The sequence below is a fragment of the Theropithecus gelada genome, chromosome 14 (assembly GCF_003255815.1).
Source record: "Theropithecus gelada isolate Dixy chromosome 14, Tgel_1.0, whole genome shotgun sequence".
NCBI classification, from domain to species: Eukaryota; Metazoa; Chordata; class Mammalia; order Primates; family Cercopithecidae; genus Theropithecus; species Theropithecus gelada.
In genome coordinates this window covers 33,180,579-33,246,694 of record NC_037682.1, presented here as the reverse complement: position 1 = coordinate 33,246,694, position 66,116 = coordinate 33,180,579, and the positions used below count along the sequence as shown (strand labels likewise).

General features: G+C 43.9%; 2 protein-coding genes and 1 non-coding gene across 3 annotated transcripts; all 3 read left to right on the top strand.

Moving 5' to 3' along the window:
* The first annotated feature begins 11,191 nt into the window (after positions 1-11,191).
* Positions 11,192-19,883, top strand: LOC112605673 (60S ribosomal protein L7a). Its single transcript, XM_025355393.1, has 2 exons — positions 11,192-11,197; positions 19,016-19,883. The coding sequence occupies exon 2, from the start codon at positions 19,016-19,018 to the stop codon at positions 19,814-19,816; it is 801 nt and encodes a 266-aa protein (XP_025211178.1). The 5' UTR covers positions 11,192-11,197; the 3' UTR covers positions 19,817-19,883.
* On the top strand, positions 14,874-15,080 carry LOC112607539. Its single transcript, XR_003115864.1, has one exon. It is a non-coding gene; the product is annotated as a small nucleolar RNA U3 (small nucleolar RNA).
* Positions 19,884-24,735: 4,852 nt separating the features above from the next.
* RCN1 (reticulocalbin 1) lies at positions 24,736-39,122 on the top strand. Its single transcript, XM_025355392.1, has 6 exons — positions 24,736-25,386; positions 30,749-30,942; positions 31,952-32,130; positions 34,143-34,203; positions 36,858-37,057; positions 37,936-39,122. The coding sequence occupies exons 1-6, from the start codon at positions 25,133-25,135 to the stop codon at positions 38,041-38,043; spliced, it is 996 nt and encodes a 331-aa protein (XP_025211177.1). The 5' UTR covers positions 24,736-25,132; the 3' UTR covers positions 38,044-39,122.
* Positions 39,123-66,116: the final 26,994 nt, after the last annotated feature.

Below are 66,116 nucleotides of genomic sequence, written 5' to 3'. Positions count from 1 at the left end.
TTTTTTTTTTGAGACGGAGTCTTGCTCTGTCACCCAGGCTGGAGTGCTGTGGCCGGGTCTCAGCTCACTGCAAGCTCCGCCTCCCGGGTTCCCGCCATTCTCCTGCCTCAGCCTCCCGAGTAGCTGGGACTACAGGCGCCCGCCACCTCGCCCGGCTAGTTTTTTGTATGTGTTTAGTAGAGACAGGGTTTCACCGTGTTAGCCAGGATGGTCTCGATCTCCTGACCTCGTGATCCGCCCGTCTCGGCCTCCCAAAGTGCTGGGATTACAGGCTTGAGCCACCGCGCCCGGCCATAGTAGATTCTTAATAAATGTTAAGCGTGGATTTGTTCACCTATTCCCTGGTCTTTTGAGATCGGAATCATTAGATCATTGAGATTTCACACCATCTGCTCACTCTTTTCACTCAGTTCCGTGACTAGCAAACACAGGACAAAGCAGGAAAAGTGTCAGATAGAGGAGAGTTTTTAGGCTGGCCAACCAGTGAATAGACAATCAGGCACCTCTGTTCAACCTCTGCACTCATCAGCCCTCGGGTCCTCCTAGAAGACACCAGATTCCACTGGTTTCAGCTTGGAGGACAGGCTTATGGCTGAGAAGAAACCCAGTTTCATGGGCATTTAATGTTGCCCCCTCCTTAAGTGCCTTCCTCCCTTTCCCCTCTCTGGCCCTTAAGCAGATATTCCAAATGTATTAATAGTCCCAAGTCCAATGACTGAGCTACAAACAGCAGAACAAACTTGTGTTTCTTCACAAGTCCATTAAAAAAAAAAATGACAGAGACCTGGCCTAGCTGCACAGAGGGGTGAGTTGGTTAATTTAGTTTTCACTTCCAAAAATATGCAAAGCAATTTAATAGCTTCATGCAAATAGCCATGTCTGGATGTTAAATCATCCCTTCCTTGATATGAACCATGGTTTGGTCTGTTATCCCTTTAGCAGGACAGCTGGGTGGTCAAGGTTGGAGGGAGTCTGCCTGGGCTTGAACCCCACACTTGCTGTATGACCTTGGGCAGGTCCTTACCCTCTGTAGTAGGCTAAATAATGACCAAAGGTATCAAGTCCCAATCCCTGGAAGTGGTGAATGTTACTTTACACAGTTAGGTTTTTGCAGACATTATTAAATTAAAGATTTTAGATGAAGGGGTTCTCCTGACTTATCTGGATGGGCCCTGAACGCCATCACATGTCCCTAAAAAAGGAGAGACAGGGTATCGGGCTCACTACATCAGAAGGTGCAGTGATGACGGAAGCAGAGAGAGATCTGAAGATGCCACACTGTTAGCTCTGGAGATGCAGGAAGGGGCCACAGGTCAAAGAATGTAGCTCCAGAAACTGGAAGAAGCACAGATTTCCCCCTAAACACTGGGGGGTACAGTCGTGCCGACATCTTGATTTCAGTCCGGTGAAGCTCATATTGGACTTCTGGCCTCCAGAACTGTGAGAGAACAAACTTAAATCGTTTTAAGCTACCAAGTGCATGGGAATTTGCTACAGTATCCTAAGAAACTAGTACACCCTCTCTGGGTCATGGTATCCATGACTCCAGATGGGATGGGACAGGGAGCTGATAGGGGTGGCCAGTGACCGAGGTGGTGAAAAGTGAGATGGGGAGACACTGACCACGAACACCACAGCTGAGCAATTTCCTAGGGACACAGGGCAGACGTCCACAGATACACTCCTTGAATGCAAGAGCCTGGGGTAACTCTCTGTGCAAATCCCAGCCATATTTGTGACTTTGCAGTCAAAATCTCACTTTGCCACTGGGTGATCTGGAGCAGGTTATTTAACCCTTCAAAGGCTCAGTTGCCTGAGCTGCCAAATGTGTTAAATAAGATAACAGGAACATAGCAAGCACAAGGCTGGTTTCCTTATGGTCCTCTCAAAGAGTGAAGAAGCAGGAGGGGCTTCTCTTATCTTTCTCTCCACTCCCTTCCATTTGAACACTGATGAGATAAGAAAGTTACGTGAAGTTGACTCCCATAGTTTCACTGCATACTACCACCATGGCCCCTAATGTCAACTTGCAGACCAGGATAGGTCCTTGATGGAGTTCCCGTTGGCCATTCAACATCCATTAAGCACATATTTATTGAGCACCTACTAAGCGCCAGGCACTGGTCAAAGCACAGCCCCCGTGAAATTTTTTAAAGCAGAACAATGTAGTGCAGGGCCGCTGCCAGCTCTGAAAGTGTTTTGCACAGATTAGAGAAGGTTGCCCTTTCTGGGCAAACACAGTCCTGTCAGCTCATGGCTTGGCAAGCAGGGAGACCTTTTGTGTAAAGAAAAGCAAGCCTCTTCATCCGAGTGGACACAGCCCGTGCAGGGGGCATGGCTTGGCAAGCAGAGAACTGGATTTGGGCCCTGCGTGCCCCTCATCCAGGTGTGCCAGCTGTGCAAAAGCGTCCAACCAGACAGCATCCCTGAAGTCATGCATTTTTCTTAAAGATAAATGGGTTCTGTTTAAGGGCTTCTCTTTTATTCTGTAATTTCAGACTGAAAGTGTCTTTTCTTTCACAAAATGAGGGTGAGAGTAGATGGTAGTTGCTTGTTTTATCTCTTTTGTTAAATGTCCTCACTTAGGAAAATAAGAAGTTGACAACTTTCTTCCGGTTCTCTATTTTGGACATTTTACTGGTCCACAAAATTCAAAATTTGGGGAATGAATTACTGATTGATGGGAGGTGTGGCATGGTAAGAAGCTTTCTGTTCAAGCAAAGGAAAAGTCACCCAAACGATATAGACCTAGGCAGGTACCATCAGTGTCCCTGAGCTGCAGTGATTCACATGACGTGATCTCGCAGAACCTGCTGGGTTGCTATGGTTATCTCACCATACCTATGTATTAGCTTTGTGACACATGAGGTTCCTACCACATAGATATTCAGAAAGATTTTTTATGTGTTTCAGAAATGAACATGCTAGCAATAAATATCATTGCTTGAATGCAGCTGCACACACACACGAAAATATTTATGCACACAGGAGAATCATTATTTCTTGCATGCATTGGTGATTAGATGTACCTCATCTGAAGTTCACACAGCTGTGGAATGGGCAGACCTTGGTTCCAGAGACAAATTTAGATTTTCTCTCTTAGGCAGGATCCCTTCAGTTGCTGGAAACAGAGAACTGTTTCTGGGTTAAAAAAAAAAAGAAGAAAACAAAACAAAAGAAAAATATAAAAAGATGGGGATGGGATGGGGGAAATGCATTGCCTCACATAGTTAAGAAATGAGGTGTCCATTTCACATACAACTTGATCCAGGGGTTCAGGGACAGACAGTATCAGGACCGGGGCTCCTCCCACCCCCATGCACTCTGCCTTCACTTGTATATAATGACCACAGGCTCTTCCCTGGTGAGGGCCCCATCACGTGTTCAGTTGGCTGCCAAAGTTCGAACCTGGGATGGAGCGATTACTTCCCAACAGCTCAAAAAGTTCTCTGCCTGTGTCTCATTGGCCCGAATTAGATCATCTACCTATCACCTGAGGGGGACGGTTAGTTCTCTGGAATAAAGTCATGGTGCATGGCCAGGGTCAAGGGATGCTGCCAGTCATGCTGAATTTCACTTCAAAGAGGAGTGGGTCTAAGAAATTAGTCCCCAAATAGACATCTCCACGTGGCTCTGCCTCCTTTTGCGTCCACCCCACCTCCTCCCTGATCTGTTCTCCACTCGGCTCCACCTGCTCTGTTCTCCAAGATGTGGACCCCGGAGGACTCCAACACCAAGCCCGTTGCTGGCTGGCCCCTGACTGAGTTAGACAATGGGAGGTACCAGCAGGAGATCTGAAGGAGGGAGGAGGAAGAGGTTGGGGTATTTCTTCCCTGCATCCTCTTTGTCTTAGTGCCTCCCCAGAACCCACTCCCTCTGGGTGCTGGTCACGCCATGGCTATCAGCCTTTGAGGGAGTAATAGCCTCCTGCTGCTGCTAGTCTCTAGACAGCTCAGCATCCCATGTTTGTTCCTTTGACCCTGACCAGGTATCTGTACGTTTTCCTTTAAGTCTTTTCATTTAAACCAGGAGTTAGCAAACTTTAGCCCACAAGCCAAATACCACCCTCCCAGTCTCCTTTTGCAAAGAAAGTTTTACTGGAACACAGCCACGTACATTGTTTAGGTATGTCTAAACATACCTGCGACTGAAACTGTATGTGGCCTGCAAAGCCAAAACTATTTACTATCTGGCCCTTTATGGAAAACATTTGCCAACCCCTGGGTAAACCACCTGATGGATTTGGTTTCATGCTGGGACCCTGTCTATTACATCTCCTTATAAAATGTAAGGCGAGAACACAGCTTTTGCTGTAGGATTTGTATGTGAAGGTTGGGACGATACTAAAATGATCGGCCTAGCTATCCTGACGGCTCAAGGGAAAACCACACAGGGGAAAGAAACATTTTCTTTTTTAAAAATACAGTGAGCGCTGCTCTCTCCTATCCTTGGAGTTAAGGGGTCTCAGGGCAGAGAATGCTCCCCACTGCCCCTGTTCCTGTCCCATGCTCATATAGACAGCACACCTGAGTACTCTGACTTCATCAGGGCATGCCAGTGAACAGGAAAATCAATATGTGAAGAAACAAACCAAAATGCTGGATGAAAAAGATGAACATTGCTAGGTTTAGAAAATAAAAATGTTCTAAACAGATAAACAGTAAGCAAAGTGCTTTGATTTGTACTGTTTTCCAGTCCATAAAACCCTAATATCCGCCGACGTTTCATTAAGAGCTTCCATGCCACTCGGCAAGCCTGCTGTGCCTTGAATAGATCGCTGCAAAAATGTTATCCGAGCTGCAGACCCAATCTTTTGCAATGTTTTACATGGGTGCTAAATGGGGGAGAAGTCTGATCAATCACAAACAGAACGCCAGTTTAGGGGAGAAGCAAATGTTGGCGTTAAATGAACAATATCCATCATTCTGCAATGTGGTTCTTCCAGTCAATCAAAAAAAAAAAAAAAAAAAAAAGGTAGGCAAAGAGCATTTATAGGAGTGAAGAAAAAAAAAAGAGTAATGAACACATGCAACCAGATCCTTCAGCTTTCAGAAACACAGAGGGCTTGTGTTTTGAATGATACATAGTGAAATAAATGTTCAAATTATGTTGGAAAATGGTTCATTTGGACTCCTAGCCTCTTCCAAGCTCTAACCCGAATAATACTCCAGTTTATGAACTCCCTTCCTAATATATCAAAGACTCTCCACCTATTGTTGCATTCATTCCCTCAGTGGGCCCTACAGGAAGCTTGCTGAACGACCAGCCAGACTGGAATGCACTGTGCGGGACTCTTTTCTTGAATGACCTCCATTTCTGTGGCTGCAAAGAGGAAGAAAAAGCCCTGGTCAGGAAATCAGCACCCTGAAGTGGATTCTGAGCTTTGAAGCTGAGAGGCCTTGAACAATGGTTAAATCGCTCTCTGAATCTCACTTTCTTTATCTGTAAATTGGGACCAACACCTCCCTCCTGCCTCCACCCCAGATTCTGGTAAAGTTATTCATTCACATTTGGTGAATATTTGCTAAGCACATTTTATGTGTCAGGAGGGCGCTGGGTGAGGAGGAAGAGGCAGTCCCTGTCTTCTGGAAACTCACATATAGAGAATAGTCAGTGACAATGTGATGTCGTAAGCCCCAGGAGAGCGGCAGAGAGAGTTCCTGAAGTCACTGGGAGGGACCTGTGAACCAGGAAGAATTGTGGGAGGAAGGGGTCTCTAAATGTATTCTGCAGAATAAGTCAGTGGGGAGGAGTACAAAGGAGAATATTATCACCACAGGGGAGAGGACAGAGAATGTGACCCTTCAGAGGAAGTACTGACAGTATTTTTGCACAGCTGAGTCACAAGATTCAAGGTAGGGCGAGATTCAGGGCAAGAGCCCTGAAAACAAAGGAGAGCTAAGTAGGACCCAGATATCAAGGGCCTCCAGGTTCTGTTAAAGAGTTTGGACTTCTCCCTGAGGACAGTGGGGAGCCCACTGAAAGGTTCCTGTTGGGGATGGCAGCCTGCCTCCATATGTTTCAGGCCACCCCCACCAGCCCACCCCAAGAAGTTCCAGGTGGAGCAGTTACAGAGGGCAGACTGGAGGCTTGGGATCCGCTGAGAGATGTCAGTGGCTCGTAGGAGAGAGGAGGCAGAGGTAAAAGGCGACATTACAGGAGGACTCCATCCATTGGGGAGAAAAGGGAGAGGAAGGCATCACCAAGGAAACTAGGTTCTGGCTTAGATGAAAGGGCAGATGCTGATTCTATTCACTGAGAGGGCGCATGCCTGAAGGTGGTGCCTGGTGCAAGGCAAGGTACACAGTAGGTGCTTAGTAAGTGTTTGTTGACTCAAAGCAGAATCTTTATTCTCCTAGCTTCATTCTCCTCCTACCCCTGTTAACATCGCACTCCCCTAACCCCGCCTCAGCCCCACCCCCACCTCATCCTGCACATCACTGCCTGGTAAATCTTCTTAAAACACCAATTTGTCTGTCAGATTTAAATGGCTCATTTAAATGGCTCAGGATTTCCCCAGACACCACTCAAAGCCCCTCTGCTCAGCACTCCTCAAACCCAGGCAGCCTTGCTTCTGCTCTGCTTCAGTCAGGCCTTCGGGACATCAGCCACGTGACCTGCTCCCCTCAGGGCCTCTGCTGGGGTAGTGCTCCCTTCCAGGAGCGCCCGCCTTTCTTTCATTCTGCCACCGCAAATTTGAATCAGAGAATCACAGTGGAGACCAGGGAAAAAAGAAAAAAGGTCAATTCCCTCTGGATTCCTGTTGCTTCTACTAATTCAAGGCAGGCTTAGTTCTTTGACATCCAGGCAACTCATCGGGTTTGTGGCTGTGGAAGCTGCAAGAGAGGAGAAATAGGAGGTAAATTTATCTAGATTAGAGATGAATTGGCAAACAAGCTATGTCTTAATATATCCTTCTAGCATATCCCAGACTCTTGGAGTCCTTTTGATTTTGAAACATGTTTTTAAAGCATGAGTGGATTATGATTGTCAGAAAAAAAGCAGTTTCTTCCAGGCCTTAAGCTATAAAAACTGCTATTCCTGTTCTCTCTGCAAATGAGCCCACTTTAGTATGCCCTGCTGGGAAATGAAGGCAATTGCTTTATTCCTGGGAATTACCAAAGATTTACTTGAAAGTGCTACCTCACACGCAGTGGGTAATAAGTCTAAATGAAAAGGAAAACAATTAGCCCAAATGTGCCAACCTCAACAGTGTTGATTGGTTGGTTGATTTTGAAAGCTCAATTTTATTTCTAGAATCAAAAATTGCAAAAACAAATAACAAACAACAAAACCCCCAGTGGTTAAAGTCCTTGAATGAGAAGTCCCTAGGAAGAACACAGATGGGGTTCCTTTCAGGGCCACCTACCTTTGTGCTTGAGCCCACCTGGGACCCTGGCAAAGGTGCCCATTTGGACAAACTGGGTCCCCAAATTGCAATCCATCAGGTCAAGAAAGCTACAGAGCCACCAAAAATAATGAATACATCCATGTTCTCTTGTCTGTCCTGCATACTTCCCATTGGAAGTGACAGGACTCCAGCCCCAGGCCGGCTTCACTGTCCATCCAACCACCAGGGAAGCGTTTCTCAAGGTATAGTCTAAGAACCACGTGCACCTGCATTAGTATCACCTGGACTCCTTGTTAAACACACAGATGAATGATACCCATTCCACATTACCAAGTCCAAATCTCTGGAGGTTGTTCTTTTTTTTTTTTTTTTTTTTTTTTTTTTTGAGATGGAGTTTCACTCTTGTTGCCCAGGCTGTAGTGCAATGGCGCAATCTTGGCTCACCACAAGCTCTGCCTCCCGGGTTCAAGCGATTCTCCTGCCTTAGCCTCCCAAGTAGCTGGGATGACAGGCATGTGCCACCACATCCAGCTAATTTTGTATTTTTAGTAGAGACGGGGTTTCTCCATGTGGGTCAGGCTGGTCTCTAACTCCCGACCTCAGGTTATCCGCCCACCTCAGACCCCCAAAATGCTGAGATTACAGGCATGAGCCAACATGTCAGCCCAGCCAGAGGTAGTTCTAGTCGTCAACATCATCAGGGTAGCCACACTAATAACACCTCTTTTTCCTCTTAGTCCATGGGCATTTTCCTACAATTGTTCTCAACATATCCAGCTTAAGGTCCTTGGTCCATTGTTTCAATAATAAATCTTGCAAATATTGCAAACTTCCTTGCAATTCTACTGTGTTCCTCCAGTAAACACACTCCCCATCCCCCTCAATAACTTTGTCAAATCTCTTCAAACTAAAATTTCCTAATTGCCAATCCTCCAATCTTCTTGCACTTGACCTCACTTCTAATTCTCTGAGATTTTGAGGCTACCAAATGAGATGTCTCTCCTCTTTCAGACACCAGCACATGTAACCCTGTCTCCATGGGTCCCTTCCTTCACCTTGACTCAGGATCCCACCCCAACTCCTTCTCGGAACCTTACACTATCAACATGCCTCCTGTCTTCCTGGTGTTCAGTCACCTCCTTTCAATCAATCCTTCCCCTTGGCTCTTTTTGGCTTTGTAGAGTATCATTAGTGGCAATTAGTGTGAGTATTCTCTCCAGTATCCCAGGAGGAGAATCATTACATCAATGAAGACATACTACATACCTGGCTACCACAATAGAATGTTAACCTGATTGTTACCTTTAAATCCTTTTTAAAATAATAATAATGTGTTTCAATACAGTTTTAAAAACTTTTTATTATAAAAAAATTTAAACTTTTTATTATAAAAATTATAAACATTTTCAAATACATTCAAAAATAGAGAAACTAGTAAAATGAACTCCTACTTACCCATCAGCCAGCCTCAACAATTGTCACCATTTTATCAATGTATGTATTTAATTTATTTTATTTTATTTTGGAGACAGAATTTTGCTCTGTTGCACAGGTGGGAGTGCAGTGGCACAATCTCGGCTCACTGCAACCTCTGCCTCCCAGACGCTAAGATTCTCCTGCCTCAGCCTCCCAAGTAGCTGGGATTACAGGCATGCACCACTATGCCCGGCTAATTTTTGTATTTTAATAGAGATGGGATTTCACCACATTGGCCAGGCTGGTCTTGAACTCCTGACCTCAGGTGGTCCACCTTCCTCCACCTCCCAAAGTGCTGGGATTACAGGCATGAGCCACTGTGCCTGGCCATATTTTAAAGAAAATTCTATATATTGGGCCATCACATTATGCATCTCTAATTGATAAGGGCCAATTTTATAAAACATAACCTCCAGGCCGTTATCACAGCTAAATAACTGTGATTCCTTAATATCACCTAATTCTCAGTCCATATTTTATTTTCCCAGTTGTTTCCAGGATGTCTTTTTATAGTTGGGGTGTTCAAATCAAGATTGAGCAAAGTTCTCATACTGTATCTCATTGTTTTGTCTCTTAAGTTATTTTTGTCCTCTAATAGTCTCCCTGCCTTTATGTTTTTTAAATGCCATTGATTTTTTGGGCCATTTGTTACATAGAGTGTCCCACACTCTTGATTTGGCTGATCACATCCTTAAAGCACTGATAACTTTTGTCTCTATCCCCCATATTTCTGCCTTTTTTTTTTTTTTAATCAAGAGTACTTCATAGGCAGTACTTTTAAACATACTCACGTGTTGGAGACCACTTTCAGAAAATCTGTCCCTCATCCTCACATCCTCTTCCAGCTACCAACTTTCCTCCTCCCCATCCATAGCTGAATGAGGCTCCAGAAAGCCACTGTGTTTGCTTTCTTAATTTCCTCAGCTTTCACCCTCTCTTCAGATCTGGCTTCTGCTCCTGTCACACCCAGAAACAGTAATGACCTCCATTCCTTCAAATCAAGCAGATATTTCTTTGATCAATTTCCATTTTATTCCAGTTACAGAATTCAATAGCTTAAGGCAGGAATTTATTTTGTCTCTCATAGTTCCATGGATTGACTGGAATCAGCTGAGGAGTTCTCACTTGGGGCCTCTTAAGGAGCTGGCATCATCTGAAGGCTTCATGTCCTAGATGGCTTTTTTCTTCACAAGGCTGCTATCCAGGTTGGATCTCAGGAACAACTGGGATCTCTCCCTCGCTCTCCTTGCCCTTCCATAGGGTACCTTCACCTTCATATGGTCGTTTGGGCTTCCTCACAGCATGGGGGTTTATGGGTAAACAGACCTCTTACATGGGGGCTGGCATCGCACTGAGAAAGTATTTCAAGAGACCAAGGTGGATGTTGCAAGGATTTCTGTGACCTTGATAGTCACGTAGTGTCCCCTCTGCTTCAGTCTAGTGATTGAACGAACGGGTCCTGCCCCCCTTCAGTGTTGGGGGCACTACACGAAGGTATGAATTTCAGCAGGCATAGTTCCCTGGGGCCATCTTTGGAGACTATCACATTTCTCCTTTGACTTTTCGACAATTATCAGCACCTCAGTGAATTATCTGATTTTTGAAATACTCTGACCCCTTACTCCCATAACAAGTCACTTTTCTGTTCCTTTTCTACCTCTCTGACAAAAACCTCTCAGTGGTCTTCATAGGCCCCATCTTCCTCTGCCCAGTCCTCCAGGCCTGGTCCTAGATTTCTTCTCTTCCAAGCCTCTTCTCTCCCAAAGCCCTTTCACATGGAGGTCCATGATTTCAATTAATTCCTAAAATGGGCATGACTAAAGTATTATTCACTCCAACCCAAAACTGTCCTCTGAGCACCATATCCCACCTTCTAGAAACCTCTTCTTGAATATTCCAAAGGCATATTAACATGTTCAACTAAACTCAGAATCGACCCCTGCCCCAAATTGGGCCCCTTACAGATTTCTTCATTTCACCTAATGGCATCCTCACTGCCTCCACTTACACAGAAACTTGAGGGTCATCTCTTTCTCTCTCTCTCTGACTGAGTCTATTAATTCTATCACCAAAATATTACTTCTAAAATGTTTCTGCCCACTCTTCCCCACCTCCACTGCTGTCACCCTCTATCCAGGCCACCCTCTGGGGCTATCCCTAGAAGAATATGGTACCCATGGCAACTCAAGCCAGTGCAGAGTTTATCCAAAGTACTGGCCCTTAAAAAGGAGCTACTCTGTACTGGCACTGGCATCTTTTATTGGCTCTGGGAGATACTGTTAAAAACAGAAACTCAAAATTGAATTTTAATGATGGTTCATTAAAAAGATATGCATTTTGCAGCCTCTCACCTCAAGTGTGGGGCCCAAGGTAGATATTCCATATTCTCTTCCTAAAGGAAATGTCTGCTAACAGGTCTCCGTTCATCCACTCTTGCCTCCTAGAACTGCTGTCCACACAGCAGCAAGAGTGAAAATGTGAATTACGTCCTCTGCTTAAAACTCTCTCATGACTTTTCATTGATTTTGGGATTAAAAAAAAAAAAGAAAAAAAAAAACCCTTAACATAGCTTACAACATAAATAGGAAACTGTATTAGACAGTTTTCACACTGCTTATAAAGACATACCCAAGACTGGGTAACTTATAAGGAAAAAGAGGTTTAATGGCTTACAGTTCCACATGGCTGGGGAGGCCTCACAATCATGGTGGAAGGCAAAAGGCATGTCTCACATGGCAGCAGGCAAGACAGAGAATGAGAGCCAAGTGAAAGGGGTTTCCCCTTACAAAATATCAGATCTCATGAGACTTATTCACTCCCACAAGAACAGTATGGGAGAAACAGCTCCCATGACTCAATTATCTCCCACAGGGTCCCTCCCACAACATGTGGGAATTATGGGAGCTATAATTCAAGATGAGATTTGGGTGGGGACACAGCCAAACCGTATCAGGAACTCAGTCTGTCCTCTTACAGCATTTTGACGCAAGTAACAGAAACTCAAACTCAATCTTGCTTGAACAATAAGGAATTCTAATATCTCATAGAACAGAAGTCCTGAGGTAGGGTGGCCTTTAGGGCAGACTGATTCAGCAACCCAACCTTTATCAAGGAGAAAGATTCTTTCCATATGGCTATTCTGCCATCCTTGGTGCTGGCTTCCTCCTGAGAGGGGAAGATAGCTGCAGCAGGCCCAGGCTTCACATCCAGATTTCACAACACTCAGGGGAACACATAGGGGCCATCTTTTCTTGTGACTTGTTCTTGAGAACAAGGAAACGTTTTTCGGAAGTCCCCTGTGAAACTTTCCTTAATTTCTCTTTTGCCAGAATTGGGGCCCACCCTTATAACTAAACCAATCACTGTGTGATATGGTTTGGCTCTGTCCCCACCCAAATTTTATCTTGAATTATAGCTCCCACGATTCCCACATGTTGTGGGAGGTAATTGAATCATGCAGGTGGATCTTTCCCATGCTGTTCTCATGATAGTGAATAAATCTCGTGAGATCTGATGGTTTTATAAAGGTGAGTTCCCCTGTACAAGCTCTTCTCTTGCCTGCCACCGTGTAAGACATCCCTTGCTCTTCCACCATGATTGTGAGGCCTCCTCAGCCATGTGAAACTGTGAGTCCACTAAACCTCTTTTTCTTTATAAATTACCCAGCCTCAGGTATGTCTTTATCAGCAGGTGGAAATGGACTAATAAACTGGGAGAGGAATTACTACCTGGAACTGGGAGTGAAGTTAGCATCACCGGATGCAGAAAGCTGTGTTAGGGGACGTATGGATTCCTGGACCAAACAGTGATTCTGTTGGAAGGAAGAAGGGGGTAGGCACTGCTAGGGAGGCATGTCCAGTGTCCCCCACCTTATACCTCTCCAGGTGATCTCACTCCAGCTTCTCTGAACTCTCTCCACTGCAGCCGCAGCAGTCTTCACATCCTTGTCTGCACCTGCTTCCTTCTGTCACAGTCCTTGCACACGCTTGCCCTGCCTGAAGAATGCCTTCTCCTAGGGAAATCCAACTCATCCATCTGTCTGGGAGGAAATTTAATCTCTCTTTAACCCTCATAAATTCGTACTTGGGACAACAGATTAACAAGGGAAAAACAAGCAAGTTTATTAACATGTGCAGTGCACATCACAAGGGAGAAACTTCAATAAAAGGTGTCAACCTAACGTAACCACAAGGCTCAGGATCCAGTTCAAATGAATTGATTTAAGTAAAAAGTGTGAGTTTGGCCATCCCAGGACACATGGACACCAAAGAATAGTGACCTCTATTCTCGGTGTGGGGAAAGGTGAAGATCATTTATACAGACAAAACTGGAGGCACTGAACAGAACTACAATATTTTCCATCCAAAGGCTAACAGAGAGATATAAGATTGATTGGCTACTCTTAATTATGCTCTAAGGAGTTTGCTTAACATTCTGTTGAGAAGAGGTAACAGTCACAAGGGTCTCTGTCTCCAAAGTCATTTAGTCTAGGTTTGAATGAAGAACAGAAAGTCTAGTAAAATATAACTCTCAACACAAAAGTCAGGAAGAAACAGCCATGCATCAGAGAAGAAAAACAAGCATGTTATATGACTCCATTTCCAAGGCTTAACTTTTCCCTTTGGCATAATCAATTTTGAAGGTCCTGAAATTTTCTGTTCACAAAGGTAACTCCAAGCAGTGGCTTAGAACTCTGGCTTATACAGCATCTTCAACAAAGAACAATAAATTTTAGAAAAGTGACAAGACAAAGGAAAGCAGTTGTAGGTTTCCAGAGGTGGGAAACTGTGGGAAGGCAAATATATGGGAGTAAAGTAATGGAGTAAGATTTGTTTCCAGATTACTCCTGTGCCATATCTGAGTGGACAACAGCTGTTCCCAGTAGAGGAGAATTTATATCCTGTCTTTACGTGGAAAAGCGGAGGAGGATAGAAAGAGCTTTCCCTCCATTTGCTGCTTCTTAATTGCCTTTTGCTCAAAAATATTTATGTCAAAGAAGCATATTTTGGGATGCCATATTCTAGTTTCTTTCACTTCCAATCTCAGCTAAATGCCTTTCCCTAGGGAAATCCAACTCATCCTTTTGTCTGGGAGGAAAAGCTGCTAGAATAAAAGCAGACAGAAGAACATGGAAGGACTAGACTTGCTGAGTCTCCTGGCCTTCATCTTTTTCCCATGCTGAATGCTTCCTGCCCTTGAACACTGAACTCCAAGTTCTGCAGCTTTTGGACTCTTAGACCTACACCAGTGGCTTGCCAGGGGCTCTCGAGCCTTCCGCTACTGACTGAAGGCTACACTGTTGGCCTCCCTACCTTTGAGGTTTGGGGACTCAGACTGGCTTCCCTGCTCCTCAGCTTGAAGACAGCCTATTGTGGGACTTCACCTCGTGATCGTGTGAGTCAATACTCCTTAGTAAACTTCGTTCATATATACCTCTATCCTATTAGTTCTGTCCCTCCAGAGAACCCTGACTAATACATCATTCTCCACCCCTCCCTGTGTTCACATTGTTTGCCCCATAAGTCCACTCTGTCACTAGCGCATGGCTTCCTTTGGCCAACAGGATGTGAGCAAATATGACACAGCAGATCTTTACAAAAGCACTTGCACATTTCTGCTTAGGCCTTGCTCTGCTGAGTGGCCATAAGCACATGCCTGGGCTAGCCTCCTGGAGTATAACTCACCTGGGACAGCCAAATTGTCCTAGTTATCCCAGCTGTGGCCATCCTAGCAGAGCCAATAGCCAACCAGTCCCAAGCTTGTAAGAGCACAGTGAAAACGAGGAAGACTGCCCAGCCAGCAGCAGCTGACCACAGAGGCATGAGCGAGCCCAGCCCAGCAGAGATCAGCCAAGCTGAGCCCAGGTCAGCTAAGACCCAGCACACTTGTAAATGACACAGTTTATTCTTGCACGCCAATGAAATTATTGAGGTTGTTCATTACAAGGAATCAGTATGTCAATGGATAACTGGAAACAAATGCGGTTTAAACATCCAGCAGCTGAGGAATGGTGCAATACCTTGCAGCAATTAAGAAAGCTGATACAAAGACTATACTTTCAGGGATCATTTCTATAGTTCATTACTAAAGAAGTTTATCTGAACATGTAGAGCACAGGACACCACAAGGAGGAGGCACAACATTATTCCCTGAGCCTGAAGCCGGCTCTTGGTATTGCATCACTAAAACAGCCATTTTTCACTGGTGACTGTTCTCTTCCAGGAGAATAAGGAGAGGTTGCAGTTTGGGTGGTTAAAAAAAAAAAAAAAAAGAATTCTGATGCAGATGTATATTGACTTGAAATGTTCACCATAGACTGAGAAATTGTAGGAGGAATGGGAAGCAGGTTGCAAAAAATGTATGTAATATGACACCACTTTCATAAAACATATGTTTATACATTTGCATATGAATGAGTCGGGTCCGATACACAAGATGCTGAAAATGGTTATTTCCAAATGGTAGGATTTGGGGTAATTTTCATTTGTTGTTTGTCTGTGTTTTAGAGTTATCCTATAGGAACATGTGTCACTTGTACAATTTTCAAAGGGGAGAAAAAAATCTTTTCCATAGAGTACAGCATTTCAAAAACTTAAAATCTTTTAGCTTATTCATAACAACCCTGAGTGTGTTTCAAGTATTTTTTGTGGATAAAGTCATTATCAGCTCTTGTAGCATCCTGTGCAGGAGACTTGGTAACATCGGCTCGTCCAGGATTCACTAAGGATTGCAGGTAGCAGAACCCACCTATCTGATCCCACTGGTAACCCCGAGCTCTGTGGATGGCAGTGGCTTCATTTTTCCAGCCCACACAGAGCCAGGGAAGCCTTAAAGCTCCTGTACCTCGGAGGAGGCAAGGGTTGGGGTCACTGTGGATCCCTACCGTCCTAACAGCAGAGTAGAGCCTTCCCAGTAACTTCCTGCTGACAGAGGTTAGTTATGACCCTTGGGAAAACAAAAGACACCTTTTAAAGTTTCCTACTAACAGGAAGTCAAATTTCATATATTCAGAGTAAGAAATTCAATGCCCCAGGGCAGGACAAGGATAGCTACCACCTTAATCCTTATAAAGGATGAAAGGACTTCCTGCCTGCCTGCCTGCCTTTCCTCCTTCCTTGCTCTCTCTATTTTTCTCTTTCTTTTTCTCTCTCTCTCATTATTCCTCTTTCCTTCCTTTCTTATCCATCATTTGCAGTTAGCCTTTTACCTAAAATAAATCCTAGTTTAAAGCAAGTAGATCCATCCCTGCACTTTCCTTACCAGTTCTCAATTTGCAATCAATCCCAAATACTTTTTTTTTTCTGCCACTACTGCTGCTGTTGCTAAAACCCTCCTCAGAGAGCTGGTGAAAATTACCCATCAGGCTGATGGAGTCTCATGGAATCATATAATCTGATCCCAGATTGCTGTCCCTAAAACACTCACTTCTTTTCTTCATTCCTACTTCCTTATCCTTTCCCTGAATTAGAGTAGGTCTTAATCTTTTCAACACTTTTAGGCCCCAGCACTCCTGCCCTACCCTCCTCATACTCTGTGGAGGCATTGACTTAGAACATGCCCAACAACTGCCCTTGCATCTACCTCTAAATGTCTCCCTGCTGTTTATTTCCAGTGTATCACCCTCCTCACCCCCCATCTCCGGCCAGGCTCTCGATCCTAACCCAACTGGTTTTCCCTAGGACAGTGATTATTTCAGTTCAGATCCAGGGGATCATGAGGAGTCCATGAGGCCCTGCAGGTGATCCACAAATCTTCAGAAAGCAATGCAGAATCTTTATGTCAATTTTTAGATGAGAGTCCCTAGTTTTCTTTTAATTTCCAAAGGGCTCTACAGATCTAGGACAGTGCTTTATCAGTTACCCTCTCTTTCTTGCATTTTTAGGCTCCCTCCCTTTCAACTGGTATCCACTTCTCCATCTACACATAACCTGGGTGTACCAGAGCCATGGACAACTATGAAATATAATTACCAGGTGTATTAGTCTGCTCTGTTTGGCATAACAAAATACCACAGGCAGGGTGGCTTAAACAGCAGAAATGTATTTTCTCACAGTTCTGGAGGCCGAAAGTTTGAGACCAAGGTGCCAGCATGGTTGGCTTTTGGTGACAGTTCTCTTCCTGGCTTGCAGATAGCCACTTTCTCACAATTTCTTCACATGCTGTCATGCAATCCTCCCACCTCAGCCTCACGGCTAGCTGGGACCACAGGTGTGCATCACCATGCCTGTAATTTTTTTTTCTTTTTTTGTAGAAACAGGGTTTCTCCATGTTGCCCAGGCGGCTCAAGCGATCCTCCTGCCTCAGCCTCCCAAAGTGCTGGGATTACAGGCATGAGCTGTTGTGCCCGCTCATTTAACCTTAATTACTAAAGACTCTGTCTCCAAATACAGTCACAGAGGACAGAGGAGAGGGAGTGTTAACACTTCAACATATGAAACTTGGGGCGACACAGTTCAGTCAATAGCACCAGAAATAAAAATAACTTGTTTTAAGATATCAGAGTTGCTATCTTTGTTACACTGACAATAGATTCCTAACTTATCTTTTTTCTCTGGCTGCTTTTAAGATCTTCCCTTTATCGCTGGTTTTAAGCAATTTGATTATGAGATGCCTTAGTGGAGTTTTCTTCATGTTTCTTGAACTTGGAGTTTATTGAGCTTCTTGGATCTGCAGATTATAATTTTCATAAAGTTTGGAGATTTTTTCACATCATTTTTTCAAATATGTATATTTTTTGCTTCCCCTTCACAGAGTCTAATTATATATATAATTCCAGGTGGTACATCCCACTTCCTGGGTTCAGTGGGATAGTCCTACCTCCCTGGAGACTCTATCAACCAACACATCTTCAGCCCCTCCCTCCTGCAGTAGGCACAGCAACTCAAGGAAGACAGAAATTTCAGTTTGTCCCAGAGATAACTAATGCTCTTTAATTTTTAAAATTCATTCTTATCTGAGTCTTTTACCTAGGCCAGTTTCTCTTGCTCTGCCTCCAAGTTCATTAATGTTTTCTTCTGATTGTAAAGACTGGGGGACCTCTTTCTTAAGTGATCTTTGTCTTAAGATTTGGTGCAATATATCAGTAGGCCTAACAGAATGAATGTCTAACAAAAGAAAGTTGAAAACTAAATGACTGTTACCTTTTTCTTTGAAATACTGTAAGAATGAAAGTTAGATATGCTTTGTGACTTCCACAAAACCCTGACCACTACACAGGCTGTGATTTTTATCAGTGCAAGATGCAAGGTGAGCAGGCTCACTGAGAAAACGCACGCCAGGGACTTCACAGTTCCTGCTCTGCATGATGATATGGACTAGAAGGAAAAAGACGTTAGCATGAGGGATTTCTGATCAGGGTCAAGCTGTCTTCTGATCACTAATGACTTGTCAGCTCGTGGGATGGATGAACAATGAGCGTCTTTGGTTACAAACTGCGATCTACCTACCAATTGTGAAAACTGTATTCACAGGAGTCGACAGCAGCAGTTGATGGCAAGATGGCACTCAGAAATGGCATTGACATACTTTAGGATGTGGAATCATAAGTGAGACAGCACACAATTAGAATAAAGAATTGGCAGAGGGGGTTAACTTGGGAGGAAAGGTGTGGATATAAACTGTTACTGAAGAAGACAAATAGATTGTTCATGACACTGAGACTTTCTATGATACTACAGCAGAAGAGATGTCCACGCATGTGACTGACCTTATTTCATTCCTAAGTGAGATAGTTTTGGATGCAGTGCTCGCTGTTGCTGAATAAATGATCCCAATGTGCCTTGTGTTTCTTTCTTTGGGAATATTTCAATCTTGTCTCAATGCTCAAAATGGATCAGAGATACAGATTTTGATAGGAAAGTGACATTATTCTTGAGCTCTTGTGAAGAAAGTCATTGGTTTTTATCTTCTTTAGAGTTAGACTGTGGGTGTGGGTATAAAAGACGGGATCTGTAACATCTTTCTTTCTTAGAAATGTATTTCCTATTCCCATGGAAATGGTTGCATTAGATGTTCTCTATCATTTAATAATATACTTGTGGACTAAAAGATAAAAGTGCTGTATGAAATAAGCCAATTATGTTAAACTAGCACATCTGCCTTTACCGCCTTTATCATTAGCCTGAATAGAAAGGCCTTTAAAATTGATTTTTTAGAAAGCAGTTGAGCTCTCTCCTCCCGCCGCCCAAGATGCCGAAAGGAAAGAAGGCCAAGGGAAAGAAGGTGGCTCCGGCCCCTGCTGTCGTGAAAAAGCAGGAGGCCAAGAAAGTGGTGAATCCCCTGTTTGAGAAAAGACCTAAGAATTTTGGCATTGGACAGGACATCCAGCCCAAAAGAGACCTCACCCGCTTTGTGAAATGGCCTCGCTATATCAGGTTGCAGCGGCAGAGAGCCATCCTCTATAAGCGGCTGAAAGTGCCTCCTGCTATTAACCAGTTCACCCAGGCCCTGGACCGCCAAACAGCTACTCAGCTGCTTAAGCTGGCCCACAAGTACAGACCAGAGACAAAGCAAGAGAAGAAGCAGAGGCTGTTGGCCCGGGCCGAGAAGAAAGCTGCTGGCAAAGGGGATGTCCCCACTAAGAGACCACCTGTCCTTCGAGCAGGAGTTAACACCGTCACCACCTTGGTGGAGAACAAGAAGGCTCAGCTGGTGGTGATTGCACATGACGTGGATCCCATCGAGCTGGTTGTCTTCTTGCCTGCCCTGTGTCGTAAAATGGGGGTCCCTTACTGCATTATCAAGGGGAAGGCCAGACTGGGCCGTCTAGTCCACAGGAAGACCTGCACCACTGTCGCCTTCACACAGGTGAACTCGGAAGACAAAGGCGCTTTGGCTAAGCTGGTGGAAGCTATCAGGACCAATTACAACGACAGATACGATGAGATCCGCCGTCACTGGGGCGGCAATGTCCTGGGTCCCAAGTCTGTGGCTCGTATCGCCAAGCTCGAAAAGGCAAAGGCTAAAGAACTTGCCACTAAGCTGGGTTAAACGTACACTGTTGAGTTTTCTGTACATAAAAATAATTAAAATACAAATTTTCCTTCAAAAAAAAAAAAGAAAGCAGTTGAATGCATTCTTTGCTATTATATTTATTCAATAAACTATTTAATTAGTAAAAAGATAGTGTCTTCTGCAATGTCTAACTTTCTGCTAATCTTATATGGTGCATTTTTCATCCCAGATTTCAAAGTTTTGATATCTAGGCTTTCAATTTGTGTCTTTTTTGTATTTTCTCTGGCTCTTCTGAACTTTTAAAACATTTAACACAATTACAATGATTGTTTTAATGTTCTTCTCTGTTAATTCTAACATCTGTGTCAGTTCTGGGTCAGTTTTTACAGACCGATTATTCTCCTTGCTGTGTTTTTCTGCCTTGTTGTGTCTTTGATTGGATAATACAAATTGTGAATTTCACCGTGCTGGGTGTTGGAATTTTTTTTTTTTTTTCCCTGTATGTTTTTTTGAGCTTTTCAGGTCTTGCCTTTGTGCTCTGAGAGGCATTTTCTGGAGCAGTGCTCAGTCTAGGGTTAATTATTCCCAACCACTGAGGCAAGACCTTACTAAGTACCCAGTGCCCCATGAATGATAAGTTTTTTCAGTTTCACTGGTAGGAACAGGTACCATGCCTGGCACCCACTGTTCCTTCTAATCCTTTCAGATGGCTCATTCCTCAGCCTCACATGCATGCACTGTTCGCCACTTTGCTGAATGGCCAAGGGGATCCTCTGTGGAGCTCTGGGATTCTCTCTCTGAGCAGCCGTCTTCTCTCTGGAACTCTCTCTGTAGAACCATGGCTGACTTGGTCTCTGTGGACACTCAACTCTGTCTTTTTAACTTCAGGAGTCTGCCTGAATCCATGTTAGTTCTCCCTCTCTGCACAGTGACCTGGCAACTCTGCCAAGGTAATTCTGGGGTAATCCTAGGACTCAACTAGTTTGTTTCTAATGTCGTTCATTGCCTGGTGTCCAGTGTCTTGAAAACTGTTGTTTCATATATTTTGTTTGTTTGTTTGTTTCAAATGGGAGGATAAATCCAATCCCTGCTTCACTCCATCTTGACCAGAAGCAGAAGTTAGTAGCTATTATTATTTTATCATTCATTCAGGATAATTTAGGGGCACCTACTATGAGCCAGGCACTATGCTAGGTTGAGTATACAGTGGTGAGCCAAAAGAATATGGTCTTGGCCTCATAACAAATCTGTCTTATGGCGATCAACTTTTGCCAGAAGGCAGTAAACATGCTAGGCCCTGGATTGATGAACATAGACATGAATCAGCTGTGATCACTTCTCCCAAGGAATTCAGAATTAGGAGGGAAGAAAAATTAATACAAAGCTGACTGTGAAAAGTATGTGAGATACAAAGGCTCTGGGCATATTGATGAAGAAATAATTAATTCTGATTTAAGGCATAAGGGAAAACTTCATGGAGAAGGTGACATTTGAGTTAGGACGTGAAAAGTTCATATAATTTTGAATGGTGGACAAGCAGGAGGGAGGTAGAGATGCTCGAAGTGCTTTTCTTTCTTTCTTTCTTTCTTTTTTTGAGACGGAGTCTCGCTGTCTTCCAGGCTGGGGTGCAGTGGCGCGATCTCGGCTCACTGCAAGCTCCGCCTCCCGGGTTCACGCCATTCTCCTGCCTCAGCCTCCCAAGCAGCTGAGCCTATAGGCGTCTGCCACCACGCTTGGCTAATTTTTTGTATTTTTAGTAGAGACGGGGTTTCACCGTGTTAGCCAGGATGATCTCAATCTCCTGACTTCGTGATCTGCCCCCCTCGGCCTCCCAAAGTGCTGGGATTACAGGCGTGGGCCACCTCTCCCGGCCTCAAACTGCTTTTAAATATGTGGCAGACACAGCTATGTGGCTTGTTCTTCCTCGCCCACAAAACTCTAATCATGTGCTTCAGAGGATGCTGTATACAGTACTTTCCGGTCCCTAGGAGTGAGTCTTGATTTGGTTAAATCAATCATGGAATTTATATTCCCTTTGCCTGTCATTGGATCCGGCATAGGCACATGACACAATTCTGGGCAATGAGATATGACAGAAAGTCTGCTGGGAAAGTTTATTTTTCAAAGAAAGGGAGAGAACATTCCTTTCCCCCACTGTTTCTGAGAGAGAAACAAAAACACCTGATTCCTTGATGATGTCCTGAAACCACTGGCATTAACGAATCTAAAACTGATACAACTCATGACTTCTTGTTACATGAGATGCTCAAGTTTTCTTCTTGTTTCAGTAACTTCTGGTTGGATTTTTGTTGTAGTTGATGGAGCTACTTTCAGCCAGATGCAGGAGACCAGCACACCCTAAGCTGATCAGTTTACCCATTAGAAACTCGCTTTTCCTTTTCACTGATTCAACCCTCTGCTAAATGTTACTTCTCTTGTTCTGGTTCCTCTGCTTCATCAAGAATGGAGGTTAACCTAAGACCTAAGACATGACAATGCACTTAGTCACTCTTTCCAAACATACACATGGGGGGAGATGCAAAACAACTTTGAAAATGAAAGAAAGCAATTACACAATGCAATACCTTGACTATTCTGTCCCATCACCCTTCCTGGTCCTTTGGTTGGGAGGACTTAAACTCTTATGGTAGGGTGGAGAGATGAAAATAAACATAAAGGAAAAAAGTGTAGGCAAGCCCACGGGAAATTATGTAAATTCTTCCGGATTCACAGCAGTGCTAGAATTCTCTGGTAATTCCCACAGGAGCCAAGACTACCTCTGAAACAGTCTAACTGTTGGAAACCACCAGTGTCTGGCAGGAAGCCAACTATAACAAGGGCAAAAGATATGCCGTTTCAGAGAGTCTGGACCAATCCCAGGGACCCAGGCCAGCCTGTGGCCAAAGTTGTGAATATGCAAAAACTGTCACCAGTCTCCACTCCCTTTCCCGTTCCCTTCCTAGTCCCCTTCTTTTTCTAGCCCCGATCTTTTTCTCCCTGCTCCTCCTCCCACTCCTCCTTCTCCCTCACTCACTCAACAATTCATATTCTGCTTGCCTGATGAGCACAGAAAGTACTAAGCCGCCTACCTTAGGACACTTGCATTTCAGCAGGGAGCTCTTACACGCCCAAGGTAATGCTCCTCTATTGCTAGAAATTCAGGCTTCGAGGCTGGCTGTGGGAAGCATGTCTGGTCTCAGGCACAGTACTTCTTGTCCCATGCAAAGTCAGCTGGTGGGAAGCGGGGCGGGGGATCCAAGGAAAAGAAGGGGACTAGGAAGGGAAGCGGGGATTCAAAGACTGGATTCCCAGCTCTCACTGCCAGCTAGTGGGGATGTACAGGGTCACAAAGACATTGCCTCAAATGTGGAGCTGTCCTCTGCTAGCTCATACAGGACCTTGTCATGCTGACTTGTGATCCACGGATCTCAGTTAGCCAGAATCCAGCATAGCCTGATATTTAGCAGGTGCTGTTTATGGAACGAATGAACGAACGAACATCTGTTCATATACACAGACACCACGACTATCTTGTTCCCCATTGTATCCTCAGCACCCAGTCCAGTGCTTAGGCTGGAGTAGGAAGAGAGTAATGATTCATTAATTGACTGAAAGAGGGCGTCACAAGAAAGGAACTTGCATCTATGCTGCAACGACATCTTTATTGCAAGGGCAAGAAGCACATCCCAGACCTTTTTGAAAACATCAGGGATGGAGGTGGGAGGCAGGGCAAGATGGAGGAAATTTCTGGGAGTACAGCTATCTAGCTGTCATGGTTCAACTATGGTTTCAGTTTTCTAGGGTTTCTTTTTCTTTTCTTTTTTTTTTTTTTTTTTTTTTTTGGAGATGGAGTTTCTCTCTTGTTTCCCAGGTTGGAGTGCAACGGCATAATCTCGGCTCACTGCAACCTTCCACTCCCAGGTTCAAGCGATTCTCCTGCGCCAGCCTCCGAGTAGCTGGGATTGCAGGCGCCTGCCACCTCGGCCGGCTAATTTTTGTATTTTTAGTAGAGACGGGGTTTCACCATATTGGCCAGGCTGGTCTCGAACTCCTGACCTCAGGTGGTCTACCTGGCTCCGCCTTCCAAAGTGCTGGAATTACAGGCATGAGACACCACCGCGCTCAGCCTTCTAGGGATTCTTAACCTGGGGCTCATAGGTGGGGCTTCAAAAGATCCATGAATCCTCCGACTCTTTAATCAAGCACCGGTGTCAGTAGCTGTATGTGCACTTTTCTGGAAGAGGATCATGGCTTTCAATGAGTTTCAAAAGGCTGAGACTGCTGGAGACCTGCACTGTCCAAAGGGTAGCCATTAGTCCGGTGTGGCAATTTAAGTTTAGATTTAAATTAAAATTTCAGTGCCTTACTTACACTAAGCTACACATCAAGTGCTCAACAGCCACGACCTACAGGACAGACCAAATAGAGTACACTTCCATCACTGCAGAAAGTTTGATGGGACAGATATCTGTATTGGTAGCATTACCACCTGAATACAGGTAAGACTGGATCCAACTAGTGCTTTTGTAAAATGAGTTGCCAACATTTAGAAATAAAACATAAAAATCTAAAATCCTGATTTCATTTGGGAAACAGGGCTATCTACCAGCGTGGGGCCTGCGTTCCCCTGGCAGCTGGAACGCACGGTACTGCTCCCTTTAGAGGGACTCTCGGTCATATAGAAGTTTCCCGCTTGACCCTCCTTGACGACTGACAGTAGGACCCTCGTTTCCAGGGGACTTAGCCGTCTTGGTCTCCTTCCAGGCTCGCGTTTGTAACCAGACTCCAAATTTTGCTAAATGGGGTTAAACTGGGTTTGAGAGCACATTTTAGAGCAGGGTCTAGGGCTCAGTTGGAAGTTGAGGAGGGGCAGCGCCTCCTTCCTTACAGTTTTCCGGAACTGTAGGAAGTCAGAGGGAATTTTATCCTGAACATCTGTTGCTTGACAAAGAACTTCTTCCCAGTCCTCCTCCGAGCTCTTCAGTCCCCAGCCCAGTTCGCCCGGGCCCGCCCCTAGCAACGAGATCGCGGGGAGGGGCCGAGGCGAAACATTAGCCCCGCGCCCACCACCCCGGCTGGCGACGTGGCTCCGCGGCCCCGGCCTCCCCCGGCAGCGCAGCGACCAATGGGCGCGTGAGCGAGACCGCCCGCAGCTTCCCAGCCTGAGGCCCCGACGCGCCCCTCTGCTCCGGCTCGGGGCGGGCACTGGCGGAGGGACTGGGCCGTCCCCTCCTCCGCGCCGGCCCCGGCCCCAGCCCCGCCGCCGTCGCCGCGCTCCAAGCCCCCATTCCCGAGCTGCCGCTGTTGTCGCTTGCTCAGCGCCTCCCTCCCGGCCGCCCTCTCCTCCGGACGATGGCGCGCGGTGGCCGTGGCCGCCGCCTGGGGTTCGCCCTGGGACTGCTGCTGGCGCTGGTGCTGGCGCCGCGGATTCTGCGGGCCAAGCCCACGGTGCGCAAGGAGCGCGTGGTGCGGCCCGATTCGGAGCTGGGCGAGCGGCCCCCTGAGGACAACCAGAGCTTCCAGTACGACCACGAGGCCTTCCTGGGCAAGGAGGACTCCAAGACCTTCGACCAGCTCACCCCGGACGAGAGCAAGGAGAGGCTGGGGTGAGGCCGCGGCCAGGTCCCCCCGGGGGGCGGCGCAGGTGTCCAGGGGCCGTCTGGGCGGGAGCCACGCGGGATACCACCGCCAAAGCGAAAGCGAAATCGCGCGCGCGGCCCCGAGGGCGGGGGCCTGCCCGACTCGGCGCCGGGGCTCAGGCTGAGTTGCCGGAGGGCCCCGGGACCCCAGCGTGGAGATCGCCGCCGCGCCCCGGCCTGGGTGGTTTCTCGCGGGGAGGCGAGAACGTGGCAGCGGCCGCGGTAGCCAGGACGGCGAGGGCCCGCCCCCTCCCCCGGGTTGCATCAGAAGGGAAGGGAGAGAGTGCACAAAAGAAGAGTTTGTCCACAGTGGCCTGTTAGTGACATGAGTTCCTCCCTACCCTCTCGCAGTTTCTCTCTGATCCCCCATTTCCGGCGAGAAGGGCTTGAGACACTCGCTAAGAAGGTCTCAGGGATGAACATGAATGGATAAAAGATGAAGGGGCAGGCGAGTGACAGGCTTGCTTCCTAGTCTCGGCCAGGTGGTCTTGCCTTTCGCCTAATCGCCCTGTAAATCTAGCGTAAGGAGGCTGCGCGCGGTGGCTCACTCCTGTAATCCCAGCACTTTGAGAGGCCGAGGCGGAGGGATCACCTGAGGTCAGGGGTTCGAGACCAGCCTGACCAACATAGGGAAACCCCGTCTCTACTAAAAATACAAAAATTAGCCGGGCGTCGTGGCACACGCCTGTAATCCCAGCTACTTGGGAGGCTGAGGCAGGAGAATCGCTTGAACCCGGGAGGTGGAGGTAGCAGTGAACCGAGATTGCGCCACTGCACTCCAGCCGAGGCTAGAGTGAGACTCCATCTCAAAAATAATAAAAAATAAAATAAAATCTAGTGTAGGGATACAAAAATCCGGGGACACGCAGTTTCCGATTGGAAACACGAAGGAGCAGGAATGGAAACGGGTGGCCTGAAAGGTTTCTGTTGGCAGCAGATGTCTGCATAAGCACTCAGTTCTTTGGCAACTGATTTGTTGGGGGCAAAAAGCTGGAGGGTGCTCTTGGTGGTGGAGGATTTTCACTTGGGCTGTTAAAGGCAGTTGAGTCAGGAACCAAACCCGGAAACAAAACTTTGGCACATTTCAGTACAGCCTCCCCGGGTCCCCCTGAGGAGACACTTGGGCATTGTGCAGAGATATCTGCTGGTCCTTGCTCAGAGGACCCAGCAGGCAGCCTGGTCCCAGATGGAGGCAGGGCTGGGGAAGAAACCAGCAGTCCTGCCTACTGGGCACCAGGTCTCAGATCTCCGTGAACCTGATTCCTGGGGGTGGAGGATCTTCACGTTCTGCCACATGAAAGAGAACACAGCCATCCCTGTGCTCCTGGGGCCCTCCAAAGGCCAAAGTGTTTCATTGGAATATGAGGATAAATTATACCTATTGTGTAGGTGCACCATCTGCCTGCTCTGATAACAAGACCTTTGAACTTCAAAGTCACCTCCAAACAATTACCTTTTATCTTGCACAGTACTTTCTCTTCTCGGTTAGGACTTAACAATGGGGGCCATTGATGAGTTCAGTCTATTGTATTGCTTTGAGGCACTTGGAGACTGATTTATTCTGGAGCCCTGAGTGGTAGCCACATTGTCACTGGAGAGGAGGCAGGGAGAGGTTTTGGGATTTGGAAAACTTTATAAGGTGTGGTCCTACAGCTTCCAGTTAATGCCTTCATCATGACAGTTCAGCCTAGTAGTGAGAACAAGTGACGGTAGAGTTGGTCTGCATTTGATCCTTGTATCAACACCTTGACTTCATTCATTTATTCATGCAACAAACATTTGAATGGCTACTGTGTACCAGGCCCCAGTTTAGACAACTGGAAGATACAAAGATGAAACCTTATGCTCTAGGCATCAAAGTGCTTATAAGCAAATGTGGAGGAGAGAAGCACAAACTAGCCATTATGCACAATTGCTGCAATGATGCCCTATAAAACCTATGGTGAGCACATCCAGGAGAAGGAGCCACCAGGGCTGCAGGTTAGAGAGAGGGGATTAGGGCTGTCACTTGATCAGAGTTTGTAGGATGACTTGGAGGTTGCCAGGTGTACAGCAGGGGAAGGCCTTCCTGAAGAGAAAACAGCCCATTTCTAAAGGGTTTGAAAAGTGTTCTGGGGCCTGAGGGGTGGTGAGTCTGCAAAGGGGCAGGGAAGGGAAATGAGAAGTAGGAATGGAGGGGAAACCAAGGACAGAGCAGGAAGGAACTTGGTGAGATGGAGATATGTTATCCTGTACGTTGTCAAAATGTCATAATCCCCAAAATTCACTGGGAAAGTCAGGCTGGCAGGAGGCAGTACGCAAAGAACATAATCGAGGTATAGACTAGACCAGTGGCAGGGGAGAGGGGGTAAATGCCAAAGGGGCTTGGTCTCTCTGGATTCCAGGAGGCAATGTATTTATACACCAGTGGGAGGTAGAACTGGCAGCTCTTGCTGTTGACTCAGCAAGGGGGAGAGGAGGGAGGTAGGAATCAAGGGGACATCTGGGTCTCTGGCCTGAGCCACCAGATGGGTGATGGATGCACCATTCGCTTATAGGTTAAATCTGGGGTAGAGGTGGGGTAGGAGGTGCTGGAAATTATGGGTCCAGTTTGGGATGGGGCTGCGTGTGAGAAGCTGCCTCTCTATCCGCAGCTTGTTTCAGTGGTCCCCTCCATGATTGGGTTGAGGAGGAATGAGTGTGGCTGGATCTAGGCAACTTTGTCACCATTACTTGTCAGTCCTGAAAATGTGACAGCTCTAAGGCCCCTAAAGACACCTGGGCCAGAGGTTTGCAAAGTGGGAACCCGTAGGCTGCATGCATTCACAAATATGCCACACAGTGTAAATTACTTGCCCACATTTAAAGTTTGAATGATTTCACATACAGACCCCCATATCTGGCTTCTCTTGACACCTTTATTCCCATGTGTCAGTCATCCTCTGCAGCAGAGTTGGTCAGCCCTGTTTGGCGGCTAGCAGGGTATCTCCAAGTGGCAATAGGTCCCATTGAGAGGTTTTGCTCATTCTGTTACCTGTTGGTGTTGAGAACAAATGATGATGGAGTTGGTCTGGGTTTGCTCCTTGTATCAACACCTTGATTTCATTAATTTATTCATGCAACAAACATTTGAATGGCTTCTGTGTAGCAGCTACCATCCGCCACTGATCTAGATTATTGTCTTTAGTGAGGAAAGGCATGCATTCTCTCCTTTATTCCTCACAACATTCCATGTGAAGTAGGTGTTCAGTTTACACATGGAGAAACTCAGAGAGTCAATACACTTGCCCAAGATCACACAGATAATGGGGACCAGAGGGAGGACGAGGATCCAGGTGTTCTGATGGAAGTGCTGGGCTTCATCTCCACCCTAGCTGCCTTTCCCAGGATCTCATTTGAGATTGTTAAAGAGAAGGTTAAGATCTTATTTATTCTTACAACAAATATTTATTGAGTGCTTACTATGTGTCAGGCTGAGCTACGTCCTAGATGTTTATTTGGCATAGACTAGATGCTATCCTTTCCACAAAAGAGGATTGTAGAGTCTGATGTCGTTAGCCTGAGATTCTGTTTCCCAGTTGGCTTTGGGTAACCCATTGGCATGTCTCCACTGTGTCCCCAGGATTGGAGCAGTGCTTGGCACATACCTGGGCTCAACACTGCACAATGTTAAAATAATTCTGCTGTGTCTGACTATGATTTCCTGGGGGAAGAAGCCTGAAGACGCTTGAAGTTTAGTGTTTTAGTCTTTTTTTTTTTTAAGACACGTTCTTGATTTGTTGCCCAGGCTATGATGCACAGCGGTGCAATCATAGCTCACTGCAGCCTTGACCTCCTGGGCTCAGGCAGTCCTCCCACTTCAGCCTCCTGAGTAGTTGGGGCTACAGGCATGTGTCACCATGCCTGGCTAATTTTTAAATTTTTTGTGGTGTCAGGATCTCACTATGTTGCCCAGGCTGCTCTCAAACTCTTGGCCTTCTACCTCAGTCCTCCCACCTCAGCATCCTGAAGCACTGGGATCACAGGTCCAGCCTATCTTTTAGGAATGAGGCCTGTTAAACGTGCAAATGAAGGGGCACTTTCAAGCTGTTAGTGATGTTTACACCTTCCTGAGAAAGAGGAGCTTGGGCTCTTGGGTTCAGGTAGGAGGTGGAGACATTGATTATTCACTCCTCCCCGTCTCATGTACACCCTCCCCCCACCTAAAAAAAAGTTATAGGAGATTTTCTCTGTCAAACTACTGATGAATTTGTTTCCCACTTTTTATTAATCAAAGCTTAATTGCCAGTCAGAAGGTCTGTTGAAAAGTGAGAAAGTTTTGCCACTGAAGCTGATAGAATTCCAGCCCCAAAGAACGAAATCTAGAGTTAGCCTGTATGACCTCCTCCCAGGTAAATGGACTACAAGGGTGAAACTTTTTTAAACACTGGGAATAGCTTGGGGGTGTTTTTGAAGTTCCCTACCGGAATGCTGTCCTGGTTTGGGACCGTCTGATCTAGAGATGACAAAAGTGAGTTCCCAGCCTGAAGTTTGCTCTGGGCTAGCATTTAGGGTACCTCAGTGGAGTTCAGTGGGAAGTTCCTGAAACCTAGGCCAGCCGTGGAGCTGGTATAGGAGCCTTTACCCTAAGAGCAAAGGGTTTAAGGTTCCTAGAGCGGATCAGCTGGTCAAGTTTCGTGAGTAGATTCCATGATGTCAAGGCTCCTTCAGCCCTGACATTTGTGCTGTGTCCACCATCTGGTGTCCTTTTGCTTTAAGTGTCAAGTCTTTGCGTCCACCGTGGTGGGGTTTAAAAAAAAAAAAACAAAACTCACTTATCTTTTGATTTACATACAATTTTCCACTTTTTGCATTGGACCTAAGCCAGAAGACACGAATTCTCACCCCAGTTTTACCAAATACTGGTTGTGTAATCTTAGAAAAGTTATTCCATTTCTCTGGGCCTCAGTTTCCATTACTCCAAAGTGAGGGTGTTGGACTACAGCAGGGAAGATTAATAGGTTTCATCTTACAGATCAGCTCTGATACATTGGTAGTGGCCATCACCAGAGCACAGTGCTGAGAATTCTGAGAGCACCTCTAGTTTCATCAGGACAGAGGGATACAATCCATTAGCGGTGTCTGCCATCGGCACTGGTCGGGGGAAGGCACATCAACCGTGAAAGCATAAACTTGAAGATTCCTTCCAGCCTCCTTAGATCATTGATTCTGTTGTAGTTGTTTGTGCATTTTAGATTGTGCAGGTGTTTGATCTTTTGCTGGACCAGCATCACACAAAGTCTTAATAATAGCCTTGTGCATGTGTGTGGGTTTCTTTTCTTTTTCTTTTTTTTTTTTTTTTGTACTGCAGAAAGATTGTTGATCGAATCGACAATGATGGGGATGGCTTTGTCACTACTGAGGAGCTGAAAACCTGGATCAAACGGGTGCAGAAAAGATACATCTTCGATAATGTCGCCAAAGTCTGGAAGGATTATGATAGGGACAAGGATGATAAAATTTCCTGGGAAGAATACAAACAAGCCACCTATGGTTACTACCTAGGTAAGAGGTGCTGCAGGAGCGGTGACACAGCGGGGGCCCGGGTCACAAGCTTTTTGTAGACTCTCTCCTCTCTCATCATATCCACTCCCTTCAGGGAGATGTCACAGCCTCCTAAGTAGAACATGCTTGTATAACACCCTCCTCTGCAAACTTGGAATGTACTGAGTTCCTTACACTGAGTGAAGTTACAGGTGGGAGGGAAGGACCGTGAGGGCTAATAAAAAGAATCCCTTAGATTGCGACCCCATCTCAACTTCATCTCAGAGGCACGCACGGAGAAGAAAGCAGAAGGGAAGTGTGTCTGTGGTACACTTTCAAAATGCTGCCTAATTCCAGATAGCAAGGATTGAGCAGGCCAGAGCAGTCAGGAAAGGCTTCCTGGTATGGGTGGTTTGGAAACTGGGGCCTTGGAGAATGGATTTATATTTGGAGAAGGTGGGTCAACTGGAGGGGCAAAGATGCAGCAATGCATGCAGTAATGGGAAGGGCTTGGATCCAAGACGAACAAGACCGGGAGAATGAAGAAGTGAGATTACAGAGGTACAGGGTGCAGACCTGCTGGGTGCATGGTGAGGATGGCCAAGAAACAGGCCCGACGAGAACCAAAGATGCACGCACGCGGCCAGAATCGGGGAGATCTTGAAAGCCAGGCACGGTGTTGAGACAAGATGTTTTGGGTACCAAAGAACCTCTGTATGTTCTAGATCAAAGAATGAGATGATGAAAGCAGAGTTCTGCAAAGAGAAGTATGGCAGTGAGATAGTCTAAAGCCCGCGCTCTTAACCACTTGCAATAATTCCCCTAATATGCCCTGAGGCCTAGATTACGGGGTGGCTTGAGGGAACTGATATTAGAGGCATTCTGACATAAAATGTTTTAAAGAACTCAGTAGGTCGGGACCTTTTTTCCCTGTGTGTACCATTTGAGCATGAAGGATGAGGGATCTGGCAGGAAACGCCTTTCTTGGCAGCACAGTTGAAAAACGTTTCTGCATACATACATCCTGCAGGAAACCCCGCGGAGTTTCACGATTCTTCAGATCATCACACCTTTAAAAAGATGCTGCCACGTGACGAGAGAAGATTCAAAGCTGCGGACCTCGATGGTGATCTGACAGCTACGCGGGAGGAGTTCACTGCCTTTCTGCATCCTGAAGAGTTTGAACACATGAAGGAAATTGTGGTTTTGGTAAGATAAGTGAAGGGCCTGGGCTGGGAAAAGACCGGGGAGAAAACTGCCTCCAAATCTTGTCTCTTCCAAAGAGAGAACATTTTTCAGCCTGAAGGGAATTGGAGAAGGATTCCAGAGTAGAGTTTGTTGGAATACCTGTCTACCCAGTAAATTAGTCAAGTCAGGCTGGCTGCTGTAACAAATAGCCCCCAGTTATAGCCATTTAACACTAGCAAAGTTTGTTCCAGTCAGATGGACCTCCCAGGCTGTTCTCTGAGCACAATTGGGTACCCAGTTCTCCTCTAAGCACTCCTGCTTGTGCTCTGCCATCTTGTAGCTTCAAAGTCATCCTGGCAACACCCAACTGGCTGACAAAGGAAAAGAGAGGAAATGAGAAGATAGAGTCTTTGTTTACTGTTCTGCCCAGGGAATGACACATCCCCTTCTCTTATGTTACACTGGTCCCTCCTAGATATGAAGAGGCTGGGAAATACAGTTTAGATATGTGCCTAGAAAGAGCAAATAGGGGCCAGGCACAGTAGCTCATGCCTATAATCCCAGCACTTTGGGAGGCCGAGGAGGCGGATCATGAGGTCAGGAGTTTAAAACCAGCCTGGCCCACATGGTGAAACTCTGTCTCTACTCAAGATAGAAAAGAAATTAGCTGGGCATGGTGGCATGCGGCTGTAATCCCAGCTACTCGGGAGACTGAGGCAGGAGAATCGCTTGAACCCGGGAGGCGGAGGTTGCAGCGAGCCGAGATCGTGCCATTGCACTCCAGCCTGGGCGACAGGGTGAGACTCTGTCTCAAAAAAAAAAAAAAAAGGAAAGAGCAAATGGCTTAAGTGAGCAACTAGCTAGTCTCTGCCCCATTTTTCAGTTTTAAGGGACTTGGGAAAAGACTCAGAAATGGAATGAATTGGATTGTTAAAACTGTGTGGAAATGTAAAGTAAAAATTATGGCTGGAAGGGATGCTACCCTTAGGGGGTAGGTCTTTGGAGGGTGGGTGGATCAGGCCCTAGGCTTTGAGGAGTGACTCTGCTTGTAAGGCCTCAGAATGTGGTTGCTTTCCATAGTGTCTTGTTGGGTCCCAAATGTCTTCATTTTCCATGACAATTAAATAAATGCCATCACCTGTTTTCCTGGGCAGATGCACCAAGCCAGTTCCAACTGTTTCAATCCTGGGAAACAGATGGCTAGAGCTTTTGTTTACACGAGCTGTAGATGGTTTTAGTTATCCAGGTGGTGGAAGGGTCCGCTCATGCTTCATCCTCGTGATCGCCATGACTTTAAGGACTGGGCTGTGGCTCCAAGAATCATTTCTCTACCACTCACCATCCATGTAGTGATAGCTAATGTGGCAGAGGACAGTGCAGGTGGGGAATGATCCACAGTGGATGACGAGACTTTGGGAGTGGCTCTCTGCTCTCAGGTTTTCTCTTTGGTTTGGCCCAGGATGCCTCTGAGTTGCTGTGCCAATGAACAGTAAACTCATTTAATTATTGACCCAATCCAAAAAATGTAAATAAGGGGTCAAGTATACTAAATACAGAGCATAATACATTAAAAAATCAGTTATACTTTTATTTTTGAGTTGACCACTGTTTCACATTTCTCTGACACCAACTCAGTATTCATAGTCCTGTTAGCACTGCAGTCTATTCTTGAGGTCATGTAATCCAGTGGTTCTCAAACTGGTTTTCTCGCATGTTCCCCAGTGGGTGTTTTGGTTGGATGGTGGAGTTGGTTGGCCTGGCAGGGCCTGATATCATCAGAGCACCTCTGGGGTTACAGGTACATCTTGCTTTGAAGAAAGCGTTCTGCTCTTGAAATTGGGGTGGGGGATTAGGAACGGAAACTATTGCCTGTTTTTTACAAATAAGAAACTAGTTCCCAGGGAAGTAAGGAGATGAGCCAGAAGTCACCAAGTATTCAGCCGTAAAAGCTGGATAAAGGAGGACAATAGAATTCTCAGACTTCCTTAGAGCACATGGCCATCTTGCATTCTGTTTCACCCTTTGCTTCCTAGGAAACCCTGGAGGACATCGACAAGAACGGGGATGGGTTTGTGGATCAGGATGAGTATATTGGTGAGTGCTGACCTAGAGTCTTGCTCAGCTTCCCGACTGGGCCACATGCCCCCCCACCCACACGTCTGGCTACTTTCCCCAGATGTCTCTTTTAGCAACAGCTGCAAGTCTATAAGTCACTCCTGTGAACTTCCAGCCTGCTTGTCCCATCAACCCTAGTGGTGTAGTATCAGGGAAGTATTATTAGACCTTATTCAGTGGAGAAGAGATGAAAAGGCTGGCCCTACACAAGGCTGGCCAACAGTTGGCCCCAGGCCTCTGAGAGGTGCCCTTCGTCACACTGCCTGGTTTTACCTTTGCAAAAGGGCATTGGAGATCCCATAGATTTACAGTGAAGATAGAAGAGACAGTGTCAGGGCAAAAACTCTAAAATTGGACGGGGTCAGTGGGGCCTAAAAGCTCTGAGTAGATGCAGCTGTGATTAACAGAACTGTTTATGTGTCTGAGCTCTTTGCAGAAAGGCATTCTTCTTAGAGAGATAAATGTTTTACAGAGTGCACAATTGCCCAATAATATTGTCATTTTGTACCCCTCGTTTCCCATCCTTCGGTTGAGAGTCCCATAGAGTCAAATTAATGTATTTGGGTCCGAACCCACCATTGCTGTTTAGAGCGCTTCCTGGTAGCTCCAAATCCCCCCCGGCCCAACCCCTGCTGGAAAGGACCAGAACAGGCAACAAGGACAATTCCATTTGATCCTTACCACCTGGAGCACATGGCTCCAGCTGCAGGCTCCCTTCTCATGGCAGCTCTTTTCCCAAGTCTCGATAAAGTAAAAGCTGGAAAATCATTTGATTTAAGTGTTGACCTATGACAAGAGGAATGAAATATGTATAATTTTTGTACAGATTTTTAATCGAAGCCATTAATTACCTTTAAATGTAAAACCCAGAGCCCGAGTTGCTGTCTGTCTCTGGTTTTGTGGTTGTATTACTTTGCCACCCCAGACACAAGAACAAGTGCCTTCAGCAATGAAGAGCAGAGTTTCCTCTAATCATTAGAAATTATGTTTGATCGTGAGCCGAACACTGTTCCTTGTGTGTCATTGGTAACAGACAACGTAGCTCTCGCCACAGTAATTAAAGTGATGTTGGTGGCACTACCCTGATAGAATGACATATGCTGACAGCTCCCTCATCAGAGGAAGCAGTAGTGCCTTCCTCTTGCTGGGTCCACATGCGAGGTCACGTTCAGAGGCGCAGACCTCTCACTGTGGCACTGGGGATGAAATGAGACTGACAGCAAAGACTGCATGGTTAAAACAAACAATGTAGTGCTTTTGATTGAAAGTGTGTGCTCTGCCCAGCCCTCTGGAACTGTACATTGAAGTGGTGCAAAGTCAGGGGCAGAACTCTTTGAGTGGCTTTGCCTAGAAGAAGCATCCCATTCTTTACACTGAATAGAGAGAGGGAGGTGGAGGCGTTGCGCTTGAAAATCGAATACGTAATGACTCACAGGCAGAGGAACCCAATGTATTGACTCGTCATTTCACTTCTTGGGGAGGCGACAAGTGGAAAGTGGGTGGTGGGGGGTGTAGTAGGAAGGGCACTGGAATTAGGAGCCCTAGCTTCTCCACCAATTAGCTGTGTGACCCTGGAATAATCATGTAATGGCTTTAAACCTCAGCTTCCTCATCTGTAAAATGGGAAAAAAAAGTTGGCCCATTCTTGCAGGATTCGATGAAGCTTGAATTAGCTAATACATATTACAACTCTTTCTCAAAAACAATGTAGACATGTCAGTTAGGGGTCTACCTTGTAGTCAAGGGTCTTGTCTCTTTCTTTCCTTCTCTTACAACCTGCTCCCTTCACCACCTGACATTTCCAAGCTCTGCTTCCATTACAGAGAAACTGCCTGCAGAGTATCTCTCTTTTCCAAGAGCTACCGACACACACACAATGCAAAAACGTTTCCTTTTTCTTTTCCTTGCCATTTTGTAAAATGGGGATAATGACCCATCTTGTAGAATTGTTATGAGAATGAAATAAAATGACAAGTGAAAGCCCTTTGGAAATGATATAAACAATAGTACTAAACACAGTGGCTGAGACTCTGGGTTGAAAGCACAGTGGCCATGTTCCTGTGCAGCCTCCAGCTCATATGAGCTGTGGGTCATTGGGTAAGACTTTACCTCATTGTTTTCATCTGTAAAAGGGGAATTATAACAGCACTCACTTCATAAGGTTGTTGTGTGAAAATCAAATGAAAAATGTGTGTAGAGCACTTTATACAGTATCTGGACCACAGTGTTCACTGTTAGTCATTATTATTAGTTTTCGCTTATGTAGTGCCAGTTTGGATTGTAGAGGGCTTTCACGTCAGAATGGCACATTTGATCATAATAGCCCCGTGATTTATAAATTATCGTCTCCATTTTACAGACAAGGAAACTTCAGGCTCAGTCACTGAACTAAGTCAAAAGCCGGGATTTATCTTTCAGCTTCTAAACTCGGTTCTTTCTACTCCACCACGTGGCCTTCATCATGAATAAATTATTGCATCGTTATCCCCAAGAAACTGCCTACCAGCTGTTTGAGTTAGGTCTCTGGATTGGTCATCGCCTTTCCTAAAGCTCAGGAGGTCAAGTTATTTTGCGGGGAGGGGCGATTTACCTTCCCACTTTCCTTTGTAACCAACAACAACCTTCCCTTCTAGCGGATATGTTTTCCCATGAGGAGAATGGCCCTGAGCCAGACTGGGTTTTATCAGAACGGGAGCAGTTTAACGAATTCCGGGATCTGAACAAGGACGGGAAGTTGGACAAAGATGAGATTCGCCACTGGATCCTCCCTCAAGATTATGATCATGCACAGGCTGAGGCCAGGCATCTGGTATATGAGTCAGACAAAAACAAGGTATTTCCCATTCTTCTGGAATCACTGATTGAAGGGAGACAGTTTATATAAGATTGGTTTGGTTTTTTTTCTCGGCGATAGCGTTGACCCATGTGACCATGTCTTTATTGACTTTTCCTTCTTGTGGAGGCCTGTAAACTTGAGCTAATACCATGATAACCCACAGTAAGCTTATTAGGCCTGAACTTTCCTGGAAAGTCAGCTATGAGCCACAGACTTACATTAAGTCACATTTGCTAGGACTGCAGAACTTTGTGGGCAGGACACGATTTAAGAAGTATACCCCGTGTTGCCCTAGGATCAGCTTATTTATCCATTCATTGTCACCAAATATTTATCAAACATCTGTGATGTGTCAGGAACAAGGAAGCCCATCCCATTAAAGCCCAGACATCCTCAGGCAAGCTCAGGTTTCTGGCTTTAATGCCTAGTACTTCGGTATCTATTGATAAACATTCAAATAAACAAATCAATAAATTTAGAAAAATTTCCTGCCTATTCCCCGCTTTGCTGATTGCCCCCAAATTCTCAGGTTATGCCAATAGTCAGGTTAGGCAGTGAGGCCATAAGAGGGAAGTGGCATTCTTGAGGGCCTATTTTGGGAAGACCAACACTGCTTGTGGACACGAATGGATTCTAGCTTCTGAATTACTCAGGGACTTCCCTGACGCATGTTAGCACAGTTTTTATAGCAAGAGGCTGTTCCGATTTGGAGTTTTGCAGTGCAGTCCTGGTAGATGAAGGAGGTGCCCAGTAGCTTCTGAATTACTAAATGTAGTATTTTAAACATTGCAAATCAATGAAATGACATGAACATCATGCTAAACTAGTACAGTTATCAGAGCTTCCGTGACAGAGCTCTTTCATCTCTTCTATAGGATGAGAAGCTAACTAAAGAGGAAATATTGGAGAATTGGAACATGTTCGTTGGAAGCCAAGCTACCAATTATGGGGAAGATCTCACAAAAAATCATGATGAGCTTTGATAGACACTCACCAGAATATGGCAGACTGTCATAGGCATTCTGTTATTGTCTTGGATTGTTGCTACAATTGTCTAATTTACAGCAGTTGTGTTCCCACAAAAAGCAAGTTTGTACCTCGGATTGGGGTATAAAAATTGTTTTTCGCTCAGTATTTACTGGAAAATGGACATCACTATTCTTTCAGTAAGATTTCTCTCAAAACACATGAAAACCTTGGTAAATTGCAGTTCTCTCTGGGGATATCTTGGTACAATATGACTTTTTAAAAGTTTTGTTGTTTTTTCTTTCCCCATTAAAACTTAAAGGGGAAGAAAACTTGAAAAACCCCTGTTCTTCAGAAGTTGAGTGGGTTGGGGGAGGCAGTGATATGAAGTGACTGCTATGTATTTTCACTGCCAGATTTTTTTATATTTGCCACTGTTAAATAGTTGGAAAGGGGAAATTCTGATTAAGCAAAAGTGGTATCATCCTAGGTAAGCTTATTTCAGAACAAGTCTAATATTTCAGATTCTTTCTTCTCGACTTTATACTCTGAGCTGTTCCTTACTGTAAGTGGTGTGTATGAAACCTCCATGCATTTTCCAGTATGAATCTGCTAATATGCACAATAAATCCATGTCTTTGTTTGTTTTTCTATTAAAAAGCAATCAAGAAAGATAATGTGAAAAAGAAAGGAATTTAGAGGTAGGGAAAAGATGAATGTCAGACATTTGAAAAACTATAGTAAAATGATGAACACTAAATATACTTGAGAAAACTTTCTTGATATGCCAGTGAGGTAGGCCTGATCTTTGAAATAGTGAATAGGAATACAATGCATTTCCTCAATGATCACTGATTAGAATGAGGTGGTGGGATCCTTGGGAAGCCAAACAGAGCGGAGTTCTGGATCATGTCCCATCCAGTCCAGTGAATCCACGACCCTCGGACCTGTCCCCACAGAACAGCTTATACCATGGAATGAGGACAAGGTGATATTCTGAGCTGTGGACTGAACTGGCAGACACAACCTGTACAGATTGAAATTTCACCTTGTAAGGAGGAAGTGAATGAAATAAAGGATCCCCCTAAGGATTCTCTACTGTGTCCTGTGGTGTTTGACTTCACAGATGCTATTTGTGACATTATTATTCGTATAGTATAGAACGGTGGGGTTGGATTCTGTGAATAAGATTATAAAGGTTCTGTTTTTTTTATCCAGTTACTAGAATGTTCAGAATAGACTCGTATTTACTAATTTAATAATATGCTTAATGCCCTTTCTTCTGTAGGTCATTTTAACTATAAAATCTTCCTGAAAAAGGTTTCAACTGGAAAATCCAGACTTCTTCCCTGGGCCTACGAGGCCCTGCAGGAGGAGGTCTAAGGGATCTGGCCCCTACCAGCAGTATCATCATCTCCTCACCTCTCTCCCTTTCACATCCCCTATATTCTGGCCTCACAGACTTTCTAGTCCTCAGACACACCGAGGTCATGCCCAGGTTGGGCCCTTTGCACTTGCTGCCCCCTTACCTTCGGAATACCCATCTCTCACACCCTCGGGTAACATGATGCTTCCTCAGGGGGGCCTTCCAGACCCCACTATTTAAAGTAATCCCAACTTGAATCCCGGTTTAACGTCCCCATTTTATTCTTGTCATGCATTACCGTTTATATTCATTTCCATGCCTTCTGTCCAAATTGCCGCAAAGATTTACAGTGACAGAAACTTGCATGGTTCTGGAGGCCAGGGTCTGAAGTCCAGGTGTCAGCAGGGCTGCTCTGCCTCTGAAAGCACTAGGGAAAGTGCCTCCTTGTTTCTTCCAGCTTCTGGTGACTCCTTGGAGTTCCTTAGCTTGTGACTACATCACTCCACTGCGTCATCTCTGTCTCTGTCTTCACAAGGCCTTTCCTTTCTCTGTGTCTCTCCTTGGTGTGTCTCTTATAGGACACTTGTCATTTGATTTAGAGCCTACTTGGATTATCCAAGATGATCTCATCTTGAGGTCCTTAATTATATCATCCCTTTTTCCAAGTAGAATCACATTCACAGTTTCCAGGAGTTAGCAGGTGAATATGTCTTTTGCAGGGGTGGGGGCCGCCATTCAAGCTAACCTACTACACCACTTGACATTATATTGTTTGGACATTGCTTGTCTCTCCCAAGCTAGAATATAAACCATGAGACCAACAGTCTCGTTTTCTGATTTACTGCTGCTTCCCAGGACGTAGAATAGTAGAGTCTAGCAGCAGTAAATGCTCAGGAATTATTTGCTGAATGAGTGAGAGGCTGATGGCTTTAATCAAAGGGAATATCCCTCAGAGGAAAATAATTCTGTAAAAAATATTAAAATAGCTAACAGTTGCCAAATGGGAATTTGAGAGATTTGCCCAAGATTCCACGATGATTAAATGGCAAGGTAAGACATCAACTCCAGGCGTTCCTGGCTCCGAAGTTCTCTTCCATTTAGCTTTAAGTTGTGCTGCTCCAAATCTCAGAATTTCATGTTTTATCTTTCTTTGCTCACCCACAGCATATGATAATGTGGTAAGGAAATGAGAAGAACTCCGCTTTACTATAAATAAGCTGATGGCTTTTTTTTTTAAAGTAATGAGAAGCTGTTTTTTAAAAAATGAGAAAATAATATTGTGTAACCTAATTATAAGCACAACAGCTTAAAAGGTGATGACATTATTTTTCACCTCCAAAAAGGAATATAGTTGATTTATTATTATATGTAGTAAGACATTAAATATATTTGGAGCATTAACTTTTTCCTTTCAAGTCAGTGCACATTGGAAGACTAACCCTGAAAGATACTAGAGCTTCTGGGGCTGAATTTAACACTATTTAAAGAAAGAAAACCTTAGCTAGGGGACATAACTGTTAACATGGTGATTTGTAAAACCTTAGATTTCTAATAAGGTCTGACTGTTTCAAGGAAAACATATTTTGTTTCTAGGTAACATTTCAAGTCTGATTATGAGCAAATGCTACAAAATTGATCTGTAATGGGAAATACTGTAATGTCACAAAGCATTATTTAATGCTTAATGTGACTGAAAGCATTAATTGCTAGGAGCCATAGTCTGTCCAAGCAAAACATGAACACACATTTTACACCCCTCGTCTCTTACTGTAGGTTTTCGAATGAATTCAAGTGTCACAAAAATGTAGTTAGAAAATCTGCAATACCTGAAGGTTTTCTTCACCTGCTTGGAATATGGTAGTTGTTCCCTTGTTAGCAAACACATGAGTTGTATCTTTTCAGAAGTGCCCAGCAAACAGTTGCTGTGTGGCTGCTTGTTAGCAGCTCAGCTAAAATGTCTCGTGGAATGAGGTAGTGAGTGGCTGACGGGATTTTTTTTTTCCTTCTAGATTTATTTTGTCACTTTCGTAATAAAATCTCGGGTTTCTCCAAGAACATGCAATTGAGATTTGACCGTCTCTGAAGTACTGAAATGAGTTTTTAGCAATAGAATTCCCACTAAAAACCAATGAGTGCTATAATGTTCACCACTTTGGCTCACACTGAAGTATTAAGTCTGAGCACTGGCTGGAAAGCTTGTGTCATCAGTAAACGCGTGAGATTTACATGAACTTGGGGCTATTTCCAAAGAAGCCATCCCCATCTTTAATTCTGGTCAGTCCCAGGGTCCGCGGCTGGGGACACAAACCCTCGGTGTAATGCGTCCCACCACCCCATGTGCTTTTAGTACCTCTATAATTTTTCTCACATAAAATAGAAAATAGTCTAATTCTCCCACAGAAGTCTGTCAAAGAAAATAGCTGTAAGGACTGGCTTCCTTCTACCTCAAAGGTGTCTGTGCAGTGAGCACTTACACATTTCATTGCTCCTAGGATAAACACTGATAGCTCTGTACCAGGTACTATGCCAAGCACATACATACATTTCTCATGTAACCCTCACGGCAGCCCTTGAGATTGGTACTTGTAGGAAAGAGGAGAAGCCAGGTTATATTGCAGTAACAGACAACCCTATCATCTCAGTGGTTTAAAGCAACAGAGGTATAGTCTTTGCTTTTGCAAAGCCAGCTGTGGCCTGGCCAGTTGTCTGTGGCGTGGGAGCTCAGCAAGGCATCTCCACAAGCACCCATATCCACTGGAGACCCCACACAGGCAATCCAATGCTGCCACCTAAAAGTGGCCCCTGTCACTCATGCTCACTGACATTGGTCAGTCAAAGCAAGTCATGTGGCCACATCTAACTTCAAGGGAACAGGAGAATGTGATCCTACTGCTGAAAGGACTGGTGAGCAGCATCTGTGGTTACCACAGTGGATTTAAATCAGGGAACTAGAAAGGGAAGTAATGCCCAAAGCCACACAACTCACAAATGAGATGACTGTGTAATTGATTGTCCAGACAAGGACACCTTTGCCAATGAAAGGGAGGAGTTTTAATCAATATCTCCCTGAATCCTGGACAACCTGCCCTACCCACTTTGGGACTAGTAAAGACCCATTCCACTCCTCTCGCTATGTTCCTCCCTAAGGGTTGAGAAGTCCATGGGCCAAAGGATTTTGCCCTTTCAGAGCCAGTGCCTCCTGCTTCCAGACCATGCTCCAAGTCTCCATATGACTCCAGAACTCTCTGCCCAAATGACCCCAAGTCTCTTCCAAAGCCTGGGTCAGCCTCTTCCCCAGGTATATCTTCCAAAGGGCAAGCAATGTGGCAGGTATACCCACCTCTAGTCCCAAAGGATGGCCAATGGGCAAATGTTGGGGGGTGGACTCGATGTAAACCTGCAGGCTGGGGTGTTCACACACACTGCTATGGTTTGAATCTATGAATCACCCCAAAATTCATATGCTGAAACCTAAGACCCAAGACGATGATACTGTAAGCAAAAAAGTATGCATCAGATCTCAATCAATTTAGAAGTTTATTTTGCCAAGGTTAAGGACGTGCCTGGGAGGAAAAAAGAAAACAAAACACAAAATCACAGAAACAGCTTGTGGTCTGTGCCTTTCTCTAAGGATGATTTCGAGGGCTTCAATATTTAAAGGGAAAAATAGGCTGCAGGGTGAAAGAGAGAGAGAGGATATGGAAATCCACAGGTTGCAAGGAAAAAAGAGCAGGTAGGGGAATAGTCAATTATATCTTCCTCTCCTGCTCAGTAAATCGGTATTTTACATACAGTAAGGGGAATATAGAGTAGTTACCTGTGGAAATATTTAACCTTTATCGGTAGGCATCTGCTCAGGAGCAAAAGGAAAGGCAGCCTCCTGCATGACTCAGCTTTCAGCTTAACTTTTCCTTGTGGCAGAAGGAATTGGGATCCCAAGTTTTTATTTTCCTCTCACAGTATTAAGAGGTGGGGCTTTTAGGAGGTGATTAGTTCATGAGGGCAGGGCCCTCATAAATAGGATTAGTGCCTCTATAAAAGGGCTCAAGAGAACTAACTAGACCTCCTTTTTGCCCTTCTGCCATGTGGGGACCCAGCAACAAGGCACCATTGGAAGCAGAGAGCAGCCTTCACCAGATACCAAACCTATCAGGGCTCTGATCTTGGACTTCCTAGCCTACAGAACTGTGAGAAATAAATTTCTATTCTTTATAAATGACCCAGTCTAAGGTATTTTGTTACAGCAACAAAAACAGACTAACGCACACACCTACATGGAGCCCATTGGTAGGAAGAACAATAATCGAGTGACCTCCATTTTTTTATTCCCATAATGGGGCCCACAAGTATTAGGGGTGGCCTGCCATGATGCTGGGGCAACCAGGACTGTCTTGGGTAAACAGAGACATGTGGTTCCCCTACTTAGAAATGGCAGATAAGGCTAGGTGCGGTAGCTCAGACCTGTAATCCCAACACTTTGGGAGGCTAAGGTGGGCGGATCATGAGGTCAGGAGTTCAAGACCAGCCTGGCCAACATGGCGAAACCCCATCTCTATTAAAGATACAAAAAATTAGCCAGGGGTGATGGCACGCATCACCAGCTACTCAGGAGGCTGAGGCGGGAGAATCACTTGAACCTGGGAGGTGGAGGTTGCAGTGAGCCGAGATCACGGCACTGCACTCCAGCCCAAGCTGGCAATAGTGCGAGACTCTCTCTCAAAAAAAAAAAAAAAAAAAGAAATGGCAGATAAAGGATACAATTACAGGTCTCTCTAATATAGACCCTACTCTGTTAATCACTCCACTATACTGCCTCTGATTCAGGAGCCTCTTAGTGGAACCAACAGGGCTATCACCACAATTTTGAAAACCGGTGGGAGAGCATGGTGTCATTTGAAAATTCAGGACTACTGTGATGAGATGTAGAGTTGGTAGCATGGAAAGACAGGTCCAAAGTCCTGGCTGAATTCGAGTTCTAACTCTGCCACTCAGGAGTGCTGTGATCTCGGCAGGTTACCCTCCTCTTCAAGAGCCTGTTCGGTTGTACAGTGGGGATCATCATCATAATATCTAGCTTCTAGAGTAGCTGTGCAGATGAGGTGAGATAATGTATGCGCAAGGAGCTTGAGGACTGGGGAGTGACACACACATAAAAGGATTGCTCCCTGTTGACCCTCCTGAGCAGGTCAAGTGCCAGAGTTCAGGTAATCAATGCCTGCAAACACCAGGGTGCTGTTTAATCATCTTTTCATGCTTTAGAATTACTCATGTGAAGCATTTTTAAAACCTCAAAAGCCATCTATCACTAGGTTGAACTGAATGGCCTCAATGACAAAGGAATAGCACTTGGCAATTGTTTTTATCATGGTGAGGGTATTCCAAAGATATTTATACGTGGCAGGGATTTGGAACTCAATTCCACAGCAGATGGAGAGTCTCCATACATGCAAAAAGCGTTCAAGAATCCAGATGGAAAAGGTCACTGGGGATTATGTTTTCCAAATCAGGAAACTGAGGCCCAGAGAGATTAAACCCATGGTTTTCCCTGTGGCACTGAGGTGGAGACAGACCTTGGACTGGAACCAGACTCAGTTGTCTTCTTTAAAATCTCAACTTTCTCATCTGGAAAATGGTGATAATAACACCTGCTGTATAGAACAGTCATGATGATCGATTGAAGCAATGACTGTAAAGCATTTTGTGTTTTTGGCATTGAGAAAATGGCAGCCATTTTTATTGTGATATTTTTATTATGATAAATACATAAGGACCATATTTTAGTAGGGTCCTTATGTATTTCAGCATCAAAGATTTATTTTATTCATAGGTTCTTCTAGACTGCAATCTATGGCATGAGTGACCGACTGAGGTCACGGATTTAACAGAAAAGTGTCAAAGGCTTATTGGTTTGTTGTTTTAAACATATAAAGAAAGCTGGCTTTACTGCACCAAAGTTTACATCTTCTGTAAAAGGGAGGTCTAAAGAGTACCTACCTCATAAGGTGGCTGCAAGGGCTCAGAGAAGAAAGCCCTTAGCCCCGAGCCCTGATGCAAGAAGGCACTTGATCAGTGGAGCTAGATAACTCTGTTATAAAAAGTATTAATGAATTGACATTTTAAGGGCAAAATTATATGCAAAAAAATCAAAAGAAATTGTCTAGAGAATAATCTGAAGTTTATTTTATGACACACACAATTCCATGTACAGTATGTATGATTCACACGGACATGGGCCTCATCAGCTGCAGGAGGCCCCTCCGGAAGTCTTCTAGAAGGCTTATTGGCTTGCCGGTGGCTGGATTCACAAAGACTTGAACCAGGCCAGAGCATCAAACTGTGCCAACATAGGGTGGCCAAAGAAAAAGCCATCACCAAGGTCACGGTGATTTACAGAGGGCAGTTCTGCAGTGGGCTTAGGTGGAAATAGAGCAAGGAGGTAATGCACACTGGAGTGACTCACTTTCTCCACAGTCAAGGTAGCCACTGGAATCTGAGGAAACCCGATAGGTGTGTGGTAGGTACACCGATTGGCCACCATGAACCCCAGCGTGGAGGATGACTGCAAGCTGGTTTTCAGGCCACAGTACCTAGAAGATTCAATCACAATGCTTATTCTGGGTCACCATGATGCTGTCTCCCAACCCAAAGGCAGCCTGTTGCAGTGGCAAAGGGCTCTGCCTCAAAGGGCCTTGGTTCAAATCCCAGCTCCGCCACTTAAGCAAATTACCTTTGGCAAATTACTTAACTTCCCTGTACCTCTGTTTCTTTTTATTTTACTTTTTTATTATACAGTGCTTTTCATGTTCAGAGAAATCTCTAGTAATGAACTATAGAATGATCCCTTAAAATAGACTCTATCTCAGTCTCTACAACAATCTAACATATAGTAGCCTATAACCTACCTCATAGGCTGACTGTGAGAATTAAACGATGAACGTACACCATTTAATATATTAACTGTTCCTAGACAGGGTAAGTTCTTCTTAAACATTGGCTATTATTAATTTATGCCATTCCTTTTAATAGCAAAAACCACAATGACTTTTGCACCAACCTAATATTTATGTCCATCTTTATTCTCTTGCTTCTCATGATGAAAAGTCAGGTGCTTTTATGCTAAATGAGAAGGAAAACTCATTTATTAGTGATAATAAGTTATTGTGTCTCTTATTTCTGCTGCTAGATATTAATCTCAAAGAACAGGGGCTGTGTCTTGTTCACTTTTTAAGTTTGTCTAATAGGAACAAGGTGACACTTGAGATAAAATTTGGAGGCTGAACAGAATCGGAAATAAAAAGCATCAAGCTGGGTTACAGCCCCCTCTCCTCTGTACCAAAGAGGCCCACAGATGATTTAAACATTTTAAACACAGTCTTATTGTCTTCTACTCTTGACAAAAATTAACATTGACTCTGAGAGTTCATTGTGAAGGAAGAATTACGGGTTGTATAAAATTTGACTACAAAGTTATTCATTGATGCATTGTTTGTGGAAGGGAAAGAGAAACAAGCTACAAGTCTCCACTCAGGGAGGGCACCCACCAAGAGTGTCACATAGCCAGCCCCCGTCAGGGTACACCACGGTCATCCACAGTGCCGTGAGATACGTCCACTGACTAACAGGGAAAGATGTTCAATGGAAAAGATCAGGTTACAGAACAGCATGTACTACCCCACGTGATCTCACTCATTATACAAGAACGTGTTGGTTTATGTACATATTGCCTAGAAAAAACTTTGAAAAGCTAGATGGCAAAATGTTTTCAGTAGTTATCTAGCAGTGGAATTGTGGATAATTTTTTTCTCCTTTTCGCTTACTTGAATCTTCCCAAATGAACATAATGTGCCTTTGAAATAAGAGAACATGTTATTTTTTCAATGGCTGAGTGTAAATTTATTTATCATTTCTTTTTAAAGAAGCACTAGAGGGATGAGCAGTGGGATAAATGAGGCTCCTTCTTCCTTCTGCCAAGGTCCTGCCCCCACTTCCCTGCCTTAGAAGGCTTCCTCATGAGCACTGCGAGAGTGCTGCTATAACAAAATACCATAGCCCGGGGGATGCTTATCAACAACAGAAGTTTATTTCCCGCAGTTCTGGAGACCGGGAAGTCCAAGATCAAGGCGCCAGCAGGTGGGTGTCTGGGGTGTGCCTGCCTCCTGGTTCATAGATGGCTGTCTTTTCACTGAATGCTCACATGGCAGAAGAAGGTGAGAGAGCTTTCTGGGGTCTCTTATAAAGGTGCTATTAGGTTGGTGCAAAAGTAATTGTGGTTTTTGCCATTACTTTTAATTCACACGGAAGCTGGGCTCATCAGCTCGTCATACATTACTTTTAATGGCAAAGACTGCAATTACTTTTGCACCAACCTAATAATTCTACTCATAAAAGCTCTGTCCTCAGAACCTAATCACCTCCCAGAGGACTCACCTTTGAAGATGAGGTTTCAACTATGAATGGGGAGTGTGGACAAACATTTAGTCTATAGCAGAGGGAAAGGAGAAACGTGAAAAGAAAAGCCTTGCTTAATTTTCAGCGTGACTCTAAGATGCAGTGAAAATCAAAATCACTTGCTTTTATTTCCCTTACCTTTCTTTTCTATTCTCTGCCACTGTTTTCCTCTTGGACAGTAAAAAAAAATCATGCTTCCTCCCACTAGGAGAGCAATATTTCATGAGCACCCTGTTTTCTGTGTGAGCCCAATTATATTTTTAAATAATTGAATTGCATTTAAACAGTGCAGTCTACTAAACACCTGGTATGTGTCAGGGCAGTGCTAGGTGCTTTACATTTTATACTCAGTTTTCAAAACAACCCTGCAAAACAGGTCTCAGTTTCCCCATTCTACAGGGAAGAAAATAAAGCAAAGAGGTGGAATAAGTTTCCCAAAGGTATGCATGCAGTAAGTGGTGGACTTGGACCCAAATTTGGGCTCTCCTGATGCAAAGTTCTCATTTTCTCCCCCATTCTGGATCTCTAGATGGCGAAAAGAAAATCTACATTTCAGTCTAGTTGGATGAACTGCATTTTCTTTAAGTGGTTCTGGGACTTTGAAACAGTGTCATCGCATTTAGGCAACATGCCCCGTGTTTGCAAGTTCATGCCCTGATTTGGTTGGCAGTAACAATAGGCTCCTGAGTGAGAATGTTCCCCCCTGATTCTTTTCTTTTAGGTTTCAATTTTTATTAAAGTTTATGTATATGTGCCTGCTTTTAAAAAGTCAAATAGTTGTTCAAGTCTTCTTACAAAAAAAAAAAACACACCACTTTTCTGGCTAGTTGTACATTTGGTTATAGTCTAGGTCAGTAAGTTCTTAGAAGGAGTAAATTCATTCAAAAATCTCTATCGCACACCTGCCCTTAGTTAAACGCTGAGGATACATCTTTGGGCAAGGGAAAATGCCTTTCCTCGGGAGTTCTCAATAAAGGGTGTGGGTAGCATCAGCTCCCATTTTCTCCTCTGGCAAGAAGTAGATGCTAGCTGTGTTACTTTCTGCTTGCAGAGGAAAGAAAAGTTGGGCTGCCCCCTTCCACTCTTTCCTTCTTCTTTTTCTCCTCTCCTTTTCTTCTTTTTCTCCACAAACATTTATTTTGCACCTACTACATTCCAAGCTTGTGGTTGGCATGGAAGAGACAGCAGTGAACAAGCTAGGTGCTAAAGGTCTCTGCCCACGTGTAGCCTTCGTCTAGAGAGGAAGCATTATGCGATTATGGATGGATGTGATTATGATGCATTGTGATGAATGCAATGCTGGGTAAAGCACAGGGATTCTGCAGGATTTAGCAGGGGCCTGACTTGGCCTAGGAAGTCCAGGCAGACCTTCTGAGAAGGGACAGCTAAGCTGAGACAGGACGAGCATGTAGGAGCTATCCCAGTGAATAGTAGGGGGAACAGTCTTCCTGGAAGAGAAATGCATGCAACGGCTTGGAGGCCAGAAAGAGTGTGGCACATCCCAGAGATAACAGAAGTCCCAGATGGCTGGAACACACACTGCCAGGGGAGGCTGGGGAGAAGGCGGGAGCCAGGCTGGGAAGGATCTGTTAAAGAATTTGGATTTTTATCCTGGGGCAATGGGAAATCAATAAATGGGTCGTATGCGTGGGAGAGCAAGATCCAGTTTAGTAAAATGGTCTGTTTAGTAAACTAAATGATTAATTTTAGTAAAAAGATCTGTGGCTTCAAATTGAAGAGTGGGTTACAATAGAAACAGCAATATCTGCAGGGACAGCGGTTAGGCCTCCACCACAGTCCTGCCAAAGACAATGGTGGCTTGGACTAGGTGGTGACAGAGGAGATGGAAAAAACTGGATGGATTCAGGAGAGATTTTACAGAAGGTCTGGGGATACACTGGAATGAAGGAGAGGAAGGAGCCCAGGATGACTTCTGGTCTCAGGCATCTTGCTGATGATTTCATTGGCAGAAGGGAGGCTTGGGGTGAAGATGAGGGGGGAAAGTGACAGGTTGAAGTGAACTTTTGGCTTTGCACAGTGGCTTGCACCTATAACTCTAGCACTTTGGGCAGATGGCTTGAGCCCAGGAGTTCGAGACCAGCCTGGACAACATGACAAGATCTGTCTCTACAAACAACAACAACAACAACAACAACAACAACAACAACAGAAAGAAACAGAAATTAGCCGGGTAGTCACAGTTACTTGGGAGGCTGACGTAGGAGGATCAATTGAGCCTGGGAGGTCAAGGAGGCAGTGAGCTGTGATTGTGCCACTGCACTCCAGCCTAGGTGAGACAGAGAGACCCTGTCTCAAAAAAAAAAAAAAAAATGAAGTGACATTTTGAAGAGGTTGAGCTGGGTGCCTGTGAGATTCTAAGAAGAGGTGAGCATCGGGAATAATAATGTCACTAACTCACATTTATTTAGCCCTGTACTACATGTACTACAGGCCAGGCCTTCCTTTAAGCACACAAACTGGATGATCTCACCAGGAGGTAACTGAATAGATGGGCCTGAAGCTCAGAAGAGAGGTTTGGGCTGGAGACAGGAGTTGAGAGACTAAATTAGGTCTAAACTCAGGGTCCAGACAGGCAATGTAAAGAGTTGAAGCTGGCTGGGTGTGACCCAGTTGTGGTGGGCCTGTGGTGCACTGGCCAGCAAATACCAGTCTGACACCAGACAAATTCAGACTTTAAAAAAATACTGGGCAGAGTGAATAAAACTCAGCATGGCCTGCCTCGGTTTGCCTTGTGGGCCTCCAGTTCGTGACATCTGGGACAGACGGCCATCAAACCATGAGGGAGAGAGACACTGCCCAGGAGAGAAGATAGGAGGGGATGATGAACTTGAGCCCAGAGTTTCAACCTTCCACACAGAAAAGTGGCTCTGAATATAAGTTCCCAATGGGTTTCCTGGGATGTAACAAGTGACTGATAAAGTGTCTGATTCTGATGCTGCCTAATTGTCATAGGAGGTGAATTCCTATCTTCATGCTTTCTTACCCCTGATTTAGTGTATGCTAGAATAAGGGAATGTTAGATGTGAAAGACAGGTGCCTTGGAGATCATCTGGGACAGGGGCTTTCTACACTGATGTGGATCAGAATCTCCTAGGGAAACAGTTAAACCTACAGATCCCAGCATCATCCTGCCAGGCCTTCCGAATCAACCCACACAGAGGGGTCCAGGCATCTTTATTTTTACCAGCTCCCCAGGTGATTCTGATGTACACACCTGAGCATAAGACATTCTTGTCTAGCGCTACCCCTCAGATAGGGAAACAGCTTAGAGAGATGAAATCAGTTGCTCACAGTCACGCTGCCAGAAAGCAGCAAGATTGGGGCCCACCACAGTGATTCACATCTATAATCCCAGCACTTTGGTAGGCCATGGTGGGAGAATAGCTTGAGCCCAGGAGTCCGAGACCAGCCTGGGCAACAGGGCGAGACCCCATCTCCACAAAAAAATCCAAAAATTAGCCTAGCATGTGCCTATAGTCCCAACTACTCAGGAGGCCAAGGCAGGAGGATCACTTGAGCCCAGGAGTTGAAGGTTGCTGTAAGCTATGATCACCCCACTGTGCTCTAGCCAGGGTGACTAAGCAAGACTCTGTTGAGGGAAGGAGGGAAGGAGGGAAGGAGGGAAGGAGGGAAGGAGGGAAGGGAGGGAGGGAGGGAGGAAGGGAGGGAGGGAGTGAGGGAGTGAAGAAGGGAGGGAGGGAAGGAAGGGAACAAAAGAAGAGAGAGAAAAAAAGAAAGAGAAAGAGAGAAAGACAAGTGAAATCTATGCTCTGGACTTCCCTCCAGCCCCTTCAGCTGGGTTCATTAACCTCCCCACCCTCAGAATCAGCCCCAGCCCAAACTTGAGGAACAATGAATCTCCGAGGCAGCGATGGCTCAGAATCAGACCAGCAGTGCCCATGATCCCAGCCTGACTTTGTATCTAGCTCCAACAATGGGGCTTGGTCTTATCTTCTCCCCTTTCCCCAAGTTCCTGCCTCTTTCCTTGCATCCATAACTAGGTTCTGCCTGGACCCCTGTGCTGAAGCCCGGCTTTGGTGTCTTCTGAAGCCCTGGGTCCTTCTGGAGCAGAAGGCATGCACCTGAGGGACCCAGTGCTCCTGGGTCTGTGTGAGGACACAGTCTTGCCTCCTCCTGAGGTCGGGAGAGAAAGCGCCTGTCAGGTTGTAGGAGGCCAGTGGGCAGATGGCACAGGTATGCCTTTCAGAGGGGTGAGCCTATTTTTGTCACTCACTGTAAATAGCATAGAATGGGCCGTGGCTTGTGGTCAGTTACCTGGAATATCAGGGCAGGATTCTGGCAGGAAGTCCACTCCCACACTTCCCTCACATCAGAATAAACACAGGCTTGGCAGCATGAACCTGAGACTCTGCTGAATCCTCAAGAAGCTTCGCACGGGCAGCTGAAGGGCAATTCAGGCCTTGGGACCCTACACAAAGAAGCCTCTGACTGTGTGGTGGTAGAAGATTATGTGGTTACAAGGAGAAATACCCACATTAAGAAACAGAGGCTGGGTGTGGTGGCTCATGCCTGTAATCCCAGCGCTTTGAAAGGCTGAGGTGGGAGGCTCACTTGAGCCCAGGAGTTCAAGGCTGCAGTGAGTCGTGACTGTGTCACTGCACTCAAGCCTGGATGACACAGTGAGACACTGTCTCTAAAAAAAGTTCTTTAAAGACAAAAAATTAAAAGAAATAGAATATACCTTAAATGGAAACATGTATAAAGTTAAAAGATTAAGATGAAACTAGCACTTAAGAATGTACTCTGTGTGTCTTTATGAAAATAGTTTATCTTCAATCAAGCTTATTTTAATATTGTCATTACAGAATTATTCAGGTATATAGGGCCCAGGAAGACTAATAGAAATAAATGACATATCAGCCATTTATATTACTGTTATCATGCAGTATAGAATACTGGCTAAAAGCTTAAGGTCATTAGATCTGAATTTGATTCATGGCCCTACTGCTGTGTGATCTCAACAAGTCACTCAATGTCCCAGAGCCTCAGTTTTTCTTTCTTTCTTTTGTTTTTTTTTTTGAGATGGAGTTTTGCTCTTTTGCCCAGGCTGGAGTAGAGTGGCATGATCTCGGCTCACTCTAACCTCCACCCCTTGGGTTCAAGTGATTCTTCTGCCTGAGCCTCCCAAGTAGCTGGATTACAGACACCCACCACCATGCCTGGCTAATCTTTGTATTTTTAGTAGAGACAAGGTTTCACTACATTGGCCTGGCTGGTCTCGAACTCCTGACCTCAGGTGATCCACCTGCCTCAGTCTCCCAAAGTGCTAGGATTACAGGCTTGAGCCACCGTGCTCAGCCAGTTTTTCTCAGATTTAAAAATGGAAATAATAACACAGTCTTGATCGGATTTTGTGGCAATTAAATAAGACAATGCATATTTTTAATGTCCTGGCTAATTTCTGGACCCTAAAGATTTTTGTGGTAATTGTTGTTTGCTTTTTTTCCAAAATTTGCGAATGATTTTGGTCTCTATGGGTGGAGACTTACATTTACCTTTGGGCCAGACTTTTCCCTTATTTAAGAAGACTGCTTGCATCAGGACCCTGGTAACCAGCTAGGGTGTAGATAGTGGTGATTGTCAATGAAGGCCACTGTGTTTTTCCTTCAGGTGGTGTCTAGTGTCACGGACATCAAAACCAGGGAGCGGGCAAGAGGGAAAGAGCCAGAGAGATGGGGGTGGCAACTGTTACACTTTAGAAACCTCCAGGAAAAGCTGAGGGATGCTTCAAAGGGGAGAGGGGACCCATTCAGCCATTGAGCCAGAGGAATATTAAGTCAATGAAATTTGCATAGTAAACATTATAGAACGTAACTAATTTTTACTGCATTGTCATAGCAGGAATTTGCTCAAGAGGTACAACAGAAGTCTTGCTTGGTCTCTTGGTGGCAATGATTCAAGCATAATCAATTTGTGAAGCTAAGATCTCCTCAACTCCTCAACAGAAACTGGTAAATCAATCTAGACTTCGGCTTAAGTTTTACCAATTTAACTGATGTAGTTTGGACGTTTGTCCCCTCCAAATACCATGCTGAAATGGAACCCTGACAGTTGGAGATTGGGCTTAGTGGGAAGTGTCTGGGTCATGAGGCAGATCCCTCATGAATTTCCCACAGTAATGAATGAGTTCTCAGTCTATTAGTTCACACGAAAGCTGGTTGTTTAAGGAACCTGGCACCTCTTGCTCTCTCTTCTTGCTTCCTCTCTTGCCATGTGATGCCTGCTTCCTCTTCACCTTCCACTATGAATGAAAGTTTCCTGAGATCCTCACCAGGAGATGCTGGCACCATGCTTCTTGTACAGCCTGCAAAACCATGAGCCAAATAAACCTCTTTTATTTAAAAAATTACCCAGTCTCAGGTATTACTTTAGAGCAATGCAAAATGGACTAATACATTAACATTATCCTTGGGTTTGGTGCTGGTGATACCAACATTATAAAAGGTTCTCTTCTCTTGACCCTATACTAATCAAAGAAAGACAATATTGAATACTTCATCACAAATTAAATGTGAGTGTTCTGCAGGAAGTTTATATACATTTGGCTCTCCGTATCTGCCAGTTCTGCTTCTTCAGATTCAACCCACTTCAAATAGAAAATATCCAGGAAAAAAAATAGAAGAAAAAAAATTAAAATAATACAAATTTTAAAAAACAGTATAATTATTTACACAGCATTTACATTATATTAGGTACAATAAGTAACCTAGGGATGATTTAAAATATACACGAGGATCTGCATAGGTTATATGCAAATACTATGGCATTTTATATCAGGCACTTGAGCGTCCTTGGATTTTGGTATCTGCAAGGCATCCTGGAAACAACCCCCTGCTGAAACTAAGGGACAACTGTATATGGTTGTATGAAATGCAATAACGAAAGAGCCTAAGCTAGACAGAGGCAGGTGGGAGCAAAGAGCTTCTGAGAAACCAAAACCAGTGAGGCCCTGTGGCTGGACCACAGGACTGGAAGGGAGCAAGGTAGCAGATGAGGCAGGAGTGGGTGGCTGGGCAACATCACATAGGAACTGGATTTTATCCCAAGAGAATGGGAAGCTATTCTGTTGTGGGGAGGGAGTGGCATGACCATCTTTTTATTTCAAGATCAGCACTCTAGGAAATGAATTAGTGAAGTCAAGTGTAGGGGCAGAGACACCAGTTAGGAGACTATTGAGATATTGAGAACTGGGCTGAGTGGCCACAGTGGAAATGAAAGTTGTGGCTTCCAGAGATATTCAGGGAAGGGCTTAAAGGACAGATACTTGGACCTTTCCTGGGCTCACTGGTTTCCAGCGCTCACCAAGGTCAGTATTTGGTAGCAATGGCACCTCCAGCAAAACCAGGTGCCTCCACCAACTCCTTCCAGGCTTTGAGGTTATTGATGAAACTTAGGGTTCTTCACTATAAAGAAACACCACACTCCCTAAGTAGATTTCTGCCTCAGTTGCCTATTATTCTGCATGGCTATACCTGTGAACTTGTCCCATTTTCTATTTGAGTATAATTTAAGTCTAGGTTTCTCAAGTACTTCCAAACCTAGAGGAGATGATCCCATAGATAAATAAATTTATTTGAAACATATAAACTGTTTTGCTTCCAAAAATATTGGAGGCCATTAAGACAAAAACAGGGAGGGATGTTTTCTGACAATCTCATAGTTTGAAGAGCCATGACCTGGAGAATGCTGTGTTTTTCCTTTGTTTAGCTTTATGCTGCTTTTTAGTATATTTGGCTTTATTTTAAAGGACAAATGATATAGGTAATAAGAAAAATTTCTCAGAACTCAACTCTAGCAAGATGTGAGGCTGAGCAAATATCAAAATAAGCCTTTACCCCATGCTATGTTTATCTTGCCACTTGGCAATATGCTGATATTAAAAATATTTCCAAACCAAGTTACCTAGCTCTAAATCTGAGAAGCTAATATAACGAGTTGGCAAGAGTTCACATTAGGAAAAGGGCTAGACCCACTTGGCTGCAGATCACTGCTACTTCACATTTCAGTGTGCATGCATTGGGCTCCCAAAGTGAGGAAAATAAAAATAATGAAAATCATCTACTGTCAGAAAGAACAATTTCTTTGCCACAGTGTTCTCACAGGAAGTTCATTCTGGTAAATCAGTGTCAAAATGACAAGAAAATCCAACATGTCTCAAGAGGCACAATATATAACAAGCAAAGAATTCTAAATCTGTGTTCAGAAATTGAATGTTAAAGGAGCTAATGAAAAATTCAAGACAAAAAAATGATGGATGTGAAACAAATTCATTAAAACATTTTGAGTAAAAATAAGAAGACCGTGACATTATGCTCAATTAACAGGAAAATACAGTCTTAAAGGGTAAATGTGGTAGATAATGATCTGCTTTTTCAGACATCAAGAAGTGGAATCAACCATTAAAGATGGCTCTGAAAGAGAGACTAGATTAGATAAAAATTGAATCTACACACTAATGATATCACAACTGTTGTGCTTTTTGCCTTTGCTAGAGTTGCCCTCTCAGCAACAGATTTCTAAGAAAGCATCTCTGAAAAATGATTACTGGATATTTCAAGCCTCAAAATTAAGCAGGTTAGGGATACAGTAATCATTTCTGGGCACCTGTTGTGAATCCGTGAGAACAGAAGCTCAGAAGAGTGTGGTGATGCTTCCCACACCCACAGAACTCAGTGAAGTCCCCAAAGTCCAGCATCTTGCAGTTAGTTATGGACAAGTCCAAGAGAATGTGCGCAGCAGCAATGTAAAACTGTCTTTCAAATCACCAGTGTCAGAAAATACTTAAAATCCCTGGAGAACAATTTAGAACACCAAATATGCTAGAAATAACTCTCTGAAGAAGGCAAAATTGGAGGAGACAGAGGATGGAGCATGAAGAGTTTTTCTTTCTTGAAATCACCACAGTGTGATTTGGGAAGCTGAAAGAACTTGGATCTCTGCCCCAGAAAGAGGTTACTAAATAAGTCAAGTACCCCAGCTAAGAGGATCCCAACATCAGTCCAAGCATTTGGGTGGCTTTAAAGCTTGTTTGTCATTTGTTTCTTCATGTTTTTTAAATAATTAACTTTTATTACATAATTAATCCATGCACACTGTAGAAAAGTAGAAAGTATAGGTAAAAAGAAGAAAATTTAAGTCACCCTTTCCATAAGTCAGAAATAACCAGAATTAACATTTTGGTGTACCTCTTTCCAGACTTTTTTAGGACAGGAGATTTTTGTTTTGTTCTAATGAAACCGAGATCATACTGAAACTTGCTTTCTTCAGTCAATTACATATCATGAATTCATTTCCATACCAGTAAACATATTTCTTACCATGACTGCCGAATATGCCCTTGTATGGGCAGAGCGTCATTTATTTAATGAATCCAAAGGCAATTTTTAAAATAATTTTATTTTTATTTATGTGTTTTTTGTATTTTGTTGAGACAAGGTCTCACTCTGTCACCCAGGCTGGAGTGTGGTGGTGTGATCATGTCTCACTGAAGCCTCAACCTTCTGGGCTCAGGTGATCCTCCCACCTCAGCCTCCTGAGTAGCTGGGACCATAGGCACACACCATCATATCTGGCTAATTCTTGTATTTTTTGTAGAGATGGTTTTTTTCCACGTTGTCCAGGCTGGTCTCAAACTCCTGGCTTAAGCAATCCATCCACCTTGGCCTCCCAAAGTTCTGGGATTACAGGTGTGAGCCACCATGCCTGGCCGGATTCTGTTTTAAAATACTTTCAAACTGACAGAAAGGCTTGCAAGAACAGTACAGTGGACTCCTGGGTATCTTTTACACACAATCATCCATTTTTAACATTTTGTCACATGTGCTTTATGATTAACTTTGATTATTTTTGAACTATTTGAGAGTAGGCTGTGCATGTCATGCCAGTTTCTCCTAAATATTTTGGTGTATATTTCAAAGAGCAAGGGGAGTTCCATAACCACACCACTAAATGATTTCTAAGCCATTTCTGCACCAAACTGCTATAATTCTTAATAATAATAGTCATTCCTTTCCTGGTCTCATGTTTAGATCTTCAAACAACTCTTGGTTGTACTCTGAGCAGGACTCTATGTTGGATGTCAAGAATTAAAAATGTATAAAACAATAGTCCTCCTCTTGAGCCACTTACATTCTATTGTGAGAGACCCAAGTATGCACTTATAGTGCAATGTGGTAAAGGCAACGTGGTGCTGTGAGCATGAAGGAAGGCCCATAGAACATTGGGAACACAGAGAAGTAGCAAATCTCATAGTTGGAGTCAAGATTGATAGAGGTGAATAATGGCACGAGTGTGTGCTTGTGCATGCATGCGCGTGTGTGTGTGTGTGTGTGTGTGCATGCAGGCATGCTCAGGGATTGTGGAGGGAGTGTGCTTTGGCAGGTAAAGTGCCATGCTGACAGCAGTGCGAGATGAGGCTGGAGGTGAGGCAGAGCTAGAGCATGAATGGCCTGGACACAAGATCTAGAGCTTGGACTTGACCCTGCAGGTGATACAGGGTAAGCTGAAGAGAACATGACCAATAAAGTTTGATGGATCACCCTGGGGTCAGCAGAGAGGTTAGGTCTGAAGACAACAAGACCCTGGAAGCAGCAAATAAGTTAGTAGGATTTTGCAACAGTCTAGGTGAGAGAAGAGTCTGCTCTGAACCAGGACAGTGGGAGTAGAAGCAGTGAGGAGACAAAAGATCCAAGACATCTCTAAGAGTTGCCTGAGTGTGGGGGTGATGGGAAAGGAGGAGTTGACTCCCAAGTTTCCAACCCTTCAGAGAAAAAAAATCATAAATGATACTACTTATCTCAACTTGATCTTTGTAATGACTCTGTCAGATAAATAGAGCCAATAGCTATAATCCCTATTTTACAGATTTTTAAATTGAGATTCAGAAAGTCAAAGTGACTTGTCAAAGTTCGCACAATTAGTCAATGGCACAACAGAGATAGCAAGTTCATCCTAGTACGAGTACTAATGGATGATACAAAACTATTCAAAATGCCACAACTAGAGAACCACACTTAAAAAATGAAATCAGATCCGTACCTCACATCGTATGTAAAATTAACTCAAAATGGATCATACATCAACATTTAAGAGCTAAAACTTTAAAAACATATCGAAGAAAATATAGGAGAAATTCTTAGTTGCTTTGGATTTAGCAAACATTCTTAAATAGGACATACAATAATACAAGCAATAAAGGGAAAAATCAACACATTAGACTCCACCAAAATTAACACCCTTTTCTCTTTGCTATAGTCTGAATGAATATCTATGTCCCCCCAAATTTATATGTTACCAATTACCACCTTGGTAATTGGCATTAGAAGGTGGGCCTTTGGGAAGTCATTAGGTCATGAGGGTGGAGCTCTCATGAGTGGGGATTAGTGCCCTTATGAAAAAGGCCCTCCTCACATAATCCTTTGGATGAAAAAGAAAAAAAGGGCCCAGGGAGCTGCCTTGCCCCTTTTGCCCTCTGAGGATGCAGCAAGAAGATGCCATCTATGAAGCACAGAGAGAGCCCTCACCAGATACCAAATCTCCTGGCACCTTGATTTTGGACTTCCCAGCCTCCAGAACTGTGAAAAATAAATGTCTCTTGTTTATAAATTATCCAATCTAAGGCATTTTGTTGTGGCATCCCAAACAGACAAAGACACTCTTCAAAACCCACTATTGCAAAAATGAAAAGACAAGCAACACACTGGGAGAAAATAGTAGCCAAACATATCTGACAAAACACTAGGATCTAGAATATATAAAGTACACTCACAACTCAATAATAAGACATACAGTACAATTTTTATGTGCAAAAGACTTGAATAGGTATCTCATCAAAGAATACATATGGATGGTAATAAGGATATAAAAGTGTTCAATGTCATTAATCATTAAGGATATGCAAATTAAAACCACAATGAGGTATCCATTGTCCATCCACTAGAACATCTAAAATTAAGAAGGTAGACAAGATGGCTGACTAGATACAGCCAGGAAGAGCTTCTCCTGCTGAGAGAGATCAGAATATCAAGCAGACAAGCATACTCTGAACAGATCTTCTGAGAGGAAGAACTGAGAGCAGATGAAGAGATGATGGAGACAATGGGGCTGAAGCGGGAGGAAGCTGAGAACTCTGCACAGGGTTGCTGAGTGCTGGGGATTGTTCCTGGCACTAAATGGCTCCTAAGGAAACAGTAAGTGAAATAACTGCAGGACAGCCCACTCTCACCACATGCCTGCAGAGTCCTAGCTGCAGTAGATCCCACATCATCACGGACATTTAAGTTGGCATCGGGGTTGCCTGCAGAGTTGGCAAAAATAGATCCTGAGTCTCTTTGGAGTCCAGGGAGTTTGGCATGGGGACAGAGGCAAAGGAACACAGCCAGAGGTGCCCATCCCCCAAGGCTCTCCTTATTCCTTTAAGTGCCTCTGACCTTTGTTATTTGTTGGGCCTGAAGACAGCAAGGCCATCTTTCCCACAGGACTGCGGCGAGTCTGACCTGTGCACTTCCCATCCACCAGCCCCTTCCAGGGTCCCTGCCTGGCCACTCCCATGGGAGCAGGCACACAGCACAGCCTCCACTGCTCTGCCAGAGCACTTTCACTGGCTCCCCCAACTGCCCTGCTAGAACACTTTCACCAGCAGCCACTGCCACCCCAATGGGGCACTTTTGCCACTACTCCCAATGGAGCACTTTTGCTAGCAGCTTGGAAGCACCTTGTCTCCCCCAACCCCCGAGAAACGAGAAGACAAAGCTGTGGGCCTGGTCCCAGCCTTGCTGGGTTAGAGCACATAGCCCAGGAGTGCCAAGCTGAGCCTTGGTCCTCTGAAAGCAGCCAGAAATGGAGCCAATCAACTATATCCAACTTATTCCACAGTCACACCTTCCAGGTAAATAACATAAAAACAAAAAGCCCTCTCCAAAGGACAGCAACTTCAAAGGATAAAGGAACACCAGCTCTCACAGATGAGAAAGAACCAGCACAAGGACTCTGGCAACTTTAAAAGCCAGAGTGTCTTCTTACCTCCAAATGACCACACTAGCTTCCCAGCAATGATTTTTTAACAGATTGAGATGGCTGAAATGACAAACACAGAATTCAGAATTTGGATGGCAAGGAAGCTCAATGAAACACAGGAGAAGGTTGAAACTCATTCCAAGAAAACAGCGAAATGATCCAACCATTGAAAGATGGCATAGCCACCTTAAGAAAGAACCAAACTGAATTTCTAGAATTGAAAAATCACCACAGGAATTTCATAATACAAATGGAAGTATTAACAACAGAATAGATCAAGCTGAGGGAAGAATCTCAGAACTTGAAGACTCCTTTGAATCAATGTAAGCAGACAAAAACAAAGAAAAAAAAAGCATTTTTAAAAAAGAACAAAAACCTCTAAGAAATATGGGACTAAGTAGAGACCAAACCTACTGACATTTCTCAAAGAGAAGGAGAAAAGAGTAAGCAACGTAGAAAGCATATTTGAGAATATAGTTCACCAAATTTCCCCAATCTTGCTAAAGAGATTAACATGTAAATTTAAGGAATTCACAGAACCCCTGCAAGACACTATGCAAGACAACCATTCCCAAGACACATGTCATCAGATTCTCCAAGATAATACAAAAGAAAAAATTAAATGCAGCTACAGAGAAAGGGCAGGTCACTTACAAAGGGAACCCCATCAGGCTAACAGTGGACCTTTCAGCAGAAATCTTACAAGCCAGATGAGATTGGGGGCATATTTTCAGCATTCTTAAAGAAAATAAATTCCAACAAAAAATTTCTTATCCTGCCAAACTAAGTTTCATAAGTAAAGGAAAAAATGAAATCCTTTTCAGACAGGCAAATGCTAAGGGAATTTGTTACCACTAGACCTTCCAGAGGTCCTTAAGGGAATGCTAAACATGGAAATTAAAGAAAGATACCTGTCACCATAAAAAAACACACTTAAGTACATAGCCACTATCACTATAAAGCAACTACACAATCAAATCTAAATAACAACCAGCTAACAACATGATGACTGGATCAAATCCTCACACTTCAATATTAATTGAATGCAAATGGGCTAAACACCTCAGTTAAAAGGCATAGAGTGGCAAGGTGGATAAAGAAGCAAGACCCAACTGTTTGCTGTCTTCAAGATATCCATCTCACATGTAACAGCTCAAAGTAAAGGGATGGAGAAAGATCTATCATGCAAATGGCAAACAAAAAATAGCAGGAGTTGCTATTCTTGTGTCATGTAAAACACACTTTAAATCAATAATTATCAAAAAGGACAAAGAAGGGCATTACATAATGATAAGAGGTTCAATTTAACAAAAAGACTTAACTATCCTAAATATATATACACCCAATATTGGAGCACCTAGACTCATAAACAAGTTCTTAGAGACCCAAGAAGAGACTTAGATAACCACCCAATAATAGTGGGAGACTTCAACACCCCACTGACAGTGTTAGAAAAATCATCAAAGCTGAAAGCTAACAAAGATATTCTGGACTTAAATTTGACACTTGACCAATTGGACTTAATAGACATCTACAGAATACTCCACCCAACAACAGAATCTACATTCTTCTCATCTGTAAACAGCACTTACTCTAAGACTGACCACATGCTCAGCTACAAAGCAAGTCTCAACAAATTTTTAAAAAATGAAATCACACCAACCACACTCTCAGACCACAGTACAATAAAAATATAAATCAATACCAAGAAGATCTCTCAAAACTATACAATTACATAGAAATTAAATAACTTGCTCCTGAATGAGTTTTGGGTAAAGAATGAAATTAAGGCAGAATCAAAAATTCAAAATTCAAAAAAATCAAAAAATTCTTTAAAACTAATGAAAACAGAGACACAACACACCAGAATTTTTGGGACACAACTAAAGCAATGTTAAGAGGAAAGTTTATAGTGCTAAACACCTACATCAATAATTCAGAAAGATCTCAAATTAACAACCTAACATTGCATCTGGAAGAACTAGAAAAACAAAAGCAAACCAATCTCAAAGTTACCAGAAAAAAGGAAATAATAAAAATCAGAGCAAAACTGAAAGAAATTGAGATGTGATATTCTATACAAAAAAGATCAATTACACCAAAAGATTGTTCTTTGAAAGAATAAACAAGATTGATAGAACATTAGCTAGACTAACAAAGGAAAAAAGAGAGAAGATCCAAATAAGCACAATCAGAAATGACTGTGAAAGGACTATGAAAGGCGACGTTACAACTGACCCCACAGAAATACAAAAAGTCCTCTGAGACTATTATGAACACCTTCATTCACACAAGCTAGAAAACCTAGAAGAAACTGATACATTCCTGGACACAAACAACCTCCTAAAATTGAAGCAAGAAGAAATTGAAACCCTGAGCAGACCAATAATGAGTTCCAAAATTGAATCAGTAATAAACAAACCTATCAACCAACAAAAGTCCTGGACCAGATGGATTCACAGCAAAATTCTACCCAGCATCTAAGAAGAGCTAGTACCAATGCTACCGAAATTATTCCAAAAAATCAAGCAGGAAGGACTCCTCCTGAACTCATGCTACAAAGCCAGCATCATTCTAATACCAAAACCCAGCAGAAATACAATGAAAAAGAAAACTTTGGGCCAATATCCCTGATGAACATAGACGTGAAAATCCTTAACAAAATACTAGCAAACTGAATCCAGCAGCATATCACTAAGTTAATTTGCTATAATCAAGTAGGCTTTATTCCTGGGATGCAAGATTGTTTCAATAGATGCAAATCAATAAATGTGATTCACCACATAAACAAAATTAAAAACGTAAACTATATGATCATCTCAATAGACACAGAAAAAGCTTTGGATAAAATTTAACATCCCTCATGTTAAAAATCCTCAATGAAGGCATCAAAGAAACATACCTCAAAATAATAAGAGCCATCTATGACAAACCCCCAGCCAACATCATACTGAACAGGCAAAAACAAAAAGTATACCCCTTGAGAACCAGAACAAGACAAGGCTGCCTATTCTCACCATTCCTAATCAACATAGTACTGGAAGTCCCAGCCAGAGCAATCAAGTAAGAGAAAGAAATTACAGACATCCAAATATAAAGAGAGGAAGTGAAATTAGCTCTCCTCACAGACGATATGACACTATACCTAGAAAGCCTTAAAGATTCTGAAGGCTCCTAGAACTTCGGTAAAGTTTCATAATAGAAAATCAATGTGCAAAAATTAATAACATTTCTATATGCCAATAATGTTCAAGCTAAGAACCAAATAAAGAATGCAATCCCATTTATAATAGCCACAAAAAGAATAAGACCCCTTGGACTACAGCTAACCAAGGAAGTGAAAGATGTCTACAATGAGAATTATGAAACACTGCTGAAAGAAATCAGAGATGACACAAACAAATGGAAAAACATTGCATCCTCATGGATAGAAAGAATCAATATTGTTAAGATGGTCATACTGCCCACAGCAATTTACAGATTCAATGGTATTCCTGTCAAACTACTAACATCATTTTTCACATAATTAGAAAAAAACTATTCTAAAATTAATATATAACCAATAAAAGGAGCCTGAATAGTAAGACAATCCTAAGCAACAACAAAAAGACAAAGTCAGTGGCATCACACTACCAAAACGACATGGTACTGGCATAAAAACAGTCACATAGGCCAATGGAACAGAAGAGAGAGCCCAGAAATAAATCCACATGCCTACAATGAAGTTGACAAAAACAAGCAATGGGGAAAGGACTCCCTATTCAATAAATGGTGCTGGGATTACAAGGCAGCCATATGCAGAAGATTGAGACTAGAACCCTACCTTTCACCGTATACAAAAAACAAACTCAAGATGGATTAAAGACTTAAATGCAAGATCTGAAACTATTAAAATCCTAGAAGAAAACCTAGGAAACACCATGCTGAACATTGGCCATTGCAAATAATTGATGACTAAGTCCCCAAAAGCAATTGCAACAAAACAAAAAATTGACAAGTGGGACTTCATTAAGCTAAAAAGCTTCTGCACAGCAGAAACTATTAACAGAGTAATCAGACAACCTATAGCCCTATTAAAAATGACCAAACCACATAAATAGACACTTCTCAAAAGAAGACATATATACAGTGAACAAACGTATGAAAAAATGCTCAACATCACTAATCATCAGGGAAATGCCAATCGAAACCACAATATCATCTTACACTGGTCAGAATGGCTATTATTAAAAAGTCAGAAAATAACAGATGCTGGAGAGGTTGTAGAGAAAAGGAGAGGTTTATACACTGTTGGTGGGAATATAAATTAGTTCAGCCACTATGGAAAGCAGTTTGGAGATTTCTCAAAGAACTTAAAGCAGAACTACCATTTGACCCAGCAAGCCCACTACTGGGTATATATTCAAAAGCAAATAAATCATCCTGCCACAAACACACACGTATTGGTATGTTCATCCCAGCACTATTCACAATACCAAAGACATGGAATTATCCTAGATGCCCATCAACAACAGACTGAATAAAGAAAATGTGATATATATATACACTGTGGAATAATATGCAGCCATAAAAAGAATGAAGTCATGTCCTTTAAACCCACATGGATACAGCTAGAGGCCATTATCCTAAGCAAGTTAATGCAGGAACAGAGAATCAAATACCACATGTTCTTACTTATATATGGGAATTAAACATTGAATACCCAAGCACATGGAGATGAAAGCAATAGACACTCCCAGTAGGGAGACATCTTGGGGTGGGGGCAGTGAGGGTTGTAAAACTGTCTTGTACTGTGTGTGCTACCTGGGTGATGGGATCATTTGCATACCAAACCCCAGTGACATGAAATTTACCCATGTTACAAACCTGCACATGTACCCACTGAACCTAAACTAAAAGTTGAAAAGAAAGAAGTGGAACTGGAAATGAAGCTCAAAAAAAAAAAAAAAAAAAAATTTAAGAAGGTGGAATATACCAAGTATTGACAAGGAAGTTAATATGATTTGGCTGTCTCCCCACCCAAATCTCATTTTGAATTGTAGCTCCCATAATTCCCACGTGTCATGGGAGGGACCTAGTGGGAGATAATTGAATCATGGGAGCAGGTCTTTCCCATGCTGTTCTTGTGATAGTGAATAAGTCTCATGAAATCTGATGGTTTTATAAAGGGGAGTTCTGCTGCACACGTTCTCTTGCCTGCTGCCATGTAAGATGCCCCTT

What these genes read in the sequence shown, in the direction of transcription:
- LOC112605673 (XM_025355393.1), top strand. Translation starts at nt 19,016, where the DNA reads ATGCCGAAAGGAAAGAAGGCCAAGGGAAAGAAGGTGGCTCCGGCCCCT.
- RCN1 (XM_025355392.1), top strand. Translation starts at nt 25,133, where the DNA reads ATGGCGCGCGGTGGCCGTGGCCGCCGCCTGGGGTTCGCCCTGGGACTG. An exon ending in CACCTATGGTTACTACCTAG is followed by an intron (nt 30,943 to 31,951) that starts GTAAGAGGTGCT and finishes TACATCCTGCAG; the next exon opens with GAAACCCCGCGGAGTTTCAC. An exon ending in GGATCAGGATGAGTATATTG is followed by an intron (nt 34,204 to 36,857) that starts GTGAGTGCTGAC and finishes CTTCCCTTCTAG; the next exon opens with CGGATATGTTTTCCCATGAG.